Source organism: Diabrotica virgifera, chromosome 5 (assembly GCF_917563875.1).
Source record: "Diabrotica virgifera virgifera chromosome 5, PGI_DIABVI_V3a".
NCBI classification, from domain to species: domain Eukaryota; kingdom Metazoa; phylum Arthropoda; class Insecta; order Coleoptera; family Chrysomelidae; genus Diabrotica; species Diabrotica virgifera.
Genome location: NC_065447.1, coordinates 119,205,775 through 119,277,863, shown reverse-complemented (window position 1 = coordinate 119,277,863; position 72,089 = coordinate 119,205,775). Strand labels below are relative to the sequence as shown.

Sequence of the window (72,089 nt, the reverse complement as noted above, 5' to 3'; positions counted from 1 at the left end):
ATATTGAAAATTGTGATTATGTAAAGTTGTTTAGAACTAAAAACCACGTTTCAATATGTAATTACATCCTTCTTATTGAAATACTCTGAACTATAAAGAGGTACTTTATTCTTGATCGAAATTCATCTTTTTTGACATACCTCATATAAAATTTAGAACTTTTTAGAAAGAATAACTTTTTTTCGTAAAACTAATAATAAAATAGTTATCATAATTAAAAATAATGTTGGTTATCCATAATTAAAAAAAAATCAATTTTTTTTCAATTACAAGGATGAAATTGCATATTAGAATATAGTTCTTAATTCCAAACAACTTTTCATTATAATAATTTTCAATATTGTGAAAAATAAAGCTACTTTACTCTTGAGTAAAATTCATATTTTTTGACATACCTCGTATACGGCTTAAAAAAATTGATAACTGATATTTGTATTTTAAGATAAGTAGTATTTTGTATTTTGACAACGGCACCCGATTTGGGCGTCGAAACGTTAATAAAAATCATTTTTTAATAATATTGTGGCTTATTTCCCATTATAAATAGTTAAAATTGTATTTTAAGGTTTAGACCATGCAAAACTTTTTATAAAGACTAACTTTTTTTCATAAAAGTAAGAATAAAAAAGTTTCCACTACTTATAATGCTGACTTAATTGGACACACTCTATATTATAATATATGCCATTATCATATTTTATCACATTCTTTGATAAGCTGAATCATTATTTCAAAAGTATTAAATACTGATGGTGCAGCATTATGAAATAAATATTTTACATAATCATCTAAATTGTCTCTCCTGAACATACTCTGACTAAAATTATAAACAAAAGTACCATTAAAGCATTCTGTTATAATTAAATCCTGATAAGGCATGTTAAGCAACTGATTAAGGTTCTTTATATGAAGAAAGCAACTTTGAAATTGTGACAATGTATGCATTAATTTTCTATCATACATTTTTAAATCCCTCTTCATTTCTTTATTAAATTCAAAATACACTTTAATTCTATTCATAAAAATTACTGCATCTTCAAAAGTTATATTGTCCAAAGCATTTTTTAAATTTTTTGAATTATTGAATTGCAATAATTTTTTGTTTGCCATTATACCTTTTATTCTACTATAAAATTCCTTATTAAATGAGTCCTCAGATCGGAAAAAACCAATCTTAGGATCTACATAATCAATTATTATTTTGCCAAAAATAATGGAATATAAAATACACCAAGATATAACAGATTTATTTCTCATATATTTTAAAGTGAGAATAAGTAAATGCCAAGATTCTGGAAAGTGGTTTAAACACTGTGTGGAAAAGTCTACATCTATATTTAAAATAAGAAATACCAATGCCTGTCTCTCTCTAAGTTCAGTTGTTTGAATTTCTGTGAAACTCGGGAGGTCAATATGACACATAGGTAGTATTATCTCTGTTACATCACTTTTATCCCTTATAAGGCAAGTCAAATTGTCTGTAGAACTTGTTAATATTTTATGAATAGCAGACATAATTTCAGAACTAATTGCATGTGCGTGCTCATATTCTTTTACTTCAACTTGTGGTTTAAAGTTATAGTACTTATTTTGTGTCAATATATCCATAAACCTGGTAGGATACAAGGATTTTCTAAATTTCTCTAAGAAAAGTTTGGGAAAAGTATGTATTAACTTTTCAAAATCATTGAATTTATCATCTTCACAATCATTTTCCAATTGATCAGTGCTTATACTGTCATCAAAATAATTTAAATATTGGCTGTTTTTAAATGTATAACCAATAATAGCATCTTCAATTTTTTTATGCATCAACTCACGTTCATCTTGTTTGTAAGTATTTAATACTTTTTTAATTGCACTATTTTTTGTTTCTCTCTGTAACCATTCAATAATGGCCTCTATTCTGTTGTAGACGGGATTATACTTTGGTTGCATATTAAGTTTGGATATGTTAATTCCATCCATAAAGTCATTCCCCACTAAAGCAGCAAATAATGGCAAAATTTCTTTGCTCATTCCACCTGCACATTCTAAAAATTTATCTACTCTATAAATTTTACAGGGAATATATCTATACTTGATCTGTTCTTTTGTGTCTGTATCTATGTATGAAGCAGACTGAACAATCAATTTAACTGTTGAAAATGGTATATAGGGCACATCAAAAATATAAAAATCCGAGTCATTACTCATTACGGGACATTTTAAGGCCTTGGCGATGTTAGCAGTTTCTTTATCACCTTCAAAATTACATCTTACTACCTTAATTCCTAATTTACAAGCTATATCTTCAAATGCTTCTCGAATAAAAATTGGTGTGGTATCATTTCTTGACTCTGTTCTAGGATTTAAACTTTCGGCTTGAACTATTCTCTGTTTGAACCTTTGTAATATGCGATCCATTTTTCGACTTTCATAACCTCCATCCAGTATTATGTATGGAGTTATTTTACATTGGGAAAGCATGTGAAAGAATTTGTAAATTGTATTACCGTATTTATCGTAATCTCCACCAAAACAACCATTTCGTGGATGAGTATGATTGTAATATAATTGGCACAAAACGGCATCACCATCTAATACAACCTTTGTATCATGTAATTCATAAAACTCCATACATTTCTCTGACCTTTGATTGATAAAAGTTGTTAAACCTTTGACTCCCATCTTGTCTTAATATAGTTATCCACAGGTAGAATTATTATTATTAACCATATTCATATTCACATAACTACAAAAAATAAAATAAAAAGTGTTACGTTAGTGTTGCCATGACAGCCCAAAAAGAAGAAGAAATGCCAGATGACAGCCGAAAAAGAAATGACAGATGACAGGGTGTTTTGTTAAGCCGGACTAAAACGACTCGTGTACTTGGCGAATAATCGTCACTTGCGTATACTTGCCATGTCGTCTGAGTGGGTTACTCGTACAATTATTTGTCACTCGTTACCACTCGTTCGTCTTCCAACTGTTGAAAAATGACCTGTAGAGGTATCTGGCCCTGGATTCCGTGCACTGTAGATATCTACAGTCGCCTTCTATCGATGTCACGTGTCATGTGAATTATTTTCTAGTTTTGCTAGGTTATACTCTAATTGATGCTGAAGTGACAAGAAAATATTTGAATTAAAACTAAAAATTCAAATATTTTCATGACAATTGCCATCGACAGAAAGCGACTGTAGATATCTACAGTGCACGGAATCTAGGCCCTGAGTCAAAGGGATCACGATTATTCGCACACTTGCGAAGTACATACTTGCAGAGGCGGTCAAACGAAATGTATACATTGGCATTTACTGCGGCTCTTCATTTAGACCAGTGCATTTAGCACTAAAAACACCGGAATAAATCGATTTTTAAATACACCACATAGAGACTTGCTAGTTTTGCATTATGTTCAGGATGATGTCAGGAAAAAAGTCTACAATAGAAAAATGGGTGGAAATACCTAATTAATAATTGCTTTTTAAAGTTCTTAACATGCATTAAAAAGTGCGTAAACATGTCAAAATAAGCATATTAAGGGCCAAGTTTTGTTACTCGTGGGGTTTTTGAGGTCGCTGAACATGACTACGCTATCAGAACCTACCCCCGGAACACCTGTTGCCCAGGGTCACTGCTAGGGCATGTCATCTGGAGGTTCGAGGGCTAACGGCGCTAAATTGATACAATCAGTTTACTTGGAGGTTTGTGGAGTCGCTGAATACGAATATGCCATCAGAACCGACCCCCGTAATCCCTGGTGCCCAGTGTCACTGCTGTAGCACGTCATTTTCTGGAGTTTCGAGGGATTTTGGTACTAAATTAATGCAAACGGATTATACGGGGGTTTGGGTGCTGCTGAACACGAATACTCCATTAAAACCAACCCACGGAGCACCTTGTGCCCATAGTCACTTCTAAGGCACGTCATCTTCTGGGGTTTTTAAGGTTTTCGACACTGAATGCATGCAAATAGATTAAGTAGGCGGTTTTTGGGATCGCTGAATACGAATACGCCATCAGAACCGACCCCCGACCACCTCGTACACAATGCTAAGGCATGTTATTTTCAGGAGTTTGGAGGGTTTTTGGGCATCAGGTGCAACGGGGGGTCGGTTTTGATGGCGTGTTTTTGCTCAGCTACACCAAAAACTCCCGAGTAATCTGTTTGCATAACTTTAGTGCCGAAAACCCTCTAAACTCTATAGATGACGTGTCTTAGCAGTGAACCTGGACACCAGGCTCCAGACATGGTCGGTTCTGATGGTGTATTCGTCCTCAGCGACCCAAAAACCCCCGAGTAACAAAATCTGGCCCTAATACTTATTTTGACATGTTTATGCACTTTTGGATGAATATCATACACTTTAAAATGCTACTATGCATTTCCAGCCATTTTTATATTGTTGACTTTTTTACTGGTGTCATCCTGAACACAATAAAAAAAGTTGGAACTTTCTACGTGCTGTATTTATATCGATTTATTTTTTCCTAAATGTCCTGGTCTATTTATTAGTAATCACACCACTGATTCATTTGTCAAGGTCGTTAAGCCAAATGTTTACGCTCGCGTACTTGTGGTAGGGGTATGTCGTGTGAATGCTCTGTTTGGGGAGAGATATGTCCAGCAAACGACGGCACCGTTGCCAGATTTACCTTTTTCCTTTTAGCGGGAATTTTAAAATTAGTCTAATGCCACTTTGGTTTTAAAAGAGTTCTGTATTCTTAAATTTTAATATAACCTTACTTTTACAAGTAATTAGGATTATTTTATTTACATGTAAATATTGAAACAAGTATTGTACTGTGTCATAATTTAAAACTCATGTTGCAGTATTTTGAAAAAAAATGAAGCTCAAAAGAAATATACTTATACAGTACAAATTATTTTTTAATGGGAATGGAAATTTACGATTTCAAAGGTGGAAATGTGTTGGGATAGTACAGAGTATAGATGGACACTTTTTTATTTTAGTATTAAGTGGTTACATAATTATTCAGAATATTAATAAAATTACTAGTAATTTGAATTAGTTTTAATATGTATTATAATAGTATTAATTCTCATCATGTATCTGGCTAAATAGCTAGACGCTAAAGCCACAAAATAAAAAAAATTGAAAAAAACATTCTTAGTGGCCTAGCACCTTTACTTTGCCTGGGGGCAAGGCGAGTTTAATAAATTCTATTTTCTTATTGCAGTCATTTTGTGACGGCTTGAGAAGTTACATAAATGATGTCTTTAGGCTGTGAAATTTTAACCGTAGAAAGACATCTTTATGACTTGTATTTACATGATATAGGGCTTTTCACTCAGTCATTTGTTTCGAGCTTCTGTCATGTGTTGTCTAATATTAATATATCTATGTCATATGTTATTGATATTGCCAATGATACAAACCAAAGACGTATGACGTAGATATATTAATATTATGTGACACTTGACCGAAGCTCGAAACAAATGACAATCGATGAAAAGCCCTATTCAATAGGGCATTTCATTCAGTCATTTGTTTCGAGCTTCTGTCATGTGTCACATAATATTAATATATCTATGTCATACGTTTTTGGTATATACCAATGATACAAACCAAAGACGTATGACGTAGATACATTAATATTGTGACTCATGACAGAAGCTCGAAACAAATGACAATCGATGAAAAGCCCTATTGGCGTCTGCATATCAGGATCCGGTAATACTATATTATTTATCTATGATCAGGATATTGCTGGGTGTACACAAGTAAACAACACTTTTTTGATTAAAAGGTTTATTTCATTAAATCAAAACTTACATGGATTCAATTTAAATAAGCTATTTTTTCTATTTAAGGCAATATAATATAAGATATATATTTTAGTATAACTCTCCTACATTAACAAGCTTAACACATTCAGTGGCCATGACGTATGGGTAGCATCACGAAGGTTTTACGGAAAGTACTGACGACACATAAGTTATGTGAGTAGTACTGTGTAACTAAATAAATGATTTAAGTATGTGGTACCAGCCAAGTGGAGCTTGTTCGAGATGGGCACCAAACATGTTAATCTGGTCATGCACAGAGACTTATACTATAATATGTTATATCTCATATTGCTCACTAATGTAATGAGTGAGCCTGCATACACGAACTATAATATATTATTATGGTTCTGTGTATGCAGGCTCACTCATTACTACTGTAGTGAACAATATGAGATGTAATATTATGAGATATACCTATTATATATTATGGTATAGCTCTCCATGAGTGCCAAGTTTTAAACTTAACTAATCACAACTAATGGATACCCTTTTATCCAAAATTTTATGAAAATTTTGAATGGTCATATTGGTATTAATTCCACAACCCCTTCCTATAACAATAGGCCCATTGTTGGATGTTATTGCAGTAGTTCTACTGGAAATACTTACTAAAATTGTATGTATCTGCATCACTTAGAAGTCTACCCAAAAAGCTATTAATACTCTCTAATAAACCATCATTAATATATCTTGTATACATAAGGCGCGTTCCAAGTGACATGAAAATCGTCCTTCGTACTGCCCTCGTCATGCGCATTATAAAAAATGCGTTCCAAGCGAACATGAACGATGATTGGTATCGTACACTGTGTTGTTCCAAGCGATCCATGTACCGCTTCGAAATCGGTAACTGAACGGTCCTTTTGATACATGCCTTCAAGCAGAAACTATTTGTACTGACTTGCGCAGTCAGGATTGTTTTCATTTTTACTGGTGATTGCTATGAGATCAGCTGATGATTCAATAATAGAATAATCCACAATTTACGCTATTAGTACCTGTGAATCTTGATTTCCGTTTAAATAATTATTAATTCTTTTTTTTTCAAATTAATCTTAAAAATATGGATAATTTATTTTTTTTTCATAGAAGACAACGATTTTATGTGAGATATCGATTCTGAGGAAGATTTTGAAGTTGAAGTGATGTTTAATGAACATGTTAGTAAATATTAATTTATAACCATCTATCAAACTACTACTGGTTCTGTGGTACTCGTACCGAAAATGGCTCAGGCGCAACTCGAACTTGAAATGGTACACAAATACGTTCCAAGAGGGTTACGTACTGGTAATCGGTTTGGGATCGAAAGAAAACCGTTCAAGGGCGATTCTGCGCACTAAAACAGTACAATCGATTTCGTGGCAGTTCAAGGGATCATACAAATGTGTCGTCTTGGAACGAACCTATAATAGGATTTTTTTCAGAATCAGATATTTTATTAAGATTTACTTACTATGCCCTATCTATGTGCCAGGCACTTAACAGTCTATTAGGAGCAATACCCATTACATTTGACGAGGCATTGTAAAAGGTGTCGCTTATGCCTGATATGAAAACATTTGACTATACATATAATACCAACACAGACATGTATTTAAAAAAATTGGTAAATTAAAGTAGGTATCTTTTCTATTTGAAAATAAGAAAGCAGTACAAAATCCATTCCCAAATTCATCTTTTACTAATACTGTCATAAGTTCAAAGTCATAGGAATTGAGCCCATGAGTTCCATCGATTGCGATAAAGGATTTACCAAACTTAATTAACATTTCCTTTTGGCACAGTATTAAGGAAAATAAGACATAAATGTTAAATTCAGAATGAATATCCATTAGTATGCCCTGTTGTTTGTAAAATACTATTGGACATAAGTCTGTAAGCATTCAACACAAAAATAAACACTGGTTGCATCATCATTGTACATATACCCATCTTTCAAATCAATGCCATAAGAGAGTTTAATGTTTGTGATATCTTTTCTTGTAAGTAAATCAATTCTTTTTAATTCGCCTCCTATGCTATTATGCTATCCTGAACAGTCTGAAGTTTACTAAAAAAGTAAAATATAGGTATAGTTTGAAATACTACTGAACCACACTAGTTTGAAATTGTAAACTCTAAATATTCATGATTAATATTTAAAAAGTGGTTTAGTGGTAACATTATTGTTCTAAATTATATTGTGTATATCGACGGAGGAAAGGCAGGACCTCATAACTGAAAAATTTGTATAAAATGAGTTACTTCGGTTTTCACTTTAGAATAAGTGTATCAGCACCTATTAAACAGCTTTTAGAGCTGGGAAAGCCTTTTGGAAGCCTTCCGGAAACTTTCCCAGCTGTAATCGCTGTTTAATAGCTGCCGATACACTTATTCTAAAGCGAAAACTGAACTAACTCATGTTATAAAATTTTTTCAGTTATGAAGTCCTGCCTTTCCGCCGTCGATATGCAAATATTTTACTTACATTTTTGAAGAAAGTCTCAAAATAAACGTTGAAGAGATATTTATCTGATTTTGGTGTTTATGTAAGTGCTCTATATCATCCTCATGCCCGTAATGTGTTTTAAAATAGTTTCAATATTTTTAGATACTATTATTCGACTAGTACACCAAATAAACATTTTGCAGGATCCTTGGGATTTTAAAGCTCTTTCTCTATCTTGTTTTGTAAAATAATTTTTTGAGGATCACATACATATACATTCATAATAAGATGTTTCATGTTCTTGTACTCTTGTTCTCTTCTTCCTGTGCCATCCATACAGTGCAAATCTAAAAAAATAACATAACAGAACAGGTGATTACATGGGCAGTTATACTACTGACAGCTTACTTTGTATATAATCTATTATCTAGTATTACTCTATTAGTATCTTCCTCATGGACCTATAAATAAAGAACCTATCTTTATTTATAGGTCCATGATCTACCTACATAAAACTATCTTTGAAATCTAAATTTTTGATATCAACATCAACCTTAATACTTAAAAAATAAATAATAATGTGGAAGTTACATGTAGGAGTACCTACCTAAAAGTTTTTGAATTGCAATTTTATCAACTGGAAAAGACTGCAACAGAATGAGTTTGAAATTATGACACAGCACAATATTTACTGTTTCAATTTACATGTAAATAAAATATAAAATAATAATAATCCTAATCACTTGTAAAAGTAAGGTTAAGATTTTTGACTTGAGAAAACAGAACTGTCAAATTTAAAACCAAACTGCTACAAAATTTTAAAATTCCCGCTAAAAGGAATCTGGCAACATTGCCGTCGTTTGCTGGACATTTAATTTCTCCCCCCTGTTTGTCAATTGCAATCGCACTTTCCAAGTAGGCGAATAATTCTGTACTTGCGAAGTACACGAGTCGTTAAAGGTCGGCTTTATATGTTAAAAAAAACAAAAACCATTTTTATTTAAAATAGAATAATTTTTATATTTACATAAACAACAAAGCTGTAACTGTTTTGCTTATTGTTACGTTTAAAAGAATAATATTTTATGTTTCAATTGTATTTTATTATTTTTACCTTCTTATTACATTTTATTAGGTACATGTGGCTTCTTCTGCCGCCATCTGTCTGGTTATGGAATGTTAGCACCTCATTCTCATATCGGTCACGTTTCGGACACCAAAGATCAGTTGGTTTCAGATTTTGGTCAGTTGTAGTTAATTTTTTATTAAGGGTTGAAAATTCAAGGACGAAAAAAAATATGTTGGCACCTCATTGACCGAAATCTTTAAAACTGACTGTATTCGATAGGAAATAAACCGCTGACAAATGGCTCCGAAACGTAGGTACTCCAAAGACCATCTTCGCCAAAAATGTTGACGGAGAAATGAGATCCCGTAACGATCCTTTTTAAATGCGATTTCATAGATTTTACTCCCGCCTCCCATATTCCGCCGAAATGAGGGGAATGCGAAGGAATAAATTGCCAATTGATTTCATCATTGCAGCATGATTCCGCGATTTGTTTTTCATTAGATTTGATAAACTTACCGAGATGCTTAAGCTCGTTATGACAACCTACGAAGTTCGTGCCATTATCGGACATCATTTGAACTGGCTTGCCTCTTCTAGCTATAAATTGTCTTAAAGCAGCGAGGAAGCAAGACGAAGTTAAGTCTGTGACCAGTTCCAAGTGTATCGCTTTAGTAGCTAGACAAATAAAAAGACTAACATAAGCCTTGTAAGTACCTGGGTTTCTACCTTGTCTTGTTTTGGGAGTGAACGGGCCTGCATAGTCCACTCCCGTGATTGCAAACGGAAACGATGGATTTACTCTAGATGCAGGAAGATCATGGGTGTACATTGAGGAGGATTGGCATGAAAACAGCGTATACATTGACGAACAACCTGTTTCGCAATAGGCCAAAAACGTTCACGAACTACGGACAATAAGTGCTGAGAACCGGCATGCAACAACCTTAGATGCTCCGACCGAAAGATCATAGTCGTAACAGGATGATTTGCAGGAAGAAGTATTGGATGTCTTTTATTAAAATCATATTTAGAGTTGCGTAATTTACCACCGACTCTGATTACTCCATCACTATCCAGAAATGGATTTAAAGAAAGAATTTCACTTTTAGAAGACAGCGATTTTTCCTTGGAAAGGTTATGAAGTTCCTTTGGAAATATCTCTGCTTGAACCATTTTTGCAATACATATGACAGAAGCTTGAAGCTCTATGGTGGTTAGAGGATTGGAAACCATGCGTCTTGACGTTGAGCTATTTCGGAAGAGACGCAAACAACGAGAAATAACTCTTGTGAGAAACGAGAAATTGCTGTAATTCTGAAATGGAAAAGAGTGCACGAAGCTTGTGACCAAAGAATGAGTAACTTTCTTAGTCTCTGGAAGATCTTGCTCAGGCTGAATGCTTAGGACCGGCCAACTATCAGGAGATTCCATGAGGAAGGGAGGACCGTGCCACCAAATTTTTGATGACATAAGTCGACTGGGTTCCACACCTCGGGACAATAAATCCGCAGGATTATCCTTGATACCGACATGTCTCCACGCACCAGACGAAGTGCTGGATTGAATTTCAGACACCCTATTAGCCACAAATGTTTTAAGAATATGTGGTGGTGAGGTTCTGATCCACCCTAAGACGATAGTGGGATCGGTCCAAAGAACAGTATCATGAAATTAAAGCCTGAGCGGTTCTGTGACTTTCTTCACGAGCCGTGACAATATTAAGGCTCCACAAAGTTCCAATCCATGAAGGCTGATTTTTTTAGAGGAGATACTCTTGTCTTGGCACAAAAGAGACGCACCGATATATTACCTTGTTGATCAATACTTCGATTATAAATGACGCCACCATATGCTGCTTCGCTAGCGTCAAGGCCGCGTCCCACGATCAAATAATTTGATCAAACTGGGCCCTGATTCTAAATCAAATTTCGACACTAAACAAGTCGCTTTCAATATGGCGACGGTTGAAATGCGATTGTGCGAGCCTTGTGGATTTTAGTTGAACTAACGAAGTGACGTCATGAAATAGCGACTATCGAAATTAATAGCGACTTTAAAAAGGGTGTTGATATTATAATTTCGACTGTCGAAATTATTTGACACGGAGATGAATGAATGGCCAAAAGCGAGGTTAGGTTTAGTTTAGATGTGTTTTGTTTATTTCTTGCAAGGAAAACTAAAGCAAAAGGTATTATAATATAGCTCTGGGTTTAATTGAAATTTGCTTGTTTTGAGGAATTAGATAGAATAGTATTAAATTAGAAATATAATAATTGAGAATGTCCACAACATGAATCATCAACTCAATGAAAGATGTAAGGTAATAATCTGGGAAAATTAGTAAAAAACAAGAAAAATTAATTACCAGCTATTTTATTGCTGGACATGCTGAAATCAAATCTTAAGATTTCCTATATTAGTAATATAGCTGTGCAAAGTCCACAGAAAGTGTGCTATTTTGTTTATAAACAAATTAGGGCTCCGAAATCTTTTTTTTATTATTGCTCTATAACTCCGAAAATTTTAACTTTAAACCAAAACACTCACATAAAAATTGACAGTAATTTAATTCTGCACATTGATAATTTATTCCAATTTCCTTCGACGGAAATTTTCCTCGGAAAATTCGGGTTTTCCAAACAAAATCTTTAATTTTCAACTAAAATTTGAGGGAAGTAATTATTTATCAATAATTAAATAATTTGGTAACAGTGACATAAATCTTTTTTGTTATAAGTGTCTTGAAGATATGAAAATTTGTATGTACAAAGAAGACCGGAATTAAAAGGTATCTAATGGTTCAAAGATTAAAATCCTGTTGTTTATAACTCTGTCGCAAATGCCGGTCAAATTTGACCGGTTATACCTGGAATCACTCCTCGCAATTCAATTTGTTTTTCTTCGAAAAGGACACAGAAGCCGTGCCCTTTTCAACAGCGTTAACTTAATTTAATTAAATCTAATATTTTCTGAGGGGTTCTATTTGTTTATAAGCCAAAAAATTGTTTCTTTATAACATTCCTAAGACCGCTCAAATGGTCCAATTTCAATCCTGTAAGGTACGTTGAATAGATAGTGCTTTTTTATACGAAAATCATAGTTATTCTGGTGTATCATAATCTTTCTGGTTATTATTTCTACCGAAATTTTTTAATTAACATTTTAATTATTGCTAAACTATTGGTTAGATTGTCGCCTGTTTCCTGATATACAGAGAGGGGCTAAATTATGGAATAAATTCATTTTCTCTAAAATGGACGATTTTAGAGAAAAATCCCGAAACAGGTCGATTTTTATTTTTAAATTAAATTTCTTGGCATATATTTCAAACTAGTGACGTCATCCATCCGAGCGTGATGACGTAATCGATTATTTTTTTAAATAGGAATAGGGGTTCGTGTTGTAGCTCATTTACAAAGGCGTTCAATTCTCTATTCAGTATTATAAACATTAATATCATTATTTATACAGGGAGGCCAAAAAAATTTTTAAATTAAATTAATTGACGCAAGAAGAAGAATGCATGTAATTTATTTAACTCAAAATATATTCTATTGCTGTCAGAAAATAGAAAAAAATGTTTATTTTGCAAATAAACATTGCTTTTAGCTTAAATTAAATGTTCAAACTGCCAATAGGTAGGAGCATTGATTAATAAGTACGTAGGAGGGAGGCTGTTTGTGATTTAATTTAAGCGAAAAGAAATGCTTATTTGTGAAATAAACCTTTTCTTCTATTTTCTGACAGCAGTACAATGTATTTTGAGTTAAATAAATTACATACATTCTTCTTTTTGCGCCAATTAATTTAATTCAAAAATTTTTTTGGCAACCCTGTATAAATACCTAATGAGAATAATGTTTATATTACTGAATAGAGAATTGAACGCCCTTTCAAATGACCTACCACACGACCCCTATTCCCATTAACAAAATTATCGATTACGTCATCACGCTCAGATGGATGACGTCACTAGTAAGAAATATATGCCAAAAAATTCTAATTTAAAAATAAAAATCGACCTCTTTCGGGATTTTGCTCCAAAATCGCCCGTTTTAAAGAAATGAATTTATTCCATAATTTAGCCCCTCTGTAAAATCTATTATAATAAATCTTTCATGTCATCAATTATTTAATTATTGATAAATAATTAGGTACTTCCCTAAAATTTTAATTAAAAATTGCAGATTTTTTGGGAAAACTCGGACTTTCTGAGTAAAATTTTTGTTGAAGGAAATCGGAAAAAAAAAATAACTTTGTGCAGAACTAAATTACGGTGAATTTTTATTTGAGTGTTTTTGGCTCAAAGGAAAAATTTTAGGAGTTACAGACCACTAATTGAAAAATAAAGAAGATTTAGAAGGGCTAATTTGTTTATAAATAAAATAACACACTTTCTGCGGACTTGTCATACCCCATATTACTAATAAAGTAACGCATAAATCCGTTATTTCGTAAACTGGTTACTTTAGGAAAATTCCCGAAACACGTCGATTTTTATTTTTAAATTACGGTTTTTTGGCATATATATCATACTAGTGAAGTCATCCATCTGGGCGTGATGACGTAATCGATGATTTTTTTAAATGAGAATAGGGGTCATATGATAGCTCATTTAAAAGGGTATTCAATTCTCTATCCAAGAATATAAACATTAACATAATTATTTATACAGTGTGTTCAAAAAACATTTTTTAATTAAAATAAGTGAGACAAAAAGAAGAATATAATGTAATTATTTAATTCAAAATACATTTTACTACTGTCAGTAAACAGAAAAAAATTTTATTTGACAAATAAACATTGATTTTCGCTTAAACGAAATGTTCAAACTGCCAAGCGACAGGTGGGTGGCAGCTTTAACATTGAATTTAAGCAAAAAACAATATTTATTTCTCAAATAAACATTTTTTTCCTGTTTTCTGACAACAGTAAAACGTATTTTGAATTAAATAAATTACGTACATTCTTCTTTTTGTTTCAATTATTTTAATTAAAAAAATGTTTTTTGAACACCTTGTATAAATAATTAGGTAAATGTTTATATTAGTGAATAGAGAATTGAATACCCTTTCAAATGACCTATCACATGACCATTCTCATTTAAAAAAATCATCGATTACGTCATCGCGCCCAGATGGATGACGTCACTAGTATAATATATATGCCAAAAAATCTGAATCTAAAAATAAAAATCGACCCGTTTCAGGATTTTTCATTAATGTCGCTGGTTTACGAAATAATGAATTTATGCGTTACTTTATGGACGCACTGTATATGCAATCTTAAGATTCGATTTTAGCAATAAAATAGCTGGTAAATAATTTTTCCCAAAAATTGCATTTTTTTCGATAATTTTCCCAGACTATCAACAAGTTCCAATAAACGGGAGCGCCAACCCAAATTCTGAGCAGTCTCAACATGATAAGGTTAATATCCCCAGTTGTAACTAATATCGAAATGAATAAGAATCGCTATATTCTGCGGCTGTCATGGCGGTGTCGAAATGAAATTGCGACTGTCGAAATGAATTAGAATCAGGGCCCTGGTTTGAGCAAACTGAAAGTGACAGTTAGTGACGTCACATCCTGAGTGTTCATTGTGGATAATAATGAAAAATTTTAATTTTAAATAAAGTACAAACAAGTTAGACAACTCAATACAAAAAATTTGGTCAAACTAGACTGATAGTGAGGCATAATAGTGAAGATAATTGGAGCAAGCATCTTTGTAGCAAGAAAGCTGGTAGAAGCAGTGCCGTAAGTTACCGTGTTCAGAGAATAAGTTTGCAAAGGCTCCTGAGGATCCCGTCTCCATAAAATTAGCTAGAGGCTTCGTAGAAGCAGAAGGACAAACGAGAATTTGCCGATACATCTTGGCGATGTCAGCAGAAGCCACATACGTGTGTTGCCTGAATCGAAATAGAATTGATATAAGATCATTTTGGACGACTGGTCCGACCATTTGAAGATCATTAACTGAAACACCTGAAGTGGTAGGACAAGAACCATCGAACACTACACTCAGCTGAGTAGTGAGACTATTCTCCTTAAGGACTCCATGGTGTGGGAGATAGAAGTGAACTGGGTCTCTAGGCTCCTCAACCTTAGACATATGAACCCAATGAAATATATTCGTCCATAAATGAAACATACATATCATTCATGATAGGATTATTCTGAAGTGTTCGTTCTAGATTAAAGAATCTTTTTTCCACAAGGAAAAAGTTTTCCTGTAGTTGGCTGTATACCATGTGATACAAAAAACAATAAATCCTGTATAAAAGGTATATTTAAAAAACCCTCAAAAGGGCCACATCAAATTCACATAACTAGTTTTCGACTGGTTTGCCAGTCATCATCAGTGCTTACCTAAAATGAATATAACCTGATAAAAGGCAAAGATGTTGAAATTTTGACTAGGGTTAAAAAATTATTAGGTTATACTCACGTGCAATGTACATGCTAGTCACCAAGATGGTATTATACATAGGGTTACCATAAGTCCGGATTTCGTCCAGACAGTCCGGATTTAAAAGACATGTCCGGATTGTGGTCCGGATATGAGAAATGTCCTGATTTTTTTTCTTTGCTAAAAAAATGGAAAATACTTGGCCCAACGGTGGGAAATTTCATGCGCTAAATCAAATGGTTAAGGCTACAAGGTGATCCTACCTGGAAAGAGATGGAAGAGAGCGCTTTAACTATAGTAAGCGTTATACCTACAGAATTCTGTAATGTGGATAAAATTCTAAAAAAGCTGAAACCTAAGTGGACTTTACTACCTAAAGAAGAAACCCCAAACACTGAACGTATCTTTTCGATGATGAATTTTATATGGACGGCTGAAAGAGGAAGATTATCTCTGCCTGTTGTAAAGGAGCTTCTCAATATTAAAGGAAATTCTGTAATGTCATGTTCCGAATTCCATGACAAAATTAAAAATGACAAGCCACTTTTGAGAGCAATTATGTCTTCTGAAAAGTATGAAAGAAGAACAGATGAAGAACATCCTATACCTGGGCCCAGTACAGACGCATATATGTACATTTAAAAAATCGGCTCCTAAATGGACTTCCTCCCCCCGAGGGGAGGAATTCCTCCCCTCGTTTCTCCCAGCAGTGTGGTGTTGCTTAATGCCCTGGTCTTGTTATGATCAGGATGTTACAAAAATTCCCCACGCGTCACACGTTGGGCGCCATTTTTGTAACATCCTGATCATAACAAGACCAGAGCATTAAGCAACACCACACTGCTGGGAGAAACGAGGGGAGGAATTCCTCGAACATCCTTTAGGATATTCAAAAGAAAAACGTCCACCGTTCCATCCATCAGAATGGTGTTCTGCCCGACTGCTCAGCCCTGGGTTCGTTCCCTGTTCATTCTTCCTTCACACCCGTCCCAGAAAGGTACAGGAAATAAAAAGTCTACCTAATCATTTTAAATATACTATTTATTCAGATATAAAAAAACTTAACAAAAATCATTTTATTGTATACAGACAACCAAGTTAATTTTCTGAGCCCGTAACCGAGACCCTGCTGGTAATCGGTACAAAAGTTATAAAGATAAAAATTTACTCAGCTAGTCTTTCCGTCACAGTTCCTAAAGGAGGTCCCCAATCCCTGCAGAATTTGTCGTCGCCGGCAGTTATGGGAAGTCTAGGGCTCCCTTGTTGGGCTGTCTCGTCTCTGTAGGGCTGTCTTGTCTAATTCATTCTACTGATGCATCAGGATACGGTTGTAAGCCAGTTTCGCTCTTCAAGGTAGTGTGTTTTCTTTTCCAGGTAGTGCTTGATTAAAGTCTTCTTCCCGAGGTAGGGGCTAGAAAATTTCAAACAAGGATCAGTTTTCTCCCAAAAGAAAAGCCCGATCAGAAATAAAGCTGAGCATTGAAAGAAACACGATCTCAGCAAAATCTCTGACCACGGCGTGGTATTATTAAAAATAAAAAGAAACGGAAAGAATTCTATCAATAAAATATTATAACTATGTACAGGAAATAAAGTAATATATTATATGTTATGTTCGTGTAAAACTCCCTTAACCATGAATGTAGGTTGGTACTACTGTCATCTGAACGACAGCTGTCACATACTTAATACTGCGATAGAAAATGGAAACCATGTGCATAATTCTTTAAAATAAAGTATTTTACATCGAGTATTATTTCATTACAAATACTTACGTCCTTTAAGTACAAAGGACTTGACATTTGGCGACGAGGATGGGATACAAATATTACAGACACTACATCAACTACAACGTTCCAACTACAGCCGGTACAAACACGAGTTCCTCGACTACAACTGCGATAGTTGCACCTGCTACAGCTCCAGTAATGTCTACACAAGTTCTACATTCCAGTTTTCCGTTGAACCTTTTAACCAGACAGCTACAAAATGGTCCAGGTGGGTAAAACGGCTGGAAGGAGCATACAAAGTTTTTAAAATTCCAGAGGAAATGAAATTGCCCTATTTACTACATTACATGGGGTCGGAAGCATACGATACACTGTGCGATAAACTAGCTCCAGAGGTCCCTGAAGACAAGTCATATGAGGATACAGTTAAGTTAATGGATAATTTTTACAACCCTGCACCACTTGAAATTGCTGAAATATTTAGGTTTCAATCAAAAAGACAAGCAGAAGGCGAAAGTATACAAGAATACCTACATTCTCTACAGAAACTTGCCATAAACTGCAACTTTTCCACATATTTAAAAAGTGCTATACGAAATCAGTTTGTTTTTGGTTTACAGTCAAAGAGGATTCAAGCCAGACTATTAGAAACAAAGGGATTGGACTTGGACCGAGCCGTAGAAATTGCAGCAAGCATGGAAACTTCAGAAAAGGATAGTAATCAATTTTCTCACAACAATAATTACAATCAGGCTAGTATAAATGTTTTAAATGCGAAAGCAAAAAGTTTTCATAAAAATACAAACACTAGTAAATTTAATGATAATAATACAGTAAATAATCATAGTAGCTCTCCTAATAATACTTTTACAATGTCAAATAACCGTAATAGGGCTTGTTATAGATGCGGAGACACCTCGCATTTAGCCGATAAATGTAATAAAAAGCATTTAATCTGTAACTTTTGTAAAAACGTCGGACACATTCAAAAAGTTTGTTTAAAGGCACAACAAAATTCACACAGGCAAGTAAATTCAGTAAACTCTGCTCAAGAGGTCTTAGAAGTAAATGCTGGAAATTGCAAAGATAAATTTTTTATAAATTTAAAAGTGAATGGTAATATTTTAAATTTTGAAATTGATTCTGGCGCTGCTGTTACAATCATAAATAAAAATATATTTGAAAAATATTTTCCTGCATTACAATTACAAAAATCGGATGTTAAATTAACTACATACTGCAAAAATAATTTGAATGTTTTAGGTTTAGTTTCAGTGGAGGTTGAGCACCAGGAATTAAAGCACACTCTAAAGTTGTATGTGGTGGATGGTGATGGCTACTCACTGGTTGGTCGAGAGTGGATACATGCTCTGGAAATCAATTTACATCAGGTAAATACAATTCTACATGAAAATTTTGAAATTGCAACTTTGTTAGATAAATATAAACATTTATTTGAAAAGTCAGTTGGTGAAATAAAAGGGTTAGAGGCTGAAATTTATCTAAAACCTGGTACTAAAGCAAAATTTTGTAAGGCCCGTCCTGTAGCTTTTGCATTACGCCCTAAAGTTGAGGCAGAATTAGAGTCCTTAGTAAATCAGGGAGTCTTAAAGAAAGTAGCATTTTCGGACTGGGCAACTCCTATTGTTCCTGTAGTTAAACAAAATGGGGACATACGCATTTGTGGTGATTTTAAAATCACATTAAACCCTTGCATTGAAGTGGATGAATACCCTTTACCTACACCAGATGACCTACTTTCCCAATTAGCAGGTGGGGACAAATATACAAAAATAGATATTACGAAAGCTTACTTACACTTGCCAATAAAAGATGAAATGAAACATTTACTTACATTAAACACCCAGAAAGGTTTATTTCAACCAAATCGATTAATGTTTGGAATTGCTAGTGCTCCTGCCAAATGGCAACGTTTAATGGAGCAAATGCTACAAGGAATAGATGGTATTTCAATATTTCAGGATGATATAAGAATTACAGCTCCAAATAATACCTTACATTTACAAAGACTTGAACAAGTTTTAAAGAAATTATCTGAACATAATTTACATATAAATTTGGATAAAAGCGAATTTTTCAAAGACGAGATTGACTACTGTGGATATAAGATGAGTAAAACGGGTGTGTCTACTAGTGCAGATAAGGTAACTGCAATTGCAAATGCTCCAATACCTACAAACAGAACTCAAGTTCGGAGTTTCTGTGGCCTAATTAATTATTACAGACGTTTTTTAAAAGATACTTCTACAATTTTACAACCATTAAATAATTTACTTAAAAAGAATGTCAATTTTAAATGGTCGAATACTTGTCAAACTGCGTTTGACAAAGCAAAAAAACTCATTTGTTCTAGAAATGTTTTATGTCACTATGACCCAAATTTACCATTAGTACTAGCAACTGATGCATCACCCTATGGGGTAGGTGCAGTACTTTCACATATCTTTTCAGATGGTACAGAGAGACCCTTACAGTTTGCTTCTCAAACTCTTACTACTACACAGCAAAGGTACTCACAAATAGACAAAGAAGCTTACAGCATAATTTTTGGAGTAAAAAAATTTTACAATTATTTATGTGCTAGGAAATTTACTTTGCTCACTGATCATAAACCGTTAGTTCAAATTTTTGCACCTGATAAAAGCCTACCAGTTTTAAGTGCAACAAGAATGCAACATTATGCAATTTTCTTACAAGGTTTGAATTATGACATTCGTTACAAAAATACAGATTCTCATCTCAATGCTGACGCACTTTCACGTCTACCTATAAAATCAGAACAAAATTTCACACATGATGAGCCAGATATTTTTGAAATAAATCAAATTGAAACTTTGCCTACAAATATTAGAGATCTAGCTTTTCATACAAAAAATGATCATACCTTAAAAAAATTACTTGTTGGGTTAAAAACAGGAAAACCTGTTGATAAACGATTTAGCTTCAATATAAATCAAGCTGAATTTTCATTACAATCTGATGTTATTATGAGAGGACAAAGAGTAGTTATACCTACTAAATTGAGAAATAAAATTTTGACAGAATTACATACTGCACATTTTGGAATAGTTAGAATGAAATCTTTAGCTCGTAGTTATTGCTGGTGGCCTCACATAGACCAGGATATTGAGTCACTTTGTAAAAATTGTTTAGAGTGCAATAAGCACAAGAACAACCCAATTAAAGATAATTCTCATATATGGGAGCCACCAAAATTTTGTTTTGAACGAGTGCATGCTGATTACGCTGGACCTTTCAATGGAGGTTATTATTTTATATTGGTAGATTCCTTCAGTAAATGGCCTGAAATTCATTTTACAAAAAATACTACTACAAAAACTACTATTGAAATTTGCCGAAAAATTTTTACAACTTTTGGTATTCCTAAAGTTTTTGTTACAGACAATGGTAGACAATTTGACTCTCATGAGTTTAGAACTTTTATGAAAGATAATGGAATTACACAAAAATTTACTGCACCCTACCATCCTGCAACTAATGGACAGGGAGAGAGATATGTCCAAATACTAAAAAAATGTTTAAGGGCTATGCGAAGTGAGGGAAATGACAGGGAGTTTGAATTATGTAAGCTACTTATGCAATACCGCAGAAGCCCACATACAGTTACAGGTAAAAGTCCCTCAGAACTTATGTTAGGAAGACAAATAAGGAATAGATTAGATTTACTTAAACCTTCATGTAGTGATAGAGTTACCTATACTGATATGAGTCTAAGAAACTTTGATATAGGAACTAGGGTTTCCGTGAGGGATTATTTTCATTCTAAATGGCAATTTGGCATTATTGTACTCAGATTAGGGTTATTGCATTATTTAATTCAGTTAGATGATGGTAGAACATGGAAACGTCATGTAGACCAAATACGGCAAATTGGGGAATATACTCCATCTCAAAATAATCCAACATGTTACATTCCGGATACCATTACTCACAATTTGATTCCGAGGGAGGCATCAATTCCAGAGCACAGTGTCTCACCACCACCTACCGAAGTGATTACTGATGAATCCGAAATTTCAAACAATATGGAAAGTTCGAATAGTGTACCTGGGGCTCAAACTGAAACTGAGGAACCCATTTTAAGGCGTTCCACTAGAGTAAGGAAACCTGTTACCAGACTGAATTTGTAAGTACTTTTACTTCTAGTTAACTTTTGTAATTCATGGTCAAGGGAGGAGGTGTTATGTTCGTGTAAAACTCCCTTAACCATGAATGTAGGTTGGTACTACTGTCATCTGAACGACAGCTGTCACATACTTAATACTGCGATAGAAAATGGAAACCATGTGCATAATTCTTTAAAATAAAGTATTTTACATCGAGTATTATTTCATTACAAATACTTACGTCCTTTAAGTACAAAGGACTTGACATTATATACCAGAGAAAAAGAAATAAAATTATAAATGTTTTTAAGCTTTATTTCAAGGAGAAAGTAGGTATCTGATGTGCAAAAGAAATCAGTGAAAAACTTAGGCTAAAACTAGATAATCAAACTTACCCATTGTTTAACGGCCTACACACAAACACGATAATGTATGCCAATATTGTGCCCGATTTACGTGGCAATGGCAAAAGAAGCAAGTACAAAGTTGTATCGGATTAAATACCTTCGAAGAGATGTACTAATTGATTTGACGATAGTAGGGTCGCTTATAGAAATATATAGTCCGAGGGACAAATACCAAGCGGAGCTTGGTGTAGCGTTCAATCGGCTGATTGAAACGTTACACCTGGATGTTTAAAATATTATATAATTTGTCCTAGGTAACATCTGAGATCTGGATATGACTTGTTCACATGTTGGAAGTGAGACGGCAAGTGAAAATGAAATAGTTGGGAACCTCGGAACGATGACAAGACAAACGACAGTTCCACAGGTAGTTTAAAATAACCTGTCATATTTAAGAGTAAGGTATACAGATTGTTGAAATTAGAAATGATGTAACAACACACCCAATGTGAAAATTATCATTTAAAATTCATTAAAGTAGTTGTTGTAGTAAAATGGATTCTCGTATACGCTGTGAGCTCGTACGTAGAGGGATATTTACAAATTCGCGAACGCCAGTAGTGACAAGTTTGTAAACGTTTACCGGAAATTTGACATAAATGTCAAAGTGATTAATTTAAAATTAAAAACATTAATTATAAACAATATTAGTTGGTCAAAGCTGTGGTATATATTTTTTCCTTAAATATACTTACGTTTTAAATACTGAAATTTAAGTTTTTTTAATGTTCCGTAATATCTAATTATAAATAATCTATTATAATCTTAGCGCCATCTACACGATTATTGTCAAAGTATCCGAAGTAAGAAATTGATATTTTATCAATAGAACGTCAAAATGAAAAATCTTAAAAAAATCGATTACAATTTAATTACCTTTTAGCGTTGTAAATATTAAGCGATAACAATTAAATAATAAATTTAAAAATTACTGGTAAAAGTTGAATTAGTAACCGCTAGGAGCGACACCAGCGAAGCTCAGAGCGTATACTGTAAGTGGAACTAGTTAGGCAAACCACATTACACAGGAGTTAAGTATTCGACAACAAATACCGTAATAAAATCTTATTATCAAGAGATCGAAAATTTAAAAAAGCACTTTTGTGGTGAATCTTTTTTCAGCTCTGCTCCTAGATTCACGCAGAGTATCAGTCGAATTCTTTAATGGAAGACTGACTACAAAACGACCATCCAAATTTCTTTTATGAGTCGGTTTAAAGTGTTCCTTGTACTCTATTTCCTCCTTGGAAAGAGGTGGGAGAAGTGGACACTCTTCTATTTCCCAGAATCTTGATAGATCATGACACTCATTCTGTTGTGCAAAATTGCAAGTGACGATTTGATGATCGTACCTTTTGGGCAGTGGGCCAGAAATTACCCAGCCAAATTTGGTTTTTTGTAAAATGGGTTTCTGATGCGCTGTGTCTAGGTACACGCTAACGTGTACGCAAATAAAAAAGTTAGGTACACGCGAATTAAACTTCATCAAGCCAGTGACGTCAATATTTAGCGTGCGCAGTGACTTTATATTTTGGTACACGCTATTTTGATATGTTTTATTAGCGTTTGTTTGATAGAAAATATTTTTATTAAGGGAAGGGGCAGGGAAGCAAAACTATTCAGATGTTTCAAAGCTTAATTGTAATAAAACAATGTGTAGGTATATAAAAGTATATATTTAGGTTAGCAAAATAAATATTAGTTAACATGATATATACAAAATACTGTTGAAATAATTTTTATACGTAACTTAATTATACCAGTTTATATTGGTGTTTATTTTTGCTGTGGTCTATGGTGTTTATTTTTATTTATAGAGGGAGTTGAACTTGTTACGATTTTCATAGTAAATTGGTTATAACTTTGTAAATACCCTGTATAACATAATAAACCTTTATATTTTTGTTATATGGAAGTTAGGAAGATTTCGAACGTAAAATAACATATAATAGGGTGTTCCATTTAAAAAACATAAGTTTGGTCTGCCTCTATGTTATCGAACGCCCTGTAACATTCTAACTAATTTTGTAATATGAAGCTCAAAGTTTGATACAATTTTTGTTATTAACATTTATTGTTATCTATTACTAGAGCGGATCTACTGAGCTTTATCACACTAATCAATCGCCCCGTATATTTTATCTTATTACTTCTGTTACCCTTAACCACGAATTTTTGTCCCTTATCTATTTCATACTGTTTTAAAATGTTGTTAAACTCATTAAAAGAACTAAATAATTGTCGACACTCCATAGTTAATAAAAAAAAACTCTTTACAAATCAATATTAAAGTGTAAACATAACGCGATTAGACAAATTCTAACCACACTCCGACGCTCGCGATACTTACAGATACTTAATACCACAGCATATACGCGGCTCAAATTAGCGTGTACCAAAAACCCAGTCATAAGTACACGCTAAATAATGACGTCATTGACTTGATGACGTTTAAGCGTGTACCTAACTTTTTTACTTGCGTACACGTTAGCGTGTACCTAGACACAGCGTTTCTGATGACCCAATCTGACTTGTCCAATGCACAGAAGATCTCAGAAAAGCTCTACACCTATGAGAAGATCTATGCCGGAAGGAATGTTGAAATTTGGATCAGACAAGCGAATATTCGATGGAATAGAGACAGAGTCTACGTCAATCGGAATACTTGGAACGTGACCACAAATTGAAGAAGCAACAAGACAGTTTAAGGTTGCCGAAAAAGAAGAATATAACGAATATACTGACAACTTACTCTTGTGCTTTATCCTTGAAGATATTTGAGTGACACCGACCACTGAAATGTCGGCAGGTTCCTTGGAGAGACCCAATTTGGAAACCAGACTATACGTGACAAAATGTGACTGAGAACCACTGTCCAGAAGGGCTCTACAATTATGTTTAACTCCAGACCGATCTGGAATTTGGACTGTGACAGTTGACAGCAGTGCAAACGAATTCTGAACTGCATGACATGACAATGTTTGTGGAGTTTGATTATCCGAAGAAACGGATTGACTATCATTTGGGGAATTGCTATTTTCTGCATTAATGTGGAGAAGCGCATGATGCTTCTTCCCACATTTCTTGCACTTACCATACTTGCAACTGGTATTTTGGTGTCCTATAAATAAACAATTAAAACACGCTCGTACCCTTTTGACTGCACGCATGCGCGCATGCACATCTAAATTTTGAAAAGAAGTACAAGTTGACATTTTATGAGAACCATTAAAATGTGGACACAGATCTGAAAAAGCTCCATTATTGACGAATGATTGACTTGTATGAGTTTTAGACCTATCAGATGAAGAATGAGAAGATCGTCGAGAGTAGGCTTTACCGACGTAGGGGCATTACCTCGACTCTCCTTGTCCCAATCTTTGACAGTTTCAGGATCAAGTTTTTCTATAATTATAAAAATCATGATTGAGTCCCAAGTGCTTACTAGTGTAGGAAACAGAGGTTGAACCTTGCAAAATGGACACAAGTCCGGTTTTATTTTTTTTCTGGCAAATCAAGGGGTGCTTATTATAAGACTAACTTTTTCTGAAAAAATTTCACCCCGGAACCCCCCTTTTCACCCCTTTAAAGGGGGTAATTTATGGTTTTTGCAGAACGTAGCCCTTCCTGTACCTTTTACAAAAAAGTGCTTTTATAGAAATATGAAGAGGACTATATTTTCTACGATTTATTTCCGACAGCATCTCTCTATCATCCACCGTTTAGCAAGGGTGGCGCCCCAAAGTTGACAAGTTTTTAGAAAATATGTTTTTAAAAAAAATATATTTTTCCCTAACTGTAACGGAAATTAAAAAGAAATGCTGCGGAAATTATTCACAAATAGATGATTGATTTTTTGGTATAGGTTTCACTTTAGGGTAATTGCCTTTTTTTTAATTACAGGGTGTTTTTAAAAAAAACCCTTTTTATACCATCTGAACCGTTTATGCTAGAGTAAAAAGACTTTCAGCGATTACCCATGTACTGGTGTTATTTACAAATTTGTATAATGCACTCCCATTTTTAACCGGAACCACCCAAAAAAAAAGAAGAATTAATAAATAAAGTGATTTTTCTTGGAATCCTTCACACACAATGCCCTTCATTAATATGCTTCATATATCATTTTGTGCAAGTTATTATTACCCATGCATGGACACTAAAAGCGATTTCCTAGTACAACCACTGTAGCCAAAAACAATAAATAAAATGGGGGGTTGAAATTTTTTTTTGTTTTTTGCGTTTTGATCCATATGAGCATATGCTTCATCAATAGTGCTTTTCAAAAATATATATGGTTATTGCAACATCCCTGCGCAAACCACCCCTATCCTTGAAAATATACTGCAGAAACTACCCCTATACCTTATCCAGCATGTTTTTTACGATTTTCTCATTACCTATTCATTTTTTTTTAAACAAAACTTACACAAGGTTAAAGACCACTATTTACTCTAAAAATTAGGTCCTATTCATTTTTTTCGTTTAAGCAACCGTTACGGCACAGTGGCGCCGTAAACCTCATATATGCTTTAACGGACTCCAGTTTTTGTTTATTTTTTCGTCATCTGTTTGTTTTATTGATAAAGTACTTATGTAAAATAAAACAACACAGTGTAACCTACAAATCATGACCTATGCACATTTTACATTCTTTGCTCCCCAAAGCTACAGTGGTGGCCCAAAATAAATTTTTTCATATTTTGCCACCTACACACATTTTATTGCGTTAATGTATAATATTATAGCACAATATTCACCCCTAAGTGGTCGCTAAGCAGTGGCGGATCCAGGGAGGGGTGATGGGGGCGATCACCCCCACCCCTCTCAAACCAAGTGATATTATATTTGAAGATTATAAAAATATTCATTTATTTTTATAGAAATACTTATATTATATTAATATTATTTTTATAAGAATGACTTTTTATGCTTTAGCGACAGTGGCGGATCCAGAATCGTTAAGAGGGGAGTGCCAATTGGTTAAATCTCTATAAAAATAAATGAATATTTTTATAATCTTTGAATATAATATCACTTGGTTTGTGAGGGGGGGGAGGTGATCACCCCCATCACCCCTCCCTGGATCCGCCACTGCGTAGCGACCACCTAAGGGTAAATATTGTGCTGTTAAGGTAGCATTAATGCAATAAAATGCATGTAGGTGGCGAAAATATGCAAAAATTTATTTTGGGCCACCACTGTGGCTTTGGGGAGCAAAGAATGTAAAATGTGCATAAGTCATAATTTGTAGGTTACACTGTGTTGTTTTATTTTGCATAAGTACTTTATCAATAAAACGAACAGATGACGAAAAAAAAACACAAAAACTGGAGCCCGTCAAAGCATATATGAGGTTTACGGCGCCACTGTGCCGTAACGGTTGCTTATACGAAAAAATGAAAGGACATAATTTTTAGAGTAAATAGTGGTCTTTAACCTTGTATAAGTTTTGTTTAAAAAGAATACATAGGTAATGAGAAAATCGTAAAAACATGCTCGCCAAGGGATAGGGGTAGTTTCTGCAGTATATTTTCAAGGATAGGGGTGGTTTTCGCAGAGATGTTGCAATAACCATATATATTTTTGAAAAGCACTATTGACGAAGCATATGCCCATATGGATCAAAAAGCAAAAAACAAAAAAAATTTTTAACCCCCCATTTTATTTATTTTTTTTTTGCTACAAAGGTTGCACTAGGAAATTGCTTTTGGTGTCCATGCATGGGTAATAATAACGTGCACAAAATGATATATGAAGCATATTAATAAAGGGCATTGTGTGTGAATGATTCCAAGAAAATCAATTTATTTATTAATTCTTCTTTTTTTTGGGGTGGTTCCGGGGAAAAAATGGGGGTGCATTATACAAATTTGTAAATAGCACCAGTACGTGGGTAATCGCTAAAAGTCTTTTTACTCTAGCATAAACGGTTCAGATGGTATAAAAAGAGGTTTTTTAAAATGTAACACCCTGTAATTAAAAAAAGGGCATTTACCCTTAAGTGAAACCTATACCAAAAAATCAGTCAATTATTTGTGAATAATTGCCGCAGGATTTCTTCTTAATTTCCGTTACAGTTAGGGAAAAACATATTTTTTTTTAAAACATCTTTTTTAAAAACTTGTCAACTTTAGGGCGCCACCCCCGCTAAACGGTGGATGATAGAGAGATGATGTCGGAAATAAATCGTAGAAAATATAGTCCTCTTCATATTTCTATAAAAGAAATTTTTTGTAAAAGTTACAGGAAGGGCTACGTTCCGCAAAAACCACAAATTACCCCCTTTAAAGGGGTGAAAAGGGAGGTTCCGGGGCGAAATTTTTTCAGAAAATGTTAGTCTTATAATAAGCACCCCTTGATATACCAGAAAAAAAATAAAACCGGACTTGTGTCCATTTTGCAAGGTTCAACCTTTGTTTCCTACACTATACTGGCTCCCCTAAGGATTCTAGAGATCGCATATTGCTAGTTAATCCATAAATTAGATGTTGGAGACACTTAGAACTGTCACGATGAACTACCTTTAGATTAAAAATGGACTTGATGTGATTATGGATTAGTAAAGGCTCATTAGAATACCTGTCACAAAGAAGCTTCCACGCCACTGTAAAATTTGCTGCAGAAACCTTAATAGAATTTATGATCTTTTCAGCTGTCCCCGATAGGGATGATTTTAAATAATGAAATTTCTGAATGTCACTTATATCATTATTTTTAACGATTATTGTATCGAAGCAATCATGATAATTTCACCAGTTTGAATAGTTCCCGCTAAATTGACGCAAATGAAGGGTTGGAAGCTTTATCCCTGAATTAAATGAGCTATTACGATCAGAAACTGAACTTTGATTTGCATTTTCGTTACTAGATATAATAGGCTTAGGCTGTAGAAGCTCTTTTGCCTTTAGTGTAGGAAACAAAGGTTGAACCTTGCAAAATGGACACAAGTCCGGTTTTATTTTTTTTCTGGTATATCAAGGGGTGCTTATTATAAGACTAACTTTTTCTGAAAAAATTTCGCCCCGGAACTCCCTTTTCACCCCTTTAAAGAGGATAATTTGTGGTTTTTGCGGAACGTAGCCCTTCCTGTACCTTTTACAAAAAATGTCTTTTATAGAAATATGAAGAGGACTATATTTTCTACAATTTATTTCCCGACAACATCTGTCTATCATCCACCGTTTAGCGGGAGTGGCGCCCCAAAATTGACAAGTTTTTAAAAAAGATGTTTTTAAAAAATATATATTTTTTCCTAACTGTAACGGAAATTAAGAAGAAATCCTGCGGCGATTATTCACAAATAATCGAACCCTAACGTGCTAACCTAACCGAATTAGGCAATCCAAACCACGTGATTTTTAATGACAGAACGTATGGCAGGCAATTCAGCGTTGCCAGAGTTGTTACAATTGTACCAATTTGATACAATTAACAACCAAACTTTTGATACTAAAGTCCCCTAAAGTAAAAACCTAAAATTTTGTGACAAAATTTGCTTCAAATAATATTAAACGACGTTGTTTTAAGTTTTTGTACAAAATGTGTTGGTTTAGTACTTTGTGTCACTATTCCAGTCATTCCGGTCCATTTACAAAAATTTCTCTGGCAACACTGCACACAAGCGATTTTATTGGATCCTTTATTTAATTAAAATTTCAAATTTAAGATACAATGTGGTATTACTAGGTACCTAAAATAATAAAATATATATTACCCCGATGATTTTACCTAAAGTCTAATTTTAGGGATGCTCAATATTATTTTTTATTAAACTTATAAAACATAAAATTTGTTAACCTAGCTTTCTTCAATCTTCCAAATTACTTAATTAAAACTTTTTAACTACTTATTAAAGTTTATTGACGTAAGCAATATTTTTTACTATGTCACAGAAGTATTTACCAATATTTACACGGACATAAAATACGAAAATTACTTTAAAATACTAAAATAACACTATACTATCATATGCCTTCAATGTATTCATGCCAGCCGCCAGACATCATGCTCCGCGCACTCTAATAAAAAACATGTACTCGTATTTATTTTCCTTCCATTTTGACAGAGGCGCTGATGTCGGCATTGTGATTGGTGGAACATGACTTTTGACAAATCCTGCGCTATCTGTGAATCTGTGTTCAATGTTCGTGTTCGTTCGTTGTCGTTCAGTTATTTTATACGCTGTGTCTAGGTACACGCTAACGTGTACGCAAATTAAAAAGTTAGGTACACGGTACACGCGAAACGTCATCAAGTCAGTGACGTCACTATTTAGCGTGCACTGTTACTGGTTTTTTCCGTACACGCTAACTTGAGAATATCGCGTCAGAGTGAGTTTAGAATTTGTCTAATCGTGTTGTGTTTACATTTTAATATTGATTAGTAAAGAAATTTCTTATTTTTTATTTGTTTAGTATTTGTTTTTAAATTAATTGTGGAGTGTGGAAAATTATTTAGTTCTTTTAATGAGTTTAACAACATTTTAAAACAGTATGACAAAGATAAGAGACAAAAATTCGTAGGGTAGCAGAAGAATTAAGATAAAATATACATGGCGATTGGTTAGTGTGATACAGCTCAGTAGATCCGCTATAGTAATAGATAGCAATAAAAGTTAATATCAAAAATTGTAGCAAACTTTGAGCTTCTTATTACAAAATTAGTTAGAATGTTACAGGGCATCAGATAACATAGTGGCAGACCAAACTTATGCTTTTTTAAATGGAACACCCTATATTTTATTTTATGTTCGAAATCTTCTTATAATGTCCCCATCACATAAATATAAAGGTTTATTATGTTATAAAGGGTATTTACAAAGTTATAACCAATTTTCTATGAAAACAACAAGTAACAAGTTCAACTTCCCTGTATAAATAGAAATATGTAAACACAACATTGGTTTATAAACTGAACTAATTAACTTAAGTATAAAAATTATTTTAACAGTATTTTGTACATGTCATGTCAACTAAATATTTATTTTGCTAACCTGAATATATACTTTTATACTACATATACACATTAATTTATTACAATTAAGTTTGAAACATCTGAATAGTTCTGCCTCCCTTATCCTTTCCTTAATAACAAATATTTTTCTATCAAACAAACACAACATATCAAAATATACAATCACTGCGCACGCTAAATAACGACATCACTGGCTTGATGAAGTTTAAATTCGCGTGTACCTAACTTTTTTATTTGCGTACACGTTAGCGTGTACCTAGACACAGCGTATTTTATATGGTCGGTTATGTGATGTGATTATGTGATGTGTAGGGAGAGATTAAGGGCCGGTACTTTATGTCTCCGTTAACAGCCGGTTAGTTAACCGAGGTTTAATCGGGACAGAAATATATGCAAAACATAGACATAAACGCAATTATACTTATTATTATATTCATAAATAATTATAATAATAATTATAATTGCTTTTATTACAACGCAAGAGGCCCTATGGGGTACTTTTCTGTCCCGATTAAACCCCGGTTAGCTAACCGAGGTTTAACCGGGACATAAAGTACCGGCCCTAAATGTCCAGCAAACGACGGCAATGTTGCCAGGTTCCTTTTAGCGGGAATTTTAAAATTTTATAGCAGTTTGATTTTAAATTTGACAGTTCTGTTTTCTCAAGTCAAAAATCTTAACCTTACTTTTACAAGTGATTAGGATTATTATTATTTTATTTACATGTAAATTGAAAATATAAATATTGTGCTGTGTCATAATTTCAAACTCATTATGTTGCAGTCTTTTCCAGTTGATAAAATTGCAATTCAAAAACTTAGGTAGGTACGTGTAACTTCCACATTATTATTTATTTTTTAAGTATTAAGGTTGATGTTGATATCAAAAATTTAGATTTCAAAGATAGTTTTATGTAGGTAGATACTAATAGAGTAATACTAGATAATAGATTAAATACAAAGTAAGCTGTAAGTAGTATAACTGCCCATGTAATCACCTGTTATGTTGTTTTTTAGATTTGCACTGTATGGATGATGGCACAGGAAGAGAACAAGAGTACAAGAACATGAAACATCTTATTATGAATGTATATGTATGTGATCCTCAAAAAATTATTTTACAAAACAAGATAGAGAAAGAGCTTTAAAATCCCAAGGATCCTACAAAATGTTTATTTGGTGTACTAGTCGAATAATAGTATCTAAAAATATTGAAACTATTTTAAAACACATTACGGGCATGAGGATGATATAGAGCACTTACATAAATACCAAAATCAGATAAATATCTCTTCAAAGTTTATTTTGAGGCTTTCTTCCAAAATGTAAGTAAAATATTTGCATATCGACGGCGGAAAGGCAGGACTTCGCAACTGAAAAAATTTTATAACATGAGTTACTTCAGTTTTCGCTTTAGAATAAGTGTATCAGCAGCTCTTAAACAGCGATTACAGCTGGGAAAGTTTCCGGAAGGCTTCCAAAAGGCTTTCCCAGCTCTAAAAGCTGTTTAATAGGTGCTGATACACTTATTCTAAAGCGAAAACCGAAGTAACTCATTTTATACAAATTTTTCAGTTATGAGGTCCTGCCTTTGCGCTGTCGATATACACAATATAATTTAAAACAAGAATGTTACCACTAAACCACTTTTTAAATATTACTCATGAATATTTACTACAGTTTACAATTTCAAACTAGTGTGTTTGATTCTCCTATACCTATATTTTACTTTTTTAGTAAACTTCAGACTGTTCAGGATAGTATAATAGCATATGAGGCGAATTAAAAAGAATTGATTTACTTACAAGATATCACAAACATTAAACTCTCTTATGGCATTGATTTGAAAGATGGGTATATATGTACAATGATGATGCAACCAGTGTTTATTTTTGGGTTGAATGCTTACAGTTGACGCATCGATAATTATTTGTCGAAACGACCATGTGTTGTATCAAATATAATTTGTATTCTGAATATCCAATCGACTTGGGATTTTTTTAGTAAGTAACATAAATGTCTTTTATCAATAAAAATTATTAGTTTGATTACAGAAAAAAACAGTTGTAAAAAATGTTTGATAAACTGAAGCGTTCTTTGAAGAACGCTTGCCGGTTGAAGGAAAAAAAATAGTGAACTTATTTTTGTTTTTTATTTTAGAAAGGGATTATTAGTTTGATTACAGAAAAAAACAGTTGTAAAAAATGTTTGGCAAAGTGAAGCGTTCTTTGAAGAACGCTTGCCTATATAATAAAAAATATACTATTACTGAAACTAACTTTTTTTTGCTTAATCCGGCAAGTGTTCTTTAAAGAACGCTTCACCTTTTTTACCAAGAAAGTGAGCCAATAAACTTTTTTACCTGTTTTATTGTTTTTTTTTTAGTTTCTTTTACCAATAATTGCCTAGAGAAAAATTCCCAACTTTCTATTTCTATTATTTCAGTTTTGCCTGCTAGAGGGTTAATAGCTTTTTGGGTAGACCTCTAAGTGATGCAGATACATACAATTTTAGTAAGTATTTCCAGTAGAACTACTGCAATAACATCCAACAATGGGCCTATTGTTATAGGAAGGGGTTGTGGAATTAATACCAATATGACCATTCAAAATTTTCATAAAATTTTGGATAAAAGGGTATCCATTAGTTGTTATCAGTTAAGTTTAAAACTTGGCACTCATGGAGAGCTATACCATAATATATAATAAGTATATTATCTCATAATATTACATCTCATATTGTTCACTACAGTAGTAATGAGTGAGCCTGCATACACAGAACCATAATAATATATTATAGTTTGTGTATGCAGGCTCACTCATTACAATAGTGAGCAATATGAGATATAACATATTATAGTATAAGTCTCTGTGCATGACCAGATTAACATGTTTGGTGCCCATCTTGAACAAGCTCCACTTGGCTGGTACCACATACTTAAATCATTTGTTTAGTTACACAGCACTACTCACATAACTTATGTGTCGTCAGTACCTTCCGTAAAACCTTCGTGATGCTACCCATACGTCATGGCCACTGAATGTGTTAAAGTTTGTTAATGTAGGAGAGTTATACTAAAATATATATCTTATATTGCCTTAAATAGAAAAAATATCTTATTTAAATTGTACCCATGTAAGTTTTGATATAATGAAATAAACCTTTTAATCAAAAAAGTGTTGTTTACTTGTGTACACCCAGCAATATCCTGATCATAGATAAATAATATAGTATTACCGGATCCTGATATGCAGACGCCAATAGGGGTTTTCATCGATTGTCATTTGTTTCGAGCTTCTGTCATGAGTCACATAATATTAATGTATCTACGTCATATGTCTTTGGTTCGTATCATTGGTATATACCAATAATGTACGACGTAGATATATTATTATTATGTGACACATGATAGAAGCTCGAAACAAATGACTGTGAATGAAATGCCCTATTGAATAGGGCTTTTCATCGATTGTCATTTGTTTCGAGCTTCGGTCAAGTGTCACATAATATTAATATATCTATGTCATACGTCTTTGGTTTGTATCATTGGCAATATCAATAACATATGACAGAGATATATTAATATTGACAACACATGACAGAAGCTCGAAACAAATGACTGAGTGAAAAGCCCTATATCATGTAAATACAAGTCATAAAGATGTCTTTCTACAGCTAAAATTGCACAGCCTAAAGACATCATTTATGTAACTTCTTAAGCCATCACAAAATGACTGCAATAAGAAAATAGAATTTATTAACTCACCTCGCCCCCAGGCAAAGTAAAGGTGCTAGGTCACTAAGAATGTTTTTTTCAATTTTTTTTATTTTGCGGCTTTAGCCCTTAGCTATTTAGCCAGATACATGATGAGAATTAATACTATTATAATACATATTAAAACTAATTCAAATTACTAGTAATTTTATTAATATTCTGAATAATTATGTAACCACTTAATACTAAAATAAAAAAGTGTCCATCTATACCAGTGGTTCTTAATCTTTTTGAGTCATGTACCACAAAATACTTTTTAATATTTTTGGTACCACCTAACTGAAATAACTACCTATCTAGATAGGTAATCTAATTAACTGTAATAGTGGTGATTTTGACAGTTTTGCGTTTTGTGTACCACCGCAAATAATGATATGTACCACCAGTGGTACATGTACCACAGATTGAGAACCGCTGATCTATACTATCCCAACACATTTTCACCTTTGAAATCGTAAATTTCCATTCCCATTAAAAAATAATTTGTACTGTATACCTAAGTATATTTCTTTTGAGTTTAATTTTTTTTTCAAAATACTGCAACATGAGTTTTAAATTATGACACAGTACAATACTTGTTTCAATATTTACATGTAAATAAAATAATCCTAATTACTTGTAAAAGTAAGGTTATAAATTTAAGAATACAGAACTCTCTTTTAAAACCAAAGTGGCATTAGACTAATTTTAAAATTCCCGCTAAAAGGAAAAAGGTAAATCTGGCAACAGTGCCGTCGTTTGCTGGACATTTAATCTCTCCCGTGATGTGTATGTGTTTGTGTCACCTTAAAAAGCCGATATTCAGTCGTGTTTTTTGATATTTTTATTATTTTGTAATCGAGTACCTTTTTAAAGGTAAGTTTTTCTGATTGTAGGTACTGTTTTTCCAACAGTTTTAAAATACACACTTTATTTCGCGTTTTGTTGTTATAGTTCTAATGGCTCCGTTCAGCTGTTCTGTGCAGACGGTGGAAAAATTCAGCAAGTAAACATTTATTTAATCCAAATTAAATACTCATATTTCTATGTAAAATGTCACATTATTGTATAAATAAATAAGTAAGAAACAAAAGTTGTTTGTGTTTTACCTTTATTGTCCACTTGAATAAAATATTAAATATTGGAAGTAGGTACCGTATGGAGGCTATGTACCTAGCATGGAGGCTAGATTATGGCACTCTTCCTATCCAATCAACAACAAGAACGTTTAAAATTTCACACCTATCATGTCGAAGCTACAGACCACATATGTGGAGGCCAAATTTGTAGTATCCTTCCAATTAACCAGGTGCTGAAATAGGGCTTTTCATTCACAGTCATTTGTTTCGAGCTTCTGTCATGTGTCACATAATATTAATATATCTACGTCATACGTTATTGATATATACAATAATAGGTTTGTTCCAACATGAACTTTTGGACGGTCCAGAAACCGTCACGAAACTACTTGTACCGTTTGTTGTGCGCATGTTCGTAATTGTATCGCCCAGTTATCGTCCCATGACGGTAATCATATATTTGTCATTTTTGTTGGTGACAGCTTGTGTGCTTTTAGTCGATCAAAGGCTCAAAAACTTTAAAGAATTAAATCCTAGTGCGCAAGTCAGTCCAACCAGCACATTATGCATTTGCCCGATTACTGAAATGTTCATCACGAAACCGTCACCGAAAGATCACAATTCTTGTTGGAACAGTGGGAAGGACGATCCGATGACGATCATATTTCTGTTGGAACGGATTTTGTTTACTGCGCAGAAGCGTTACCGTTTCGTGACGGTTCTCGGTCGTGTTGGAACAAACCTATAACAAATCCCAGACGTATGGCGTAGATATATTAATATTATGTGACACATGACAGAAGCTCGAAACAAATGGCAATCGATGAAAAGCCCTATACGTGACATATTTTTAAGATCTCATTCTACCCAATCACGCAACACTTTTTTCTATGTCAGACATATTGGAATAGTTTGACAGATCGCTGGATTCCCTAATTCCTACAGCAGACAGCAGTGAAGACAGATATTTACAGTGTTGCTAAATGTATTTAGACGTCAACAATGCGAACGGTCGCCTGTTTCTGCGAACCGTGGTCAAGAATATACCGTTTTTAGGAAATGTTCGCAAATCAATCCTTCGCAACTTACGTATACGCCCTAATTGCGAGTGATGTCGAGAGTAGCGAGCCTGCTGACCTGGCAACCTAGCAGGCTGTTTTCGCCTGAAACCTGCCCCTAGCCCTGGCCGGTACCTACGGAGTGCGAGAATAAACCGGTTGGTTGTTTGTGTAGGACAACTAATAATGCTTGTTATTTAATATTTTTTATGACTTTTTAAATTTATGTTCTGCAAATAACTAAAGTTTACGACATATTATTTTCTTGTTTTTTTAAATACGCAGGTATATTAGGATTTATTTAGTTGATGGTTTTCAAAACAAGCCTGCAACAAATACATTTGTTTCTATTCCCTAATATAATGCTGGTTTTTCAAATAAAATTTGCTACCGTCTATTATAAGAAGTCATATTTCTTTAGTGACTGTCCATTTATTAGGCGCATTTTTTATGATTTAAAAAGTACAATTTATATAGAATTTATTATTTTATTTGATCTCGTTAATTAAATGTTTTTAAGTAAATTTACTACTGGTAACTTTCATTTTTTTTATCGTTTAAAAATATATCTGTACCATTTGATCAGATGATGTTATGTCCATTTTTACTACTTTATAGGAGAGACAAAAAACCGTTTATGGGAGTTTGTGTTTAAGTTTTTACCTAGGAATTAGCAATTTTCAGAATAAATAGATATGTGAATCTATGTGATATGTTACAATTTATTTTACGGACTCGAAAAAGTGGAACAAGAGTTTGAAAATAAAAAAGAAATTTGAAAAAATTGCAAATTATCATGTTTTGACCAAACGATTATTGTTAAAGAATATCACTTATTATCTTCCTATTCTGGAATTATTTGACTTTTTTGTGGAATTTCTTCTTCCTATTCTTCTGTATGTCATCTTTATGTCTTCACTATGTCTTCATCTGCGATGAAGGTTGGCAATCATCACTGCTATTCTAACTTTTGAGACTACAGCTCAAAAGAGTTCAGTTGAGCTGCATACACACCAAGATATTTCTCTTCTACCTAAGCTGCGCCTTGCTTGAATATTTTCCTGACACGTCACCACGTGTCGTATGATCCAGATACTGTGGTTTTTTTATTTTGGTGGAATCCAGTATCTCCCTGTTGTGCTCTATTTTTCTTAGTACTTTTCATTGGTTATTCTGTCTGCCCAGGAGATTCTCAGCAATCTTCGATATGTTCACATTTCAAATGGTTCCAATCTATTTTATTACATTGTTTAATAAGAGTCCATGTCTCCACAACATACACAAGAATAGAAAATGCACAACAATAATTTATTACTCGTTTTCTAAGATTTAGGCTGAGGTCTCTACTACAAAATATTTGTTTCATGTTATTGAATGCATTTAACAATGAATTAATACAACTTGATTCCACAAAAATACTAATTTGTGACATATGCACAAGTGACTTGTACCACTTATCACTATTTGACCATAAAAAATGAAAAATGTATTTTGATCATTGTGTGATAACAATACTTATGATAATCTGATCACGCATAAACAAAAAAATGTGCACTTATCATTGAATAACCAATGCTGCCAATCAAATTATATCCGTTGTGCATTTAGCAGCGTCTGCCTAAACGATAAAGAATGTTGTTTTGATTATTTGTGTACACTAAACACAAAATGAATAAAAATGCAGTTAGCATTGTCTGACCAAATGGTACTGATATATATTATGTGGTCTTATTGTTTAGAATAATATTGAATTTATTACTTTCATCATTTTGAGCGATTGCTTACATATTGAGTTGTATAATATTTATTTCTGTACTAACGTATATCTACTACTGATCGGAAACTGTTTGTCTGCTACGTTTCCGGTCAATTTCCTACAATTTACAAAATATTTATATCTATTTCTATCTACTCTAATCTTGTATTGTACAACTGTGACATTTATATCTGGTTTGTCCATAATTTGTGATTACTTATATACAATTCTAATTTGGTTGGTTCTGCTTAACTAATTTACAAAATAAGCGAGGCGGTTGCAAGTCGCAATTAACTCGCATTGAAAAGTTTCTTCATGAACTGACTGGCTCTGAAGAAACATATTTACTAAATGTCAAGCTAAAAAATATTTTAAGTCATTATGATACGTATCAACAAATTCAATTAGAAATTGCTTCTTTATCTAACACTGAGGAAGATAATGCTTCTTCGGACGGTCCAGCCGAGAATAAAGTCGCTGACCGTTTTGAAACTTGTATTGCAAACCTTCAACTGCTTATCGAAAATAAGAATAAAAAATCTGTTGCTGACACTAATGCATCAGACGCTGTCTCTAATGTGGTATTACCTAGGATAAATATAAGGCCTTTCTGTGGTTTAGCCCATGAGTGGCCAAGTTTCATAGACCTTTATATAGCCTTAGTTCGTAACAACAATAAGCTACAATCGGATGGCGAAAAGTTCTATTATCTGAAAGGTCTATTGCATGGACCTCCTTTGGAGATGATTTTGACTCCTTAAGCGTAACTAATCAAAATTTACAAATTGCTTTAAATATTCTTAAAAATGCATATGATGATAAATATAAATTACTCTATTCTCTGTACCAAACCTTGATGGAACAGAAAACCGTTTTGAAAAGCACTCCCGCAGAATTGAGCGAATTTCAAATATCTGCTCATAAAACTTTTGACTTGATTAATAACTTAAATTTAGACCCAAAAGTAAATTTTGAATCTTTAATAATATTTTTAATGGAACAGAAACTTGATTTCAATTCTCGCCGGGCTTTCGAAAGTGAAAGAAAGCCGGAAGATATTCTTACTGCAGAATATTTTTTCGACTTCTTGCAGAAGCGTCATTCTATGTTAGAAAATCTAAATCTCTTTGAACCGAATAATAAAGCTAAAATAAATCCAAAACAAAATGACTCCAGTAGAAATGAAGTCACACTTGCATCTACTGTACATTCGTCAAATAATTTTAATCCCAGTCATTCCAGGTCTGGAGCTAACAAACCAGGCTGTCTTCACTGTTCTAACTCTTCTCATTAAATTTATGGTTGTTCCAAATTTCTTTCGCTGTCACCTCAAGATAGGTATCAGTTTGTTAAGCAAAAGAAACTTTGTGTTAACTGTCTAAATAGTAATCATAATACTGCAGATTGCAAGTTACTGCGCAGGTGCGTTACGTGTGATAAGTCCCATCATAGCTATCTTCATTTTGATTCTCAAGGTTGATTGCCCAATAACTCAAGTAATCGAAATGATTCTAGAAGTTCCTCCTTTGCTGGTGCAAATAGGTCCCCATCTAATATAAATAATGGTTCTCAAAATCCACGTAATCAATCTAATTTTGTAAATACTGGTGCTGCCGGAGCAGATCAGTTTCTAGACTCTCCAGAGTCCATGATGTCATAATCACAAACTACATTGACTGCAACGTCAGTCAAAACTAACATTGTACTGCTACCCACGGCATTGGTGAAAGTCCATGCTTCTATATAATGGTAGGTCCATAATTGGACGAGCTGTGCTGGACGCAGCAAGTCAAATGAGCATTATTAATCGTTCCTTTGCTCAAAAATTGAATTTATGTTTCAAAAAACAAAATGCAAAAAATATTTCCGGCTTAGGTAGTAATAATTGTATCTATAGCGGAGAAGTGGTAGATATTACCTTCAATTCTCAAATAGATCCTCATCTTATCTTTAATTTATCTTGTACGGTTATAGACAAAATAACCAATAACTTACCGCAATTTTCTATCTCTCCTTCTAACTTTAAAATTCCGGCACACGTGAAAATTGAGCTTGCCGATCCTTTATTTTTTGAATCCGGCCAAATAGATATTCTCATTGGCTGTGATTTATATCATTATTTACTTAAGTCGACCGTGATTCATACGGGTCCCAATTTGCCGTCTTTCATAGACACTCATCTCGGATACGTTATTGCAGGTCCTGTACCTCGTAAAAATGTTAATACTTCTAGTGAAAAGAGTTGGTCTTCTACCTTTCTAACTGTATATAATGATCAATGTGATCAACAGTTGGAGCTCTACCGTACTATGGAAAAATTTTGGGAGCTAGAAGAAATCCCTGATTGTAACCCAAAGCATTCCAATAACGAATATGTGGAAAACGTATTTCAAGATACAACTGTTATCCTTCCTTCCAGGCGATATCAAGTAGATATGCCTTTCCTTTTAAATCAAACTAAAGAATTAGGCCGGTCTTTTGGTATGGCCACTCAAATATTCTCTTCTCTTGAGAAAAGGTTTTAAAATGATACAAAGCTCTTTGCAGAGTATCAAAGTGTAATTTCAGAATATCTTACACTCGGACACGCTAAAATCATTCCTTTGTCTTTTTATCATAGTGTATCTAACGAATTTAAATATTTCATAACCCACAGGTCGGTAATACGAGAAGGAAGTGTGTCCACTAAACTCCGGGTCGTATTCGATTTCTCGGCTAAAATCGATTCTGGTGTGTCCCTTAACGACTTAACTTCAAAGGGATATCAAGTTCAGGACAATATTTTTGACATTTTGTGTCGATTCAGATGCTACAAATATGTTATTTGTGCTGATATCAATCGATATAAAACATAGACATTTGCAAAATATTCTGTGGAGAGATACTCCCGATGAACCTTTCAAGTGTATTCAATTATCCTTTTTAAGTTTTGGGCAAAAATGTGCCCCCTTTCTAGCCACACATGTCTTAAAGACATCGCTTTAAATAATCCTGAGTTTCCCAAAGCACAGCATGCTATCCTCCATCAAACTTACATGGATGATATTCTGACCGGAACTAATGACAAAAATGAATTAGAGATTTTTTATTACGAATTAAATGCTATGTTAGGAAAGCATGGTTTCCAACTTCATAAATGGCAATCTAACTCGCAATCATTTTTAAAATCCGTCAATGAGTCTACTGATGCTCAGATGGAACTTACTTTTAATGATCCTTCAAACAAAATTCTGGGGCTGCAGTGGAATTCCACTCATGATCTTCTGCATATTAAAATTGCAATTTCGCAAATGCATCCCCTCTAACAAAACGAAAAATATTAAGCATTATAGCTTCAACTTTCGATCCCCTTGGAATTGTGAATACTCTGACCGTCTTCGGTACGTTATTAATGCAATCTGTGTGGAAGTGTCAAATAGGATGGGACATCCTATTTCGGATATATCTATAATTAATCAGTTTGAGAAATTTCTTGCTTCATTAGCTGAAGTTAGTCAACTTCACGTACCTAGGCAACTTACTCAGTCCAAAATTGTCTCGTCTTGCTCCCTACACGGATTTTGTGACGCTAGCCAAAAGGCCTACGGCGGTTGCATCTATTTGGTAGCTATCTACTCTGATGGCTCTAAATCGTCTAGGTTGATTACTGCCAAATCTAGAGTTAATCCAATAAAAACTAAATTAACTATACCAAAATTAGAGCTGTGTGCAATGGAGAATTCACTTATGGTCTGATTCCCAAGTGGCTCTCAGTTGGGTAAAAAGATCCCTAGATGATTTTTCTCCTTTTGTTGCTCGTCGTGTGTTAACTATACACGAAAATAGTAAGGAATTTGCTTGGAGACATGTCAAATCACATTTAAATCCCGCCGATTTACTTTCTCGAGGAATATTTTCTTCTGACACCTGGCTTTCTTGGATAGAGGGCCCTCAATTTTTAATTGACCAAACAGAGTTTGACTTCTTAGATTCTTTCAAGTTTATTGACGACCTGCCCGAACGTAAGAAAGTCAATCTTGCTCTAGTCAACTCTGACTTAAATATTTGGGATAACGTATTTTCCCGCTTTTCAAACTTTAATACACTGCAGCGAGTTTTAGCTCAAATATTCCGATTCACAATGTTAGTTAGGAAAAAATCTAATAATAAAAGACACTTATCTGTGGAAAATCTCAGAATTGCCTATGATTTTATAATTAAACAAATCCAGCAGAAACACTTTGCTAAAGAAATACATTGTTTAAAGACAAAGACAGGTGGCCGCCTGTAATTTTCTACCTTACCTTTTAATCAAAAATATCCCCTATTACTACCTCAGGATGATCACGTTGTCAATCTATTAATTATACGTGAACATCGTCGTCTAGGCCATAGCGGTGCTCAAAGTGTATTAGGCAATCTACGTCTTCAATACTGGCCGCTGAACGGTACTCGTCTTGTCAAAAGATTAATTAAGTCTTGTGTAACCTGCTTTAGGTTCAATGCACAATTCGCATCCCAAATAATGGCCCCTTTACCACTGGACCGAGTTCAAGAATCTCGTGCATTTGCCAAAGTAGGCTTAGACTTTGCTGGACCTATACTAATAATTAAGGCTTCCCGGTTAAAGAAAGCCCCCATTCAAAAGGCTTATATTTCTATATTTATATGCATGGTAACAAAATCCATTCATATCGAATTAGTTAGCGATCTGTCTACAGAAGCTTTTATTGCCGCTCTAAAACGGTTCATTACTCGTAGAGGTAACCCTCATACGATATATTCAGACAATGGATCCAATTTTATAGGCGCTCGTAATCAGTTGCGAGAACTTGCCTCTTTTCTTAAATCCTCTGATAACATTGATAAAATTCAATCTTTTGTATCTGCTACTGAAATTGCTTGGAAGTTTATTCCACCCCGTTCGCCACACTGGGGCGGATTATGGGAAGCGGCTGTAAAAAGTGCCAAATCTCATCTCATTAAATCAATTGGTTCTACTGTTCTTACCTTTGAGGAACTCGCCACTGCTCTCAACCAAATTGAAGCTGTGTTGAATAGCAGACCATTATACCCACTCTCTAATGACCCTAACGACCTGACTTCTTTGACTCCAGGTCATTTTTTAATTGGAGGCCCCTTGACGGCTTATCTTATCGTGATCTCTCATCTATCCCAGAAAATAGGTTAACCTTCTGGAATCGTTGTACAAAAATAAAAGACGAATTCTGGAAAAGATGGAGCACCGACTATTTGCATAGACTGCAGCATAGACCTAAGTGGTGTAAACCATCTACTAATCTTCAAATTAATCAGCTTGTATTAGTAAGAGCTGAAGACCGTCCACCCTTGAATTGGCCTCTTGCCAGAATCGTGGATTTAATAACTGGCAAGGATGGAAAAGTCCGCGCCGCTTGCGTAAAAACGCAGGATATGTTGTATACTCGCTCTATTATCAAACTTGCTCCTTTACCTTGTGAGCATTAGTTGGTTTAGTTTATTTATTCTCTTCCTGTTATTTTCTTCTTTCCTGACCTACTAAATACTTCTTGTCTTTTCTTAATTCCCCCCCCCCCCCCCAGTATGTATAAATTTCCCATAAATTTTTACAGTGTACAAATATTTATAATATTCCAACACATTATAACCGTGTACCTGTCCCTCAAAAAACTAGTTTGTTATCCATATACCCGCCAACTATCTTTCCCGCCAAACAACAAAGTAAAAAGTTGCCCAACTACAAACCAGAGAGTCTGTCTGCTTGCAACCTTCGTCAAATGCACATCGCATTTCAGATGCTCCAACTAATGTAGTTTTCCTCCTCAATTTTCACCTCAAATATAACAATATAATTAATATATGTGGCCTTACAAACTAGGCAATCAGTGATAGTGCCAAAGAATAAAACAATAGAAGCTGTATCTACTGTAAGTACACAGATAATCATATGTACATCCTATGCATTTACTCGTCAAGTTCGCGGTGTTGCCATTACGGGAAACGGTTCTCTGTTACATCAAAAACTCTATGAGTGATAAACTGTCTCAACAAATCTCATGATTTAAACTTATACTATCAATAATCTGCTATCTCTCATCTATTCTCCTACTATTTTCACTTTTCAATAGATCTCTTTTTTGTTAGTTTATAAACATTGTATTTTTATTACCATTCCTCATTCCCTTTCCCTAGCAAAGATTACTCCTTGCAGGTGCTGAATTCAGCTGGTCCTTCGAGAAATAAAAAGAAGAAGAATTCCCAAAACTGTGTGCGAAAACCGAACACTGAACCAGCCGAGTTCGCTAGCGGGCTTCTTAATCGCACATAGTTTTTGTTGACAGCTTATTAAATGAAGAATTTGCCAGACGTCAACGAAGACAGTAGCAGCAATGGTCACCAAAATAACAAACGAGGAAGTGGCTCAAGGGCTTCAAAAAATAAAGAAAGGAAAAGCGGTAGGACCAGATGATATTCCTGGGGAAGTATGGAGAGCATTGGGAGAGACAGGAACAAGGTGGCTAGCAGGTTTATCTAATAGAATTATGCAAGTTGGACAAATGCCAGACGAATGAAGAAGCAGTATACCAGTACCTGTCTACAAAAACAAGGAAGATATACAACAATGTACAAACTACACGGCTATAAAACTGCTTAGCCACACCATGAAAATATGGGAAAGAGTAATTGATAGACGGATACGTGAAGAGACCGAAATATCCGAGAATCAGTTTGGCTTTATGCAGGGCAGATCAACAACAGATGCAATTTTCATTAAAAGGCAGTTGATGGAAAATACAGGAGTAAAGAAACAAACGCTCATATGGTATTCATTGATCTTAAAAGCATATGATAGAGTTCCTCGAGAGATTCTGTGGTGGGCACTCAATAAGAAAGGAGTCCCTGGTGAATATGTAAAGATTGTGAGGGATATGTATGAGGGAGTAACGACTAGTGTTAGGACAGGTGTGGGAGAGACTGATAAATTTCATGTGAAAGTAGGATTGCATCAGGGCTCGGTGCTTAGTCCGTATTTATTCTCATTAGTTTTGGACCAGATAACAGCGAAACTACAGGGTAACATTCCATGGTGCTTAATGTATGCTGATGATGTCGTGATAGTAGGAAATAGTGAAAGAGACTTAGAACAAAAACTGGAACAGTGGAGACAAGCTCTGGAGGAAAAAGGTTTAAAACTTAGTAGGACAAAGACAGAGTATTTCCAATGTTCATTTAAAGATGGAGTTACTACAAATAACATGGTATCTTTGGATGGTGAACTGATTGTAAAAAGCAATAGTTTTAAGTACCTGGGATCGGTATTACAGAGTAATGGAGAAATAGATGGAGATGCATGCAGTAGAATTAGGGCTGGATGGATGAAATGGAAGAAAGCGAGTGGTATGCTGTGTGACAGAAAAATTCCAATGAAGCTGCAGGGAAAATTCTATAAAACAGCCATAAGACCGGCTATGATGTACGGAACTGAATGTTGTGTGTGTGTAGGGATGAGCACGATATATCGATGATTTAAAAACATCGATATTCTGCTTTCGATAATCGATTTTTACATCGATTTTTTTTTTGTTTCGATAATATCGGCGAACATCGATATTTATGTCGATGTTCTTAGCGATGTTTTTGGAAAATTTTTGTACATTTTCACTGATCTTATTTTAATGTTTGATCTTATTTATAGGTAAATAGGTAACAATATAGAATCGTACATTTGTTTTATTTATATTTTACAAATACAAACACAAACACATTTAATGTTATTTGTCAAAATAGAAGATTCGACATGTCACATATCATCTTATTTGTACTTTATTAAAAGATCCTGTAGATGGCTGCTGTGGTAATGGGCGATGTTTCGATATTAAAACATCGATGTTTTCAATCCGATAATTCAGTAAAATCGATGTTAGTCGTTTGATACATCATTAGATGTAAATATCGATGTTTTGACATTTTTGCGCATCCCTATGTGTGTGTGCTATCGGATTTCTTGACTGTGGACTTAATCCATTAGCCGAACCAAATTTGTTTACTAACTAAAATCTTATGAGATATCTGTTATACTCTCATTATATTTTTGAATATGAATGACCTATTTGATAATAATGATTTACAAATATAAGTACTTATTATTTTAATGATAGCTTCTTTCATTTTTTTTATTTTATATATATATATATATATACAGGGTGAGTTTTTAGTGCGGGATCGGTCGATAATTCCATTACGGTATAGAATATCGAAAAAAGTTATTTAGAAAAAATGTAGGCAATGATATTCTCCACGCTTGGAAAATATGTCCATTTCTACAGGGTGATCAATAACAGCGTGATATATCAAACATATCATTTTTTAAATGGGACACCCTATATATTTTTTCATATTTATATTCCACTCATAATTCTTGTTCATATAATATAGGGTTTTGCATTACTATACAGAGTATTTAACAAGTTATGACCATTTTTATTTCGAAATCCCTATGAGATTAACACCCTGTATATAAAGAAGTAATTTATAGACAATAATTTGTTTTATGTAGTAAGATAAACAATATACTGTGGTTTTTAAATTAAGTCCAATTGAAATCATTGACGAATGTTTGTATACAGGGTGAACTACAAAACCAAATTACGATTTTCTCTATTTTTTTAAATGGATCACCCTATATTTTATTTTTCAAAAATATTGTATTTATTATACTCTTTCATTTTTATATAGCATTCCCTATATCTAAACTTATTACTTTCGGAGATATTTTTAGTTTTCTTCAACTTTCGGGAATACTTTCAATTTTTCTAGTAGAAATAAGTTGGTATTGAATGATAATTAAACAAAATTATTTTTATTCAATAAATAACTAACACAAAATATAAACCATAGCAATATGCAATGAATGTATCAATAAATGTGATATTAAGGAATTATCATATTTCCCTAATATACAAGAATCATACAATTCCTACAAACAAAATATAGGTATCTTGTGTATAATAAAATTACAAGATTACTTTTATTTAATAAACAACTCACACAGGACATAAATCAAAACAATATACAACTAATTTAATAGTTTTTTGATTAATATATCAACAGCATTCTAAGCCAAGAAGTTTTTAGTAACACATTCCTAATTGCAGATTGTGACCCGCAGTTATTAATATGATTTTCATATTAAATTTCATTAATATGCATCAAGAAATCCCTACTTTGTTAACACTCAAACTAGGTGATCTATAAATGTTTAAGGTGATATTGTTATAGATTATGTGATTGGTCCACATTTTTTGACGGTTGAGGTTTTTATACGACGGTGCTCCAGTTCTTCCAAAATTGATTTTTTTCAAGTGGGGCTATATAAAAAAACCTTGTATACCAGAAGCATCCAACAACGCTTGATGATATGAAAAATAGAATAAAAAAAGCTTTTAATAATATTGACTTACAAAAATGTTAGAAATGTGTCTCGGTCATTTGAATATCGGTTACAAAATTGCATAGACGTTGAAAGTGGTCATTTTCAACATTTACTTTAGACTTATATCCTTAACATCACATTAATTGGTACATTCATTAAATTTTGTTATGGTTCATTATTTTTTTGTTAGTTATTTATTGAATGAAAATATTTGTTATATTATTACATAATACTTATTTGTTAAGTTATTTATATTTTTAAGAATTGAATGTATTCCCGGCAAATGAAGAAAACTAAAAATATCTCAGAAACTAATAAGTTTAAGTATAGTAGATGCTATATAAAAATGAAAGAGTATCATAAATACAATATTTAAAAAAAATGAAATATAGGGTGATCTATTAAAAAAAATTGAGAAAATCGTAATTTTGTTTTGTAGTTTAAAAGTGCTTATAAAATGAATGTTCTACTAAAACATTATTGGCTTAGAATGCTGTTGATGTACCAATCTTAAAAATGTTACATCAGTTGTATATTGTTTTGATTGATGTTTCATGTAAGTTATTTATTGAATAAAAATAATCTTGTTATATTACTATATACAATACAAAGTTTTTTTGGAGGAATTTTACGATTCTTGTATATTAGGAAATATGATAATTCCTTAATATCACATTTATTGGTACATTCACTACATATTGCTATGGTTTATATTTTGTGTTAGTTATTTACCTAATAAAAATAATTTTGTTTAATTATCACTCAATACTAACTTATTTCTACTAGAAAAATTGAATGTATTCCCGAAATTTGAAGAAAACTAAAAATATCTCGGAAAGTAATCAGTTTAGATATAGGGAATGCTATATAAAAATAAAAGAGTATATTAAATACAATAATGTTAAAAAATAAAATATAGGGTGATCCATTTAAAAAAATAGAAAAAATCGTAATTTGGTTTTGTAGTTCACCCTGTATACAAATATTCGTCAATGATGTGAATTGGACTTGATTTAAAAACTACAGTATATTGTTTATCTTATAACATAAAACAAATTATTGTCTACGAATTACTTCTTTATATACAGGGTGTTAATCTCATAGTGATTTCGAAATAAAAATGGTCATAACTTGTTAAATACTCTGTATAGTAATGCAAAACCATATATTATATGAACAAGAATTATGAGGGGAATATAAATATGAAAAAATATATAGGGTGTCCCATTTAAAAAATTATATGTTTGATATACCACGCAGTTACTGATCACCCTGTAGAAATGGACATATTTTCCAAGCGTGGAGAATACCATTGCCTACATTTTTTTTAAATAACTTTTCTCGATATTTTATACCATAATGGAGTTATCGACCAATCCCGCACTAAAAACTCACCCTGTATATATATATACACACATTTTTTTTTTTATTACTATTTTTTTTCCTTTTTTTTTCTTTTTCTTTTTTTTTTTATTTTAATTTATTATTTTTTTTTTATTTATTTATATTTTTTTTTATTTTTTTTTATTTATTTATTATGTGTTTTTTTTTCTTTTTTTCCTAACCTAAGGATTATTAACTGGGATACATAAGTGCTCAGGGGTCTTTCAGAGCAAAATCAAACAAGACCAGACCACGGAAAGGAGGGTCAACAATTGGGGTAAACAAAGGTAACTTATATATATAATTTCACAATTTTAGTTTTATATTATTAATGTGTTTAATTAGGATCTCGTAGATACTTTTATCTTTTGTAGCAATCAGTGTTTGCAAACTAAAAGGTTTTCTTATGTGTTGTTTAGTATGAATTTGATTTATAAAATGTTCTACTTCTTTTTCTTTTAGTTTGCAATCTAATATCATATGTTCTGCGGATCCTAATTCTCCACATTCACAACAGTTTGTGTCAGACAATCCTATTTTATATTTATGTTCTGGAACTAAGGAGTGACCAAACCTAAGTCTACATATATATGATATGAGGACCTTGTTGCCTTGATAATCACTAAACCAGCCTTTAGATGGAATATCTGTTTGAATACTTTTATAATACAGTCCCTTTTTGGAGTTGGTATACCATTCTTTCCAGTTATTCATTTTGTTGTTATTAATATAAGCATATGCGTCATTTAGTGTTAGCTTATATTCACAGTTAGTTTCTAGTTCTGCAGCACTCTTTGCTAGTTTGTCTACAATTTCATTGTGTTTTAAATTGCAATGAGCTTTTATCCAGCAGAAAGATATTTCTTTGCCTTTGGCTTTGAGTTCAATAAAGTTTCTTATTATTTCTATAATGATATGATTGTTATGTCCTGTCCACTTTTCCAATTTACTTAGAGCACTTTTGCTATCTGACATTATTACGAATCTATTGTTGTTATTGTTGATCGTGGCTATGTATTGCATTGCTTTCAATATTGCTATTAGTTCGCCTGTAAATCCCGTGGTATCTTCATCCAGTCCTATTCCTTCTTTGTACTGTGTTTTAGGGTCCCATATGGCAGCAGCAACTTTAGAGTTAATCTTTGAGGCATCTGTATAAATTTGGTAATACTGTGGGCATAGTGTTTCTATATCTGCATTAAACATAGAGTTCCTTAAATTCGCTGGAAAGTTCGAATAATCTTTCATGTAAATTGGCTGTATATTAGGAGTGCTATTTAGATATATTTGAAATGTGGGTGATATTTTTGATGTGTATAATTTATTTTTAAATTGGCGCAAGTTGTTATATGTTTCAGCAAGTAGTAAAGAAGGTTTTTTCTTCCAGTATTCACTCGTTAGGTCATGTATAAAAAGTTTTTGACACTTATCCCCTATTAAACTCTCTTTAGCAATACTTTTAAGTATAAACTTTTCGCATAGAGTTTTTCTTCTTAGGTATAGTGGTGGTTCATTACACTCTATACTTAAATTTGACAATGGGGTGCTTATGAGAGCTCCGATAGATAATCGAAGGCATTTATTTGATAACACGTCTACTTTTTTAAGATGAGTTTTGGCTGCCTGATTATAAAATATGCATCCATAATCTAAAATAGATCTTATGTATGATCTGTACATTATTAATGAAATATTGGCATCTGCTCCCCAAGTTATGTGACTTACTGCTCGTAATGCATTATAACCTTTTTCAGCTCTTGTCACAATGTATTCAATATGGTCTTTCCAGCTCAGTTTTCTATCTAATATCATCCCCAAATACTTAATTTTAGGTTGAACTTTGAACTGGACGTTTTGTATTTTTACTAGTTCGGGAAGTTTTTGCTTTCTGGAGAATATGCAAATTTGTGTTTTATTTAAAGATATTGTTAAATTTAAGTGATACAAGTCTTCAAGTAAACAACTGTATACTTCATTTATTATTTTGCAGCCCTTTTCTATCTCGTTTTGGTCTACGTAAATACATATGTCATCTGCAAACTGTAATATTTTACCTTGGGTACTATTTGATATGCTTTTACCTATATCCGAAGTATAAATAGCATATAATATTGGGCTTAGAATACTTCCTTGAGGTATCCCAATGTTTGATATTCTGGGACCTAATAGTTTATTCCCAATTTGGATATACAAGATTCTATTACTGTAAAGTTTATAAATTCTCCAGCATAGTATATCTGGGATTCCCATTTTCTTCATTTGGTGATACAGGCTTACCAGATTAACATTGTCATATGCATTTTCGACGTCTATAAATGTAGCTACAACTGACTTATTAGTAGAAAATGAGTTGTAAACATCTAGTACCAAGTGTGATAAGTTTTCCATTGTTGAACATGATTTTCGGAATCCAAATTGTGTTGGAGAGAGTCGAGAATTTTTCTCCAGCCAAAATTCTAATCTTTGTTTAATCATTCTCTCCAATGTTTTCAAGATACATGACGATATCGAAATGCCTCTGTATGAATCAGGACAATTTGCGGGTTTGTATTGCTTGAGAATTGGGACTATAATATATTCTTTCCATGAGTTTGGAACTTCCATGCTTGTCCATATGCGGTTTATTATATTTAGTAGTTGTATTTTTCTTTGGATAGGCAAATTATATAGCATACTATAGTGAATACTGTCCTTTCCTGGAGCTGAGTTGTTATTGTTTTTTAAACAATTTTTAAGCTCTTCCAAATTAAATAATTCTGTTAGAAATTTACTGTCTTCAGTGATTGTACTGTTCGTTGTACATGTAATTTCTTCCTCTAGGACCCAAGGTCTGGCAATTTTGTTAAAGAATAGTTCGATCCATTCATTTTCAACTATTGGATTTTTAGGTGGATTATAGGCGTTTTTTAATTTTCTAATCTCACTCCATATTTTACCTATCGGTGTATTTTTGTTCAAACTATTACATACATTTTTCCATGAGGCTCTTTTACTATTTAAAATAATTCTTTTTTTATATGCTTCTGCTTGCTGATATTTTAAGTAATTTTCGTGATTAGATATTCTTTTAAACTGTAAAAAGGCCTCTTTTTGTAGTCTAATAGCCTCCCTACATTCATTATTCCACCATGGTTTATTAAATTTTGCATTGGTCACTTTTCTCTTCTCTGGAATGCTAATTTTACTAGCATCATTTATAGAATCATAAAACATTTGATATTCTTGTTCTGTATTTTGTCCTATATTGTCTTTTTGTTTATTGCTTAACAAGTAAGAGAAAACTGTCCAATCCGCTTTTTTAATATCCCATTTAATTCTATTTCTAATTATATCATTATTATCAAAACAGGTATTACATTACCAAGAGCATTTATAATAGATATCTCTTGAGCAAATTGTTAGATCTATAGCTGACTTATTTTTATTCATGGACCTTCGAATTAATGTTTCCGAACCGTCATTTAAGAAATTAAGTCCACATTCTTCCATAGCTTCAAAAAGATTTATCCCTTCGCGATCAGTTTCATCACATCCCCATATTTTATTATGGCAATTGAAGTCTCCCCCCACTAAAAATGGTTTGTTTAAACTATTAAAGAACCTGACCCACTCATTTTTCGATATACCTAGTTTAGGTTTTGCATATAGAGAATATAGATTTAAAATATTTTGATTTAAAATGACTTGTACTGCAATACACATTACATTATTTATTTTATAAAAATCTAAGTTATTCTGAAAAGTTATGTTTTTATTTAATAATATTGCGACCCCTCCAAAACCTTGCGGTCTATCTTCGCGAAATATATTATATCGAGAAAAATTTATGTTTGTGTTTGGTTTCAACCAAGTTTCACTCAATAATATAGCCAAAAATTTATTTTCAAATATATATTTTTCGAAATGTCCCTCATTGTGTATTATCGATCGTGAATTCCACTGTAAGATTTTTTTACTTGTTAGATCCATTTAAAATTCTTTCTAGACTATCTTTAAATTCTTCCATAATTTGTTTATTTTCTGTCGGCAAAAGTTTTTTACCTAATATATTTTTAAATATTGTTAATATATTTTCACTAAGGTTTTTGTTTGTTGTTTGGTTATTTTGTGTTACCTGTTTGTGATACATTGGAATATTCTTAGGAATTGGTAGAGGCGGGTACGCAGAGGTGCTAGGATTGTTTAAAATATTTTCATGTTCTTCCGAATATGGGTAAACCGATTTATTTTGAGTGGCTTCGCTCCATTTTCTTTTTGTTGTTATTGTATATCTATTTCCTGCATTTGATGTTTTTAAGGCTGAGGTATAACTATTACTGTATTTTAATTTTGCTTCTTCAAATGCCATATTTTCGTTTACCATAAGATATTTGATAGCCTTTTGTTTCTCAAACTCAGGACATTTTGCTCGGTCCAGTGCTGAGTGTTTTCCAAAACAGAATAAACAAGTAGGCTCTGTTAACTCACATGCTTCAGATTCATGCTCCTGTCCACATTGTCCGCATCTTTTTTTCCCTCTACATTGACCCGTGACGTGGCCATACCTTAAACAATTTAGGCATTGTATTACTCTCGGTATATAGGTTTCGACTTGATATATCATTCTCTCAATGATAACTTCTTTTGGTATCATTTGTCCTCTAAAAGTCACCACTATCGTACCCGTCTCTATCAGCTCGTTGTTTGATTTTCTTTTCATTCTTTTTACACTTAATACATTAAAATTACCATATTTACAAACAATAATGTCCTTTAATTCGTTTTCTGAGATACCTTTATCGACCCCTTTAATTACTCCACTTTTTTTTACCATAAAATTAGGAATGTATATGTCATAATCTTTTTCTAATAAATTTTTACTATCAATTAAAATATTTGCGCTTTTATATGAATTACATTCAATTCTAACTTTATTTCTACCAATAACGCTGATGTGAACTATATTATCTCTTACCGTAGGTTCTGCAGAAAGCACAAGACGCGCGGTGGCGATTCGATGTAGACGGCCAATGTGCCCGTTTCGGTTTTGTAAATAGACAAAATACGGTCCTTGGTCTCCTTGTGTATATTTATTTTTAATAGGTTTAATTAACAACTGGTTTTCATTAGAATTATTGTTATCGCTTACCTGATAAACTGGAAAAAAGTTATTTGATTGTGTTTTTGCTACCTTTTGTACCTGTGAACTTGCATTTTGACTTATTTGTGTTTGTTTTTCCTCCTGATCCAGTTCCATATTATTAATATTTATCGTCCCTCCCCGATCGGGTGGATGTCCTTTGCCAATGGTATTGACTTCCATTTTATTAATTACCGACTCACCAAAACTAATTTTCACCGATCACACACGCAAAAACGAACTGTTCGCTTCGAATGCTAAATCGATACTGGAACTGAATGTTGGGCAGGGAAAAAGAAAGAGGAACAACGAATGCATGTGCCGGAAATGAGAATGCTTAGATGGATGAGTGGAGTGACCAAAAAGGATAAAATTAAAAATGAGTATATTAGGGTAAGTCTAGGTGTAAAATGAGAGAGCATAGGTTTGTCAGGGTAACTAGTCAGTCTAGTGATAGTTCTGTGTCTATGTACTCCTGTCATCTCCTATGGGTTGACAAGCGAGATCACTTCAGGTCAGATAGTATAAGATGTCAGTTGATTATACTTTTAATTAAAAATAAATATGTGAAAGTAATCCAAATCCATTAATAAATCCTAAACCGAACCAGCAAATATACATGGCGCATTCAGTAGTTGGTACAATTAAATTCTTATACTGAATGATATGGATGAGATATAAATACAATTAAAAATTTCAAAGATGTATGGTTTATAACCTAAAAATTCCAAGACACGTTTGGTAGAAACAAATGGTTTTATAATAAATTACAAGTTACAGAAGAAAATGGGTGATAATAGAGGCATTACACAGTTGTGTACTACCGGAAATTTAGCAGAAAACTGGAAAACGTGGAGAGCGAGATTTGAAAATTACTTAGTTGCTTCGGAAATAAATAAGAAAAGCGAAGAGACACAGTGTGCCCAGCTACTTCATTATATAGGTGAGGAAGGCTTTAAAATATACACCACATTTGTGTTTGCAGAGGACGAAAAAAATAAGTTAAAATGTTTATTGGAAAAGTTTGAAGTACACTTCCAAGGAAAAGAAAATTTTGCATATGAAAGGTATGACTTCTTTACTTACAAACAAGACCCAGGACAACCAACCAATAATTTCATAACCGAGTTGAAGAAAAGGGTAGGTAAATGTAAATTGGAAAAGCTTCAAGATAGTCTTATTGTAACAATGATTATATGTGGCATTAAGAACAATGAAATACGAGAAAGACTATTACAAGAAGATGGTCTTACACTGGAGAAAGCAATCGAACTTTGCCAGGTAATAGAGTCATCCAGAGCCAGAAGTGAAATGATGAGAGTAGGAGCCTCGAGTAATGTAATAGAAGTGGAAGCAGTCAACAAATCATGTAATCGTTACCAAGGTGGTAAGAAGGAGAAGCATCAGGAAGTGAGTCAGAATATACAAAATTGTAATAAATGTGGTCAAAGGTCGCATCGGATAAATAATTGTCCAGCCTTTGGTAAGGTATGTAACTTTTGTCAATTACCAAATCATTTTGCAACAGTATGTAGAAAGAAAAAATTTCAAAACAAAAAGGTTAATGAAATAAATACTGTAACTAAAATTCCAAATGTAACAATTGGTTGTAATGATTTGTTCGTAGACAATGTACTAGAAGTTATTGCAGGGGAAAATAATTTCACAAATATAACAAGTAGTTGTAATGATTTGTTCATAGGCAATGTACTAGAAGTTAATGCAGGGGAAAATAATTTCACAAATACAGCATGGTTTGCAGATTTAAATATAAATAAACATAAAACTACTTTCAAAATAGATTCAGGTGCAATGGAAAATGTATTACCAATGAGTATTTTTGAAACTTTAGGATTTTCTAACAGGGTAATCATGAAAACAAATACAAAACTACAATCTTACACTGGAAATAATCTTAATGTGGTAGGTAAATGCACATTACACTGTGAAAGAAATAAAGTTGAACATGATTTAGACTTTTATATTGTAAATTCTAAAACTGAAGCAATTTTAGGCTTAAATTCTAGTATTCAATTAAATTTAATATCTAAAGTAAATAGTGTAGGTACTGATTTTGAAGAATATAATATTTTAATTGAACAATTTAAAGATATTTTTTCAGGCATAGGATGCATTAATAAAAGGTATGATATAAAAATTGATAATAATGCAAAACCAGTTATACACCCAACAAGAAAAGTAGCTTTACCTTTACTTAAAAATTTAGAAGAAAGTCTAAACAATCTTGAAAAGCAAAAAATTATTGAAAAAGTTGTAGGTCCTTCAGAATGGGTGAAGCCTTTGGTACTTGTAAGAAAGCCAGATAATAAATTGAGAATTTGTTTAGATCCTTTTGAACTCAATAAGGTTGTTAGAAAAGAACACTGTCAAATTCCAACTTTAGATCAAATAACGAGTAAATTACGCAATGCAACTGTGTTCAGTACATTAGAAGCAACACAAGGGTTTTATCAAATTCCATTAACAGCAGAAAGTAGTAATCTTTGCACATTTGGTACTCCTTTCGGGAGATATAAATTTCTTAGAATGCCCTATGGCTTAGTATCGGCTCCAGAAGTGTTTCATAGTAAATTCAAGGAAATTTTCAAAATGGATGGTGCCGACACATACATTGATGATATAATTGTTTGGGGAAAAGACAAAGAAGAGCATGATACCAGGCTCAAAGAAGTTTTCAAAATTGCTAAGCAATGTTAAATTTAATTTGTCAAAATGTAAGTTAGGTAAAACTCAAATTTGTTATTTGGGTCATACAATTTCAGGCAAAGGTATAAGTCCAGATAAATCCAAAATACAAGCAATTACTCAACTTCGTAGACCAGAAAATAAAAAGGATGTTCAGAGACTGTTAGGTATGCTGACTTATAAGTAAATTTATTGGTAATTTCTCAGACATAACATATCCACTACGTCAATTACTTAAAAAAAATAATGAATTCATTTGGGAAAATGAACATGAAATTTCTTTTGAAAAGTTAAGACAAGTTCTAATTAATAAACCTGTATTACAATTTTATGATATTGAATTAAAGACAGTAGTCTCAGTAGACGCATCGCAAAACCGGTTAGGTGCTGTGCTTCTACAAAATAATCTTCCTTGTGCATATGCATCGAGAGCAATGTCAGATGCTCAAAAGAGGTATGCTCAAATTGAAAAAGAATTACTTGCGATACAGTTTGGGTTAGAAAGATTTCATGAATTTGTCTTTGCAAAAAAAGTCATAGTAGAAACAGATCATTTACCATTAATATCAATATTCAAAAAACCATTATACAAATGTCCAGCTAGGTTACAAAGAATGCTTTTACAAATCCAAAAGTATTATATTTTAGTGAGATATAAACCAGGTAAGGATCTTTTGCTAGCAGATGCTTTGTCTAGAGCATATTGTAGTGAAGAAAAAGTAATTGATAATTTTGACAGTGAGATAAATGCACAAGTATGTTTAATAATGTCAGAAATCAATGTAACAGAAAGCAAATTGCAAGAGTTTAAGGATAAAACTAAAAATGATTCAGAATTACAAGCTTTAAAAAAATATATCATAGAGGGGTGGCCTAAAAATAATAATAAAGTAGAGGAAAAAGTTCAAATTTATTATAAATACAGAAATAAGTTGACAGTAGTAGAGGATCTTATTTTTAAAGGAAATGCCATAGTAGTGCCTAAAGCACTACGCAGAGAAATGTTAGATAGAATTCACTATAATCATATGAGTTTTAGTAAGTGTATTAAGTTAGCTCAGGACACATTATTTTGGCCAATGATGTCAAATGATATAAAACAATTTATACTAGAGTGTCAAATTTGTTATAAATACTCAAGGTCACAGTGCTTAGGACCTCTAGAGACACATTCAATCCCAGAAATACCGTGGAACAAAGTTGGATGTGATCTTTTTGAACTCAATGGGCAAAAATATTTTTTAATTGTCGATTATTTTTCAAAGTATATTGAAATTGAGAAACTTGGAAATAATACAACAAGTTCTCGTATTATTGAAATACTAAAGTCAATATTTTCACGTCATGGAATCCCTTTAACAGTTGTCTCTGATGGGGGTCCACAATTTAATTCAGACGAGTTTAGAAACTTTGCAATTAAATGGGAATTTAATCACATTATAATTTCACCAACCAATGCACAGTCCAATGGTATGGCAGAGAAAAATGTTCAAACTGCTAAAACATTTTTAAAAGTCACTGAAGATCAAAAAGACATATATTTGGCATTGCTCTTGTACAGAAACATGCCAGTTGGTGGAATGTATTCTCCAGCAGAACTTCTAATGTCTAGAAGACTTAGGTCAACTTTGCCATGTACAGACAAACAATTAAAATCTAAAACTGTTAATAATTTTAAGTATAATATATTCATTAAGGATAGACAAAATTCATATAAAAAATACTATAATGAGAAAAAAGGGGTAAAAAGTTTAAAACCATTAAACATAGGTCAAAATGCTTTTGTACAGTTAAAGCCAAAAGGTAATTGGTTACCCGCTAAAATAATAGAAAGAGTTAGGGATAGAACCTATAAGGTGACAATGGAAAATGGTTCATTACTCTATCGTAACAGGAAATTTATTAAACCATTTGACAAAAGAGAAAACCATCTTTCATCATCACCATACAAAGATTTAAGAAATTTAAAAGAGGAAGGGGAAAGTAGTCATAAGAAAGTTTATATAAGTTTAGAGAATATAAGTGAAGAAGTAGGTCAAAAACTTGAAAATATAAATAGTGAGAAAGTGGAGGAAAGTGATGAAGAAACGCGAAGTGATAGTGTCATTTCTGAAAAAGATAAGAGTAGTAATTTACGTGACGGTAAAATTATAAATTTAGATTTCGGAGAAAACAGTAACAATGTAGAAATTGAAATAGATCATAGTATAAATCATGAAACCGATACAAGCTCTTATGGTGGTAATGGAGGATTGATTAACAGGAAGGCACTATGTACTCATAACTACTTTATTTGATTGAAGTAATACCATATAAATGTATTCAGTTGATAGGTGACATTATTCTGCTCTAACGGCAGCAACCTCCCAAGCCTAACTAACTAATTCGACTGACCCACTAATCACTCAAATCTGATCGTGTTCCCATATTTATCAAATACTTCGTTTTGTAAATATGTTTGTATATATTTTCGTTGGTGTGTCAAAATGAATAATCGACCTTGTTGATCTAAGCAAAACGTGGACTTTAACTAAGGTGTTCTACTTTGCAATTACTATAACGAATATGCGTAATGTTTATTGTTTTATAAATAAATATCTAACGAATACTTTAAGGTAATTTAAGGATTTCTAAAATATCTAAATAATGAGATAAATCCCATTATATCATCCCCCTTAGAAAAGAAAATTTTCGGAGCCATGTACCGTGCTTCCTTTTTCCTCCCCGAAGAGAAGAAAATTTTCTTACTATCATCATCAACTGATTACGTTATATGTATAAATTTATACAAAGTTTTACAAAAAAAATATATAAACAAAATTTACAAATATATACAATTTATTTCACTAATTATCAAACATCGTCTATCCTTAGTTATTTCTTTCCTTATGACTCGCGAAAATCTATACTCAGAAATTGTATTTTATACTTTACTTTGATTTCAGAAGTTTAAAAAAAAATTACAACTCCTTCATTTGGTGTCGCGAAAAAAGGTCGCCAACAATTGGTCGAGCGAAAAAATGTCGCGCACATTTGAGCGCGTATCAAAAGGTCGCCGGCGAAAAAACAGCGCCGACGAAATAAGGTCGCGTGCAATTGATCGCGCGAAAAAAGATCGCGTCATGTTTTACATTATTAAAACCATTCAATTGGTTTTCAAAAAGGTTCTAAAGAAATTCTATTTGCATACTTTAACTTTATGCATTATGAGCCGATTAGTCTTGGAATTCCATCTAATTACTTTTTAATGTATTTTGGATGTATAAGAAGATGGGAAAAATAACGTATATCTAAATACTTTTTAATGTATTTTGGATGTGTAGGAAGATGGGAAATATAGGAGAATGGGAAATTATTTCATATGGTATTTTCAGGTTATTCAAGTGAATATACTTGAAAATTGAACAATTTTTAACATGAAGAAAGTATTTTTTTTGTTCTACGTGAATAATTTTAATATATGGATCTAAATTCAGAAAGGTACTTTCCTTCACACTTTTTACAGGCTTAGGACTGTCAGCAAAAAACTGGCGTGTTTAAAAGTGTTTGCTCTTCCTAATCGGATATCGTTAAAAATGTACAGTAATAATAGTTCTATTTACAGTATATATTACATACAAACGAATACCAGGTACCAGTTTACCTATTTTTGGTATTTTCAGAGACCGGTAATTAGCATAATTGGTTCTTAGTAGAAAGTCGTTATGCAGATTAGTGAAGAATAAGTAGTTTAGATAAGGGCACCTTATTGTGTAGGTATTTATTAGGAATTCCATGAAGTCATTACGATAAGACATTATTGGAAATGCTAAAATAAATATTGTACAAAAGTTCTTTGTCTAATTGTGCGTTATTCACTAATGTGGTAATTATTATTCCATATTCGTGAAACGTACTTTTATTACTTTTTAATGTATTTTGGATGTATAAGAAGATGGGAAAAATATCGTATATCTCATTATTCATTAGCTTGTCGATTTGTCAAGATGGTCTTAACTTACGTAAAGAGTCAAAAAGGTGCCAATATGTTGGTGTATAATGGATATATCCATAGAAAGGAAAAAGCGATTGATCAAAAGACAATTTGGAAGTGCGCTCAGTACAATAAGCATAAATGTACCGGGAGAGTTCACACAGTGGGAGATGAAGTAGTGAAAAGTACAAGTCACAACCACGTTGCCGATGCGTCAATATTAGAAGCAAAAAAGGCTTGTAACAGAATGAAAGAACTGGCTCATCAAGTTGAACTAACAACACAAGGAATCATAGCTACCGTTTCACAAGAAGTGTCTGTGGGTGCAACTGGGCAGCTATCTTCTATTTCATCCCTAAAGCGAACTATTCAGAACACACGCCAAAGAGTGGAAGCTATTCCGGCAAATCCAAGAAGCTTAACAGAACTTATTATTCCGGAAGAATACACCAGAAACAATAACGGCGAACCGTTTCTTTTATTTGACAGTGGTCCAAACGAACAGAGAATTTTAATATTTTCCACTGAAAGAAATTTAACTTTGATGGCGAGCTGTGAACACTGGTATGCCGATGGAACATTCACATGTACTCCTCTATTGTTTGGTCAGCTGTATACAATACATGGCGTACAGTATAGCAACGTTATTCCAACTGTTTTTGCTCTACTTCCTAATAAAACTCAGGCAACATACACTCGACTCTTCCATGAATTAAAAACGTTACGACCAGGTTTACGTCCTACAACAATAATGGTGGATTATGAAAAAGCAGCAATTAATGCTTTACAACAAGAGTTTCCTGAAGTCAGAATCCGTGGATGTTTCTTTCATTTCACACAATGTTTGTGGAGAAACATGCAAGGTACAGGACTGCAACAAGTTTATACAGAAGACGCGAATTTTGCTCTACATCTGCGACAATTGGCAGCCCTAGCCTTCGTACCTGAAGTAGATGTTGTTGCAACATTCGGAGAGCTACTGGACAGCGAGTTTTACACTCAAAATGAAAATTTACTAACACCTTTAATAAACTACTTTGAGGATGTATGGATAGGCAGATTGGATCGACGACAACAAAGAAGACCGCCAATGTTTCCAAGGAATCTTTGGAATTGCTTCGAATTTATAGAGGAAGATCTACCGCGTACTAATAATGCTGTCGAAGGTTGGCACAACAGCTTCTCCTCGATATTAAATGCAGCACACCCAAATCTATGGAAGTTTATTACGGGGCTAAAGAAAGAAGAGAGTTTAAATCGATTAAAAGTGGAGCAATACATAGCTGGAAACCAACAACCTCAAAAAAAAATTTATAAAGATACAGCGCGGCGAATAAAAACGATTTGTTTGCAATACGGGAACCGGCCAAATCTAGAATATTTAAGAGGAATTGCCCAAAATTTTCAACTGCAAGTATAAAAAACTAAAAAACAATTAAAAAAAAAATTTAAAAAAAAACAAAAAAAAAATAAAAATTAAAAAAACACAAAAAAATAAAAATAAAAAAAAAATTAATAAAATTAATAAACTAATAAAAATTAGAAAAAAATAAAAAAATTAAAATTAAAAAAACTTTTAAACACGCCAGTTACTAACTGCCAGTCCTAAGCCTGGATAAAGTGTGAAGGAAAGTTAAAGTATGCAAATCTGTTATTAATATAAATGTATTCTTTAACTATGATATCTTCAATAAGTACTCACCAGTGACAATGTATTAATGAAATTGTGCCTGTTATATAATTTTTAACCACAATATCATTATTTTATTTGGGAAATTTTATTTTAATAAAGATGGTAGCCCTTAACCTACCCTATCTATATGTAGTATATACCCTGTAAAATATATTAAGCTTATATTAAAACTTACTCTTAAATAACCAAGGGTAAATTTTGCGACACTGCCAAGTCGTGAAATAATACCTCTAGGTACTTTCCCTACAACATTTACAGTTAAAATTACCTTAATTCGACCATTAAATTGGTCGAACATTTTACATGATCAATTTCAAATAGGATTATTTACTTCCAATTATTTTCCTATTATTTAAAGTGGAAAATAAAACTAAAGTCATTTAGAAGTCAATATTGGGTTGACGAAATATTTTTTACCAATAGGTTAAAATTACTAATAAGAAAATATTTAACTGTTTGGGTCATTATTTAACAGCAATCCTTTAGTTCTATTGCATCATCTAAATCTGACCTAAGCCTGGATTAAGTGTGAAGGAAAGTTAAAGTATGCAAATGAAAACATATTTTCTGACGCGATCTTTTTTCGCGCGATCAATTGCACGCGACCTTATTTCGTCGGCGCTGTTTTTTCGCCGGCGACCTTTTGATACGCGCTCAAATGTGCGCGACATTTTTTCGCTCGACCAATTGTTGGCGACCTTTTTTCGTAGATCCCCTTCATTTAAACTTACTTGTTAATTTGCTTAAATTTAATGTTAGAAACTTTTTGTAAAAACAAAAATAAAGCTTTTTTTAAACACTTTAAAAAAGTTATAATGGGTTTTCCCCAAAAAGTGCTTAATTTTTTGGATATTTCTCGTCGAAATATTCTATTTGAAATTTGGTGAATATGAATCTATTTTTCATTGGCTATAACTCTGGTTCTACGAGATCCAGAGACCTAACGCGTACAACATTTTTTTTTTACTTTTTTATAGGCTATATTTTTGCTAAGAACGTTTTTTCGACAAAATACTTATAGGTCTGGATCCCGCGTATGAAAAAAAAGTTGATTAATAGCAAGCTGAAAATTTGTTAATAGCTTACCCAAGTAGCAATTTTTCGACGCATTGGTTGTCAGTACAAACAAATGCACTGTATACAACGTTGCCTGAGAGCATTTTCAGTTGTTTCGGCCAACGTCCCCTACCCCGACTGACATTACGATGTTACAACCTTTAGTTATACGGGCAACTAATTTATTACCATTGTGTCACAATGATTGTGACAACTACATATCACAGTTCAGTGTGGTTCAGTTTTTTCAACAATCACAACGAGTTAAAAATGTTATAATGCTAAACTAATTTACCCCCTGGCCGACTCTGTTGTTGTAGTTGAGTAGTTATCTGTCATGTCACGACCCTTGTGTTGTTCTGGGAGAGATTAAATGTCCAGCAAACGACGGCAATGTTGCCAGATTCCTTTTAGCGGGAATTTTAAAATTTTATAAGAGTTTGGTTTTAAATTTGACAGTTCTGTTTTCTCAAGTCAAAAATCTTAACCTTACTTTTACAAGTGAGTAGGATTATTATTATTATTTTATTTACATGTAAATTGAAACAATAAATATTGTGGCTGTGTCATAATTTCAAACTCATTATGTTGCAGTCTTTTCCAGTTGATAAAATTGCAATTCAAAAACTTTTAGGTAGGTACGTGTAACTTCCACATTATTATTTATTTTTTAAGTATTAAGGTTGATGTTGATGTCCAAAATTTAGATTTCAAAAGTTTTATGTAGGTAGATACTAATAGAGTAATACTAGATAATAGATTAGATACAAAGTAAGCTGTAAGTAGTATAACTGCCCATGTAATCACCTGTTCTGTTGTTTTTTTAGATTTGCACTGTATGGATGGCACAGGAAGAGAAACAAGAGTACAAGAACATGAAACATCCTATTATAAATGTATATGTATGTGATCCTCAAAAAATTATTTTACAAAACAAGATAGAGAAAGAGCTTTAAAATCCCAAGGATCCTGCAAAATGTTTATTTGGTGTACTAGTCGAATAATAGTATCTAAAAATATTGAAACTATTTTATGGGCATGAGGATGATATAGAGCACTTACATAAATACCAAAATCAGATAAATATCTCTTCAAAGTTTATTTTGAGACTTTCTTCAAAAATGTAAGTAAAATATTTGCATATCGACGGCGGAAAGGCAGCACTTCATAACTGAAAAATTTTTATAACATGAGTTACTTCACTTTTCACTTTAGAATAAGTGTATCGGCAGCTATTAAACAGCGATTACCGCTGGGAAAGTTTCCGGAAGGCTTCCAAAAGGCTTTCCCAGCTCTAAAAGCTGTTTAATAGGTGCTGATACACTTATTCTAAAGCGAAAACCGAAGTAACTCATTTTATACAAATTTTTCAGTTATAGTCGGTTCGCTAAACTCAGACCCAACTGGCTAGATATTTTAGTCGATAATTTTTTTGTTCTTTGCCAATTTTGCAGAACTTTGCAAAATTACTAACTATTTAGTGATTATTAACTATTTAGTAATTATTTTTTGGCAATCTTACTACAATTGGCAAAATTACCGATTAAAATATCTAGAAAGTTGCGTCTGAGTTTAGCGAACAGACTATATTATGAGGTCCTGCCTTTCCGCCATCGATATACACAATATAATTTAAAACAAGAATGTTACCACTAAACCACTTTTTAAATATTACTCATGACTATTTACTAGAGTTTACAATTTCAAACTAGTGTGTTTGATTATCCTATACCTATATTTTACTTTTTTAGTAAACTTCAGACTGTACAGGATAGCATAATAGCATAGGAGGCGAATTAAAAAGAATTGATTTACTTACAAGAAAAGATATCACAAACATTAAACTCTCTTATGGCATTGATTTGAAAGATGGGTATATGTACAATGATGATGCAACCAGTGTTTATTTTTGGGTTGAATGCTTACAGACTCATGTCCAATATTATTTTACAAACAACAGGGCATACTAATGGATATTCATTATGAATTTAACATTTATGATTTTTGTCTTATGTTCCTTAATACTGTGCCAAAAGTTTGGTAAATCCTTTATCGCAATCGATGGAACTCATGGGCTCAATTCCTATGACTTTGAACTTATGACAGTATTAGTAAAAGATGAATTTGGGAATGGATTTTGTACTGCTTTCTTATTTTCAAATAGAAAAGATACCTACTTTAATTTACCAATTTTTTTAAATACATGTCTGTGTTGGTATTATATGTATAGTCAAATGTTTTCATATCAGGCATAAGCGACACCTTTTACAATGCCTCGTCAAATGTAATGGTTATTGCTCCTAATAGACTGTTAAGTGCCTGGCACATAAATAGGGAATGCTAAGTAAATCTTAATAAAATATCTGATTCTGAAAAAAATCCTATTATGTATACAAGATGTATTAATGATGGTTTAGAGAGTATTAATAGCTTTTTGGGTAGACTTCTAAGTGATGCAGATACATACAATTTTAGTAAGTATTTCCAGTAGAACTACTGCAATAACATCCAACAATGGGCCTATTGTTATAGGAAGGGGTTGTGGAATTAATACCAATATGACCATTCAAAATTTTCATAAAATTTTGGATAAAAGGGTATCCATTAGTTGTTATCAGTTAAGTTTAAAACTTGGCACTCATGGAGAGCTATACCATAATATATAATAGGTATATCTCATAATATTACATCTCATATTGTTCACTACAGTACCTAGTAATGAGTGAGCCTGCATACACAGAACCATAATAATATATTATAGTTCGTGTATGCAGGCTCACTCATTACAATAGTGAGCAATATGAGATGTAACATATTATAGTATAAGTCTCTGTGCATGACCAGATTAACATGTTTGGTGCCCATCTCGAACAAGCTCCACTTGGCTGGTACCACATACTTAAATCATTTATTTAGTTACACAGTACTACTCACATAACTTATGTGTCGTCAGTACCTTCCGTAAAACCTTCGTGATGCTATCCATACGTCATGGCCACTGAATGTGTTAAAGCTTGTTAATGTAGGAGAGTTATACTAAAATATATATCTTATATTATATTGCCTTCAATAGAAAAAATATCTTATTTAAATTGTATCCATGTAAGTTTTGATTTAATGAAATAAACCTTTTAATCAAAAAAGTGTTGTTTACTTGTGTACACCTAGCAATATCCTGATCATAGATAAATAATATAGTATTACCGGATCCTGATATGCAGACACCAATAGGGCTTTTCATCGATTGTCATTTGTTTCGAGCTTCTGTCATGAGTCACATAATATTAATGTATCTACGTCATACGTCTTTGGTTTGTATCATTGGTATATACCAATAACGTATGACGTAGATATATTAATATTATGTGACACATGACAGAAGCTCGAAACAAATGACTGAATGAAATACCCTATTGAATAGGGCTTTTCATCGATTGTCATTTGTTTCGAGCTTCAGTCAAGTGTCACATAATATTAATATATCTACATCATATGTCTTTGGTTTGTATCATTGGCAATATCAATAACATATGACATAGATATATTAATATTAGACAACACATGACAGAAGCTCGAAACAAATGACTGAGTGAAAAGCCCTATATCATGTAAATACAAGTCATAAAGATGTCTTTCTACGGTTAAAATTTCACAGCCTAAAGACATCATTTATGTAACTTCTTAAGCCGTCACAAAATGACTGCAATAAGAAAATAGAATTTATTAACTCGCCTCGCCCCCAGGCAAAGTAAAGGTGCTAGGCCACTAAGAATGTTTTTTTCAATTTTTTTTATTTTGCGGCTTTAGCGCTTAGCTATTTAGCCAGATACATGATGAGAATTAATACTATTATAATACATATTAAAACTAATTCAAATTACTAGTAATTTTATTAATATTCTGAATAATTATGTAACCACTTAATACTAAAATAAAAAAGTGTCCATCTATACTATCCCAACACATTTTCACCTTTGAAATCGTAAATTTCCATTCCCATTAAAAAATAATTTGTACTGTATATTTCTTTGAGCTTCATTTTTTTTTCAAAACACTGCAACATGAGTTTTAAATTATGACACAGTACAATACTTGTTTCAATATTTACATGTAAATAAAATAATCCTAATTACTTGTAAAAGTAAGGTTATATTAAAATTTAAGAATACAGAACTCTCTTTTAAAATCAAAGTGGCATTAGACTAATTTTAAAATTCCCGCTAAAAGGAAAAAGGTAAATCTGGCAACAGTGCCGTCGTTTGCTGGACATTTAATCTCTCCCCAGGGTTGCCAGATTGGGGGAATTTCCCCCAAATTTGGGGTATTTTTTCTTGTTTGGGGGATTTTTTGGGGGTATACACTGCATGGGGGATTTTTTGGAGGAAAATTTTTTCGCATTGGGGTTTTTTGGGGTATAATTTTAAGAAAACATTCCATTGCTTGGCCGATTTTGAATTTCAAGTTAAACTGTGATTTACAAAAATCTTTGAATATAAATTCATCTACAGTCGATTCTGCCATCTAGTACAAACTACTTAACTTATTTTGTAAAGCATTACAGTTTTCTTCAATAGCCACACAACAAAATTTGGTTTTTGTGCGCTTGATGGTGTATTTAAATATTCATAATGGTACCTATGTGAAACACAGAAAATCGTATCTCCTATTCTATTGTTTAACTTTATTTACTTTCCTAGAATTAGAATTAACTTTGAAAAAGGTTATATTTCTGGTGTGTTCAATAATACGCATAATTTATTCAAATTAGTGTTTGTAGATGTGTTAATCTAAAAATATGCCTAAAGAAAAGGAGTATACCCCAAAATACCAACTTGCTAGGGAATCGGATGCTGAACTTAAAGAAAGGTAATCTGTTTAATAGAATTTTAAAGGTGAGAGTCATTAATAATTAATTATTTTATGTATAATGGATTGGTCCTGTATCAGAAGATGACCCAAAATCATTTTGTAAGATATGTAAATGGCAGATTTATTTTTATAATATATTGAATAAAATCTACTAAAATTCTACGCTGGTAAAATGACACTTGACAGCCAAAAGAGAAGAAAAAATGACAGATGACAGCCCAAAAAGAAGAAGAAATGACAGATGACAGCTCAGAAAAAAGAAGAAGAAATAGCACAATAATTTTGGGGGATTTTAAAAAAAAAAATGTCATTTTTGGGGGAATTTGTAGTTCAGGTTGGGGGAATTGTATAAATCGGTCTGGCAACCCTGTCTCTCCCGTGTTGTTCTAGAGGTGTGACAGGTTTGCGGCAACTAGGAGAAAAATAATTTACTGTATAACCTTATTTTTTTCTTATTATATATTTTATTTTGATGGAAATTTTCGATTTATTTAACAACCTGTTTATTTGTTTTTTTAATAGCTGGTTTCCATTCCATTGTCTTATCAGTAGATTTGAGATTTGATAACCTAATCTTTGTATCAGCTTTCGTAGACAGGGTTGCCAGGTCAGTTTTTACTCTTTTTAGTAGTTTTGTTTTCACAAAATCAGTAGATTCTTTTTAGGCCATGTAAATATACAGTAATACAGTGATATGCACATCCGTCCTAAATGTCCCAAGAGGAATTCCACAAAATTGGAAACCTAATTATTCCAAACCACCAACTGGTAATTACCATTTTTTAGCTAAAATCTACTAAATCAAAAACTAAAATATACTTAAGGCTGTATGACACTATGCATTTTCTTGTATCATTTCTAATATCGTTTCTGATATCGTTTCTTGTATACATTTTCTTGTATCATTTCTTGTACGTACATTTGTGCCCTGTATGACACTATGCAAGTTCTTGTATCGAAAATTGTATGAAATTCGGCACGTGATTGGTCGAAATTTTGTTTGTCACCCTGTCACGTTATGGTAGTACTGCATCTACAGACACAGCTGATTTTAAATATTTTATAAAATTTATAAACTTTTATATAATTAACATTTTAATGTTAACCAGAATTTTACGTTGACTGAGGTTGATTATTTGTGTTTTTATTTTGTTTTGATATTTGTGCTAAAATATTTGCATTAGAATTATCTTCAGTTTGATCCGAATTAGGAACTATTGTATTTTCGTCTATTAAAAAATTATGCACCATGAAACCTAAATTTATAGTTTGAACTTTACTAGGAGCTAAATATATGGTTATTAGTAGAACAGTAGTCCATACCAAACGGTATATTAAGTATCAATAAAAGATTTATAAATAATACCTACAAAAACACAAATAAATTCATCAATACATTATCCCTATGGAGACCTACACAGAGGAGAGGAATCGAGATAGGACGACCTTGAAATTTTTGTACACGATTTTGCCTGTTTGCTTGGTTTCTCGCTAGGGCAGCGGTGGCGTAGAGATATATGCTACTTTTGCATTGGAGTGAAGGTGAAAATTTCGAAAATAATTAATTATTCGTAGTTAATATAAGATTATTGGTTTTGGTGGTTAATATTATTTAAATATGAGTGCCAAGAAAGCTTACACTAAAAGAACTTACTTCGTACCGGGATTTATATCGAGTTATCTTTCCGATAAAAAATTCAAAAGGGAACTTAATGAAGTTAATAAAGACTTTTTATAAATATTTGTCTTTATGTTATTTATAACGTTCATGGATTATACCTATTCGTTTGTATGTTATTTCCTTCGGTGTAAATAAAATTTGTGCCTATTATTGGTTTTTATTTTAACCTGAAAATTATAGTGATAATAGTAGGAGGATCTTGGAAAGTTTTTCTGTCGAAACAATGTATTTTTTGAGACAAAATATTTCACAAAAATTAACATTAATTTTATAAAAGTCAGACTATCCTCTGCGTAGTTTATAGACATATATTTTTATTAACTAAATTTAAACATCTGATAGGTAAGCTTTCAGAATATAGATAAATGATAGTATTCAAAAGAAAAAGCAGTTTAAATTTTGATAAAAAGAATAATTAAAAAAAATTGATCAATAAACTTCAAATTATTTAAATAACTTTTTAAACTTTTTAAAAACAATTACGTACAGTTAAGTCAATTTTTTCAACTAACAAACTTTTTGATATCAGTTACAAAGATATTAAAAAATTAATTTGCAGTTGAAATACCATTGGTATGTAAATGTGGCAGTTAGATAATGTGACAAAATATTTCCGCTTCAAAATAAGCTGTCCTACATATTAAAGTAATGACAAATTTAAATTTGATGTCACATCTCCATCTACAATGGTATAAAAAGAATACACTTTTTACCACACGTCGATATGTTATAAGGTTAAAATAATTTATTTTTGGCTTAAAACATATTCAGCTACAATCCACCAATAAATTAATGTCTAATTACGCTAATAACAAAAATAAAATGAGTTAAATATTAAATAAGTCCATAAGAGCTAATGTATTTGTAGCACCTATTCGAACACTTGCGCCTCTAGCGGCGATTGCTGAAAGTTGAATTAGAGGTTGAAAAGTTAGCCCACAAACGATGCATTGCGTTTCCACTACTCCTTCTTACAGGTCTCCATAATTATCCCATTTTCATTTCAGCCGCCATTATGAGTAAGTAATTTTGACATTTTAGATGTTTACCAGCAGGTTTTACGTTTTTGCTCTTTGCGCAGAAATTGGCGCAGTTCTTGTACAATAATCTGTGCCTGACACAAATTCTTGTATCGTTTCTGATATCGTTTCTTGTATCTGTGTATGACACTATGCATTTTTTTGACATATCAGAAATGATATTAGAAATGATACAAGAAAATGTATAGTGTCATACAGCCTTTAAGGATTTTTGGGATATATTTGGGATTTTTTATAATAAAAACAACAGCTAACTTAAGGGGATAGGCGCAAAATGTCGTCTGTTAAAATGTTCAATGTATTTTAAATGTTTTCATTTTTTGCGAATCCTTAGAAAACTAATAAGTATTTTTGAAAAATTTAAACGCATAAAGAAAGATTACGTTATTACCGAGGACCGAAAGTCCCTGAAAACTTCTATAATGTTTATTTTAATAAGTTACAGGGGTGAAAAAAAGAAAAAAATTAGTGTGACTTTTAATTCCAAATATCTCGTTCAAAAGAAACGTTTTGGTTTTTCTAAATAATGCCGTCTT

The 72,089-nt window shown here is 32.7% G+C and overlaps 1 protein-coding gene and 4 long non-coding RNA genes across 9 annotated transcripts; 2 read left to right on the top strand and 3 right to left on the bottom strand.

The window, feature by feature from the left end:
- Positions 1–690: 690 nt before the first annotated feature.
- LOC126885449 (protein asteroid-like) lies at positions 691–2,670 on the bottom strand. Its single transcript, XM_050652020.1, has one exon. The coding sequence runs from the start codon at positions 2,668–2,670 to the stop codon at positions 691–693; it is 1,980 nt and encodes a 659-aa protein (XP_050507977.1).
- A 4,744-nt stretch (positions 2,671–7,414) lies between these two features.
- On the bottom strand, positions 7,415–8,969 carry LOC126884342 (uncharacterized). Its single transcript, XR_007697970.1, has 3 exons — positions 8,839–8,969; positions 8,271–8,578; positions 7,415–7,853 (listed from the first exon to the last, which is right to left on the bottom strand). It is a non-coding gene; the product is annotated as an uncharacterized LOC126884342 (long non-coding RNA).
- Positions 8,970–16,737: 7,768 nt separating this feature from the next.
- On the bottom strand, positions 16,738–22,212 carry LOC126884348 (uncharacterized). The gene is made up of 2 exons (XR_007697978.1): positions 21,988–22,212; positions 16,738–17,125 (listed from the first exon to the last, which is right to left on the bottom strand). It is a non-coding gene; the product is annotated as an uncharacterized LOC126884348 (long non-coding RNA).
- A 9,375-nt stretch (positions 22,213–31,587) lies between these two features.
- Positions 31,588–34,163, top strand: LOC126884335 (uncharacterized). 3 transcript variants are annotated; one of them, XR_007697961.1, is made up of 5 exons: positions 31,588–31,796; positions 31,992–32,299; positions 32,712–32,977; positions 33,420–33,714; positions 33,787–34,163. It is a non-coding gene; the product is annotated as an uncharacterized LOC126884335 (long non-coding RNA). The 3 variants fall into 3 exon arrangements; XR_007697960.1 differs by having other exon boundaries at positions 31,594–31,800; positions 33,420–34,163; XR_007697959.1 differs by having other exon boundaries at positions 31,598–31,796; positions 33,420–34,163.
- Positions 34,164–64,361: 30,198 nt separating this feature from the next.
- On the top strand, positions 64,362–67,137 carry LOC126884333 (uncharacterized). Of its 3 annotated transcripts, XR_007697958.1 has the most exons (4): positions 64,380–64,597; positions 64,791–65,086; positions 65,715–66,661; positions 66,738–67,137. It is a non-coding gene; the product is annotated as an uncharacterized LOC126884333 (long non-coding RNA). The 3 variants fall into 3 exon arrangements; XR_007697957.1 differs by lacking the exon at positions 66,738–67,137 and having other exon boundaries at positions 64,362–64,601; positions 65,715–66,721; XR_007697956.1 differs by lacking the exon at positions 66,738–67,137 and having other exon boundaries at positions 64,367–64,597; positions 65,715–66,721.
- The last annotated feature ends 4,952 nt before the right edge of the window (positions 67,138–72,089 follow it).

Excerpts from the sequence above, each read along its gene's own strand:
- LOC126885449 (XM_050652020.1), bottom strand. The coding sequence starts at position 2,670 with ATGGGAGTCAAAGGTTTAACAACTTTTATCAATCAAAGGTCAGAGAAA.